The sequence below is a fragment of the Pituophis catenifer genome, unplaced genomic scaffold (genome assembly GCF_029215685.1).
Source record: "Pituophis catenifer annectens isolate HBS135680 unplaced genomic scaffold, rPitCat1.0.hap2 SCAF_2, whole genome shotgun sequence".
In the NCBI taxonomy this organism is placed as follows: Eukaryota; Metazoa; Chordata; class Lepidosauria; order Squamata; family Colubridae; genus Pituophis; species Pituophis catenifer.
In genome coordinates this window covers 177911036-177962404 of record NW_027256882.1, presented here as the reverse complement: position 1 = coordinate 177962404, position 51369 = coordinate 177911036, and the positions used below count along the sequence as shown (strand labels likewise).

General features: G+C 39.6%; 2 protein-coding genes across 2 annotated transcripts; both read right to left on the bottom strand.

Moving 5' to 3' along the window:
* Positions 1–1757: 1757 nt before the first annotated feature.
* LOC139310936 (uncharacterized) lies at positions 1758–21293 on the bottom strand. Its single transcript, XM_070935218.1, has 5 exons — positions 21246–21293; positions 10394–10654; positions 4139–4432; positions 2568–2828; positions 1758–2208 (listed from the first exon to the last, which is right to left on the bottom strand). Exons 1-5 carry the CDS (start codon positions 21277–21279, stop codon positions 2105–2107), a joined length of 954 nt encoding a protein of 317 aa, XP_070791319.1. The 5' UTR covers positions 21280–21293; the 3' UTR covers positions 1758–2104.
* Positions 21294–32031: 10738 nt separating this feature from the next.
* On the bottom strand, positions 32032–49719 carry MRPL4 (mitochondrial ribosomal protein L4). The gene is made up of 9 exons (XM_070935217.1): positions 49657–49719; positions 47146–47230; positions 45078–45246; positions 44555–44606; positions 42817–42934; positions 41042–41148; positions 38649–38758; positions 33168–33238; positions 32032–32319 (listed from the first exon to the last, which is right to left on the bottom strand). The coding sequence occupies exons 1-9, from the start codon at positions 49702–49704 to the stop codon at positions 32174–32176; spliced, it is 906 nt and encodes a 301-aa protein (XP_070791318.1). The 5' UTR covers positions 49705–49719; the 3' UTR covers positions 32032–32173.
* Between the last annotated feature and the right edge of the window lie 1650 nt (positions 49720–51369).

The window sequence follows — 51369 nt, the reverse complement described above, 5'->3', positions numbered from 1 at the left end:
AAGATGGAAACTGCAAATTTTCTCCATCTATACTTTATGTGGAAAAGTGACCTCTGGCTGTTCCTTGACCAAGAAGGAGCTGATACCACAAATAACTAATATGAATTACCATCTTGCATATTAAAGCAGCCTCTTTTTTTCTTTAAATGTTTTTTCTATCAGTGATAGATTTCAATCAGTTGATCCATTTCTCTCTCCACTTCTGAGCCAGTTCTGGTTACAGGCTATGGTTCTTCATAATTGGCAGATAGCAACCCCTCCCCAAAGTTTTTCTGATTTAGAGTCTTTCAATGGCAATGCAAGGAAGAGGCATCGGGGCTGAAAGCTGAGCCTAGAATGGATTGTTTCATGTATTAGAAGGTTACAGCGCATATCCCAACCCAAACTTCCTTTTTCAGTGATGGAACTTATTTGACAATTTAATTGGGCTTCATGTTTAATATTTCTATGTGCCCTGAGACCGTGACACAATCAGGAATGGCAAACCTGACCTGCCCCAGTCCTATTTTGGAACTACTCAATTATGGGCAGCACAAATGCTCCATTTTTAAGAGCCGAAAATAAAAGCTATAAAACATGTTTGTTTATCTATTTATCAAATTTCTACACGGCCCATCTCATCTAAATGATTCTGGCGGGGTTTACACACTGTAATGCTGTTGAGCTTCTGTTAGAATTTGATCTCCTCCTTTGCCTTAAATCAGGGATGTCCAACCTTGGCATCTTTAAGAGTTGTGGACTCCAACTCCCAGAATTCCCCAACCAGCATGGTTGCCAAGGCTGGATATCCTTGCCTTAAAGGATCTCTCCCCCCGCCCCAAAAAAATGCCCACCTGGAGATTTCATCCCATCATTGGTATTCCATTGATCCTTGAGGTAACACTCTGGCCTTCAATGATTTAAAACAGGGGTTCCCAACCCCCAGACTATGGCCCACGACAGGGCCACGGCCCATTTGGAACCTGGCTGCACAAGCACTGGTGGAGCAGGCACATGTGCAGGGCTCCACTTATGTGAGCGGCAGACGCCCATGCCCGCCGCTTGTGCAAATGGAGTTGCATGACCTCACAGGCGCACCTGCTGTTCACACAGAACCATCCCTTTCCCCCTCCCCCACCGGTCCACCAAGCTGGAAAGGTGGGGGATCACCGATTTAAAAGCATCAAAGGAATTTCCTCCCCGGATAAGTGATTTGTCCTAGATTAGTCTGACCAAATTGCTTTCCTCTTCTCCAGGGGACACTCAGACACACCTCACAAACCTCCCATTACGAAAAAAAGTCTGCATCATTGATACATTTCTGCAATTTGAATAAGCCTTTTTTTTTTCAAGCAGAGCCTTCCGTTGCAAAGAAAAGTACAGACTTCCACAAGTCCAAAATCTTTTAAAATAAAGTATTTTTATTGATAGAAGCAAAATGGAAAAAAAACCATCCATAAATGCAGACAATTCAAAAATAGATAGTGATAATTTCTACTTTCACTTTTCTGGTATTTTGCATAAGATTGCAGCCAAAGGCTAAGATTATTTCAATGAAAGATGTGAAATGTTGTAAACTTTACTTATTAATTGACACAAGGCAGCCTGTATGAGCTGCAGCAGAGCAAAAGGGAGAAGGGACAAAGTAGATCTGTTTGGAAAATGTAGACAACTCACTTTTTATAATATATTGAATAAAGCAGTCTAAATCCAATAGAGAATTAAAAATATGTAATGGGTTAATTTGCCTACATTATTCAATTTTGATAACTCTTTGATGCTCAGCTCTAAGAACTAGAAACATTTTCCCCTATTTCCAACTGCAAACACTCAGGTAGCTGAATCTCCTATCTCATACAGATATCCAACTTCTTGCTTTGGTTTGGCACACGTTCCAATTCCTATAACAGCCCTCAATTGCTCATAGGAACATTTTCTGGTTTCAGCAGTAGTTGAATGTAGACCAGGCACCGTGGAGGAGATTATCCAAATTCTGCCTCTGCTGCTGTGTAGAGTTGTGAATGAGAACTAAGATTGCTTCTCATTCTGGCTTCTGCTGTAGCTCGAAACGGATCCCCTGCAAATTCTGCCTCTTCATCCCAAAGGAATCCCGATCTGCCCTCTCTTAAAGTGAACGTGTTCGGCAAAAGTAAAAGACACCACCGATGATGATTGCACCCAATACTAACATTGTTATCACCGGAGCTATAACCCAGTTGCGAGACTTCCCTGAAATAGAACATAAGAGATGGCTTGGACTTTGTTATAAAAGAGCTTGCCAACTTTCTAAAAGTGTGTAATTGCACTTTGCTATTTTGTTGATATTTCTCTAACCAATTCAACCAAAACCCCATTTCATTCTTTGACTGAGGAAACCACAGAGTTGGTGAGATTGCTATCTCCAAGCTCTGTGGTAATATTTCTCCTGCTCCTCTTCAGTATTATCACACACACGCACACACAGACACATCCATTGTCCCCACCATCTATCAATTTGCAAGTCAAATGTTTAGTTGAAAATATTAAATGTGGATATAAATAAAAAAAGGAAAAATGTGCAAATCTGAAAATAAAAACATTCATCTTACCTTCAAAGACGATGTCAATCTGTGCTGAATTCTTGCCATAAATATTATGTATTAGGCAACGGTAAGTCCCATTGTGAAACTCCTTTGCTGAATTAATTGTTACAGTCCTGTTGCTATTTGAGAATTCCACATTAACTTTGGAGGGAAGTTCCCAGGAATATTCTGGATTGGGTTTTCCTGTAGCATTACATGTCACCACAATTTTTGCATCCACTTTATAAGTTACATGAGTAGCCGATATGCTGACATTATAAGGGCTAGCTGCAAAAAGAAATGAACAAGGTGAGTCCTGTCTAACATTTCATGTAGAGCATTGATTGACAGCCCAGAAATGCAAACAAGCAAGACTGGTCCATTTCTCTGTCCGCTCTTCAGGCACCACTTTCCTATCAGGTATTTTGTGTTATTTTCTGTTCTGTTAACAAGGATTTGTCATTAAAAAATCTGGGGAATGAACACTACACTGTTTAGTAAAGGGCATATACTATAGATGCAAAGAATAGCTGAGAGCACTAAACATTTATTTACATTCACTGCGAAATATCCCATATGCTCACAATATGCTTCTCTCTCAGCATGTCGTGAACCAATCATGTCATTGTGTTGTTCCAAGATCAGTCCATGAAGCACATTACGATAGATAGCCTCTGAACAATGAAACATGGGCTGCTAGAGGAGGTATTTTTATAATGAAAGTAGTAGAGGAAAAGGAACACTAGCCAGACTTCAATACTAATAATGTTCCTCCTGCTATGGATCTTTGGATAGTGAGAATCCCAAGTTCATAAAAAATAATTGTTACACTTGAAAAACAACTCTAGTAATAAATGACAGGCCAGAAGATTTATGCAGTATAGCACTATTATTACCCAGTCGTTAGGGAAGGCAAGGTGTACTAGAACGTATCCAAAGCAAAACATTTGGGTGTGATCCTAAGAGCATTGGACAAAAGAACCAATAGTTTTGACATAAAGTGCAAGCATGGACAAACTATAAAGCTGGCTTCATGTTCTCTGGGCCAAATTATACGAGTCAAGCGGAAGAGAAGATCTCAGCCTGCTACATCCTATTCTCACTTGACTGTTGAACTCCAGGAATTAAACCAAGAGGTTTCCCTGCAGCTAAGCCTCCCCAGCAAGTCAACTATGGCAAGGATGGCAAGTATTATCCAGTGTAAATAATGTGGCAAGAGCATCTTTGCCCTGAGGATACATTGTCATATGTCCATGTAGAGGATACATGTCCATGTATAGTTAAAGAGTTTCTACAGAAACCTGTGGTGCTTCTGAAATCTTCACACTCATTTATCTGGTCACCAGTGGGACAAAAATTATTTTCCTGCCACAAGAGGGAAATAGACTTCACCGTTCTTTGTGAGAAAGAAGGGAAATAAAGGTGGGTTTGATGTGACTGCTTAAATGCTGCTCTCGCTATCAAGGACAAGCCCTAGATTTTCCAAGCTAGAACAAATTGCCAAAGAGAAACAAGACATCTAATAACAAATACTGTAACTACCCCTAACCTGAAGGGGAAAAAAATAGTTAACCTGCCATGCAATAAATGCAACTTACCCACAACCTTCAGAGTTTGATTTGCATTTTTTCTCAGCACTTGTGAACCCAACAGAAGGTTGGCCTGACAGAGGATCTCAGCCCCGTCATCATGCTCTAAATTAGGCACAAAATTATACTCCACAGATGGTTTTCCATGGCTGCTGTTCAGAATTTTACCATCTCTGCTCAGAGAAATGTTGCTGTGAGATGGGATGGAGCCCCTCACCTTCAGGCTAGAAATGTTGCACACGATTTTTTCCAAGTGATCATTCAGAACTTCAGAAACTGGATATATAACTGGAGTAGAGAATTCTAGATTTGGAATGACAAAAGATAGCGATGACCAGTAGTTGGAAAGATAAGTTAGCACTTCAAAGAGCTAAGCAATCTTGGCCTCCTGGAGGTAGTAAAACCATTAAGAATTATATGTTGTTGTTATTATTAACATGTTGTTTCCAGACATTGTAAAAGCCTAGCACTGATGATATTATGGTACCTAGTTAGGTTAATAAAATGTCTACAAGAAAACAATCAAGCTCAGAGAGCACCAAGGACCCCTCATTGTAAAAGCCTCCCTAAATTGTCTATGAAAGAGATATGGATGATACACAAAATCTAAAGTGGAGAAACTTATTCAGCCTCCTTAATTAGCACCAAGCATGATCCTTTGATTTATTTCATCAAGGTATTCAGCTCCAATGCATTGCAATAACCAGTGGACTATGCTGCCAGATCACCCGTTTTTCCTTGCACTCTGCAATTGCTCCTCATTGCTCAAAAGACCATATCATATTCTTTCTATAACCCAGATCCCTGAAGGAGGTGATTACCCAGATCCCTGAAATGTCCTTTTGTATCCCTTCCTTACTGCACTATCAAAGGGATGGAATGTTGGTTTGGTACCAACATTTAAAGGCAATTTTTAATTTTTCCTTTCCCTTAATGAATGGGCATGAAAGAGAAGAGAGATACTATAGTGCTGTATTTAATAGGGATTTCCCCTCCAAACTAATCTCATATTTTCTTGGACCGAGCTCGCTTTCTTCCCTGCGGTCCCTTGGCATGTCATTCAGGGCCAACATGTGACTACTCATAGAAATAAGTTTAACCACTTCTGCCATAAGCCATCTCAGCTAATGTCAGCCTTTCCAGGTTATGAACCAGGAAACAAATTCCATAAAATGACTAGAACTCAATTTTATTGAGGTGGGCTACATAAATCTTGCAAATCTGGCTGTTTTCTTCTTTCTCTCCCTCTTATAACCCAGTGAGTCAGAGAGAAGCCAGCTTGAGTCTCTTTCTAACACTACCTCCCTTCCCGGGACTCAAGGAAAGCTGCTGCCCTTTTTTGTTGTTGTGGTCGCTTCTGAATATTTCTCCCAAGCCTATCTCCATGACTCTCTATGGCTACTAGAATATCAGTGTATGAATGGTAAAAAGAAAGGTAGCATTTTCCATATTAGAACACAATCACATACTCCTCAATTACATATGACATCTTGAATTTGGTGCAAGGAAAAACAGGCTGTACAGAGGAGATGCTTTGTGGTGTGTAAAACTGAAAAGTAACACTGACAGCTGAACATGAGAATTAAAAATGGAAGGGAAGGGCATATTAACCTTTTGGTGGACATTTTTGTGTATCTTCCAACAGTGCGAGATAAAAAGTGGATCATTTTGTTGTGGTAGTTCTATTGTTTCGGGAGGGTTTTTTTAACTTGTAAGCTTCCCAGAGGATGGGCAGATATGTAAATTTAAATAAATAAATGATCAAGATTCAAGAAGAAGACCTGTCCTCCTATCATATTTTTCCCAGACTGCACCCTGTAAAATTTAACAATTTGCAAAATGATTTATAGAATCACATGTAATCACATGGCTTAGGACCTGGTTATCTACGGGACCGCCTACTACCACCAATAGCCTCCCACCGGCCAGTACGCTCTCATAGAGAGGGACTCCTCCGGGTGCCGTCAGCCAAACAATGTCGGCTGGCGACCCCTAGGGGGAGAGCCTTCTCTGTGGGGGCACCTACCGTCTGGAATGAGCTCCCCGCAGAGATACGGAGGATCCCGGATCTGCGCACCTTCCGCCGCGCTGTGAAGACTCTTTTATTCCATCAAGGAGGCTTGGCCTAATCTCCTCCCTCTTTTAATATATAAATTTTAAATCTGTTCTTAAATTATTGGGGTGTTTTAATTTGTCTGGGCCAAAATGATTTAATTTGATTTTAACTGGTTTTTTAAATTTTTGTATTTATGTATTTTATTGCTTGGCTGTTCACCGCCCTGAGTCCTTCGGGAGTAGGGCGGTATACAAATCAAATAAAACAAAAAACAAAACAAACATGTAATAGGAAATTCTGCTCTTGAATAGGTAGGATGATATGCATAGGTGAGTGTGGGGGGGGGAGGAAGAAAGATTTTAAAAATGTTAATTTTTTTTCTGATGTATCTTGATACTATGACTGGATCAGTTTCATTTATGAGGAGAATTAAATATTTTTCCACACACCATTTAATCGTGACTATGGCAGTTGCACCAAGATTTGACCTGAAGAGTAACATTATTATGAGAAACAAACCATGTTTGTGCATGTAGACTCCCTTAGTCTTGGAACAATGGAAACAATCTGGCCATCATCATGGAGGCCTGAGTTCAGCTACAAGGGTGGGAAGATATGTCCCAGGATGTGGCAATACACTTTTTTGAGCATGCAGACCAGTCCATTTGGGATGCAGACTAGAGGTTGGTTTCAGCAGGTTCTGACCAGTTATGGAGAATTGGTAGCAGAAATTTTGAGTAGTTCAGAGAACTGGTAATAAAAATTCTGACTGGCCCTGCCCCTATCTATTCTCTGCCTCCCAAATCCCAGCTGATCAGGAGGAAATGGGGATTTTGCAGTAACCTTCCCCTGCCACACCCACCAAGCCATGCCATGCCCACCAAGCCACACCCACAGAACCGGCAGTAAAAAAATTTGAAACCCATCACTGATGCAGACAGTATATCACAGGCATTCTCACAATTTGTGACTGTCATGATAGAGGGGGACCTGCTTCTCCACAAAATAGGCACTATCTTACGCCCCCTGTAAAACCACCTCTTTACTAAAAGTTAAAGTGGAAAGTTGCTTCCTCATATCTGCTCTGCTCCCCCAGCATGCTCTTAATCAACCCAGATTATTATTATTATTATTATTATTATTATTATTATTATTATTATTATTATTATTATTATTATTATTATTTTGTGGGGGGCAAGACAGTTGGATCCACTTCTAAATAAAGCACAACAGTGCAACCTTCCTCTATTTTAAATCAGTAATAATGCCATCAGGACTTATGTGGAGCCTGTAGATGCTTCTTCTTGGAAATAAGGATACTGCCAGAAGCTGCTGCTTTCCTCTGGAGTTTCCAGTTTCCTGTTTCCTTATGCAATAGGGAGGACAATTCAATATAGACAAGTTTGTTGCCATGGGTGTGGTGATCCTATGAACTGGATGATGGGTTTATATTAATCAGGATTAATAGCTTATTCCCAGTTAGGGGAAGAGGAAGCGGAAATGGAAGGGTTGTGATTATTTATCTGAAATAACTGATTAATTTTTGGCTTGATGCCTAGTGATACATATAAGTTAAATGTAGAATAAAATATAGGTTGGTACAAGAGATATCCATCAGGGACCTTTTTCCTGGTATTAATTGCAGGGATGGGAAATTGCATTGTCTAAGATCTAATATCCCTGTTTTTGGAACAATGTGTTCTGCTTGTGTCTGAGTTAGAAAACTAAGGTAGCAAATTCATTTCAGATTATGATTCAAATTCCAAATATACACGTGTGCATTGTTATGGTTATATTTTTATAAGAAACAACCTCACAGAGAGGTAAAATGTATGCTTATATGGTTCATGCTACCTTGGTTTAAATTCATCTTTTCTGAATAGCTTACAAAACCAACCTAAAAAGAAGATAAACTGATTCTTGTTTCATTTCCAAGACATATAAATGCTTACTGAATACAATCTTGAACTGGGACAAGCAAAATGCTGAATATGTATGATAATCAAACCCTGCATTCAGGTTACATCACATACCATGCCAAAAAGAAAAAAGAAAGAAAGAGCTAGGAAAAATTAGTTTTAGATCTATTGGAGGTAGAGAAAAATCATATTTCTATTATGTATACCAATAAAGGTAAAGGTAAAGGTTCCCCCGCACATGTGTGCTAGTCGTTTCTGGCTTTAGGGGCGATGCTCATCTCTACTTCTAAGTCAAAGAGCCATCTCCATGGTCATGTAGCCAGCATGACTCAACGTTGAAGGCGCACTGAGCACTGTTACCTTCCCACCAAAGTGGTCCCTATTTTTCTACTTGCATTTTTTACGTGGTTTCGAACTGCTAGGTTGACAGAAGCTGGGACAAGTAACGGGAGCTCACCCCGTTACGCGGCACTAGGGATTCAAACCACTGAACTGCTGACCTTCTGATCAACAAGGTCAGTGTCTTAGCCACTGAACCACCACATCCCCTCATATACCAATAAACCTACTTTAATACTACAACAGAAGTAGAAAATTAAATTGCTGTATAATCAAGCAGAAAGGCGTTAAAACTGTGTTTTGATGGTTGGCCTGGGGCCCTGATAGGGGCACTCTATGTTGGAGCTGGCTGGTGGACTAACAGAAAAGATGGTATTACCATATCAAACTTGCCTTTTAATATTTTAATATTTATAATTTTAATTGTAAGCTGCCCAGAGTCACTTTGCAGAGAGAGATGGATGACATGTTTAATTCAATAAAGAAATTGCAATATATTTTTCCCTCATCTTTTGACTTTTTTTGTTTCATGACAGCATCTTAACAGTCATTTGGATTGGGGATGTGAGAGCACATCTGGAGAGTATGAAGCTGTTATAGGAAAGTCCTAGGGAAGTAGGAAGCACGAGAAATTCTAAGTAATTCTGCCCTCATTGGGGGAGAAGTATGTTCAAATAGAGAGAGGCTTTGGTATATTTTCAGTTTCTGTTGGAATTTTCCTAATTGCATAACAGTACTTTTGAAAACTAGCATCCCATGACCTTGTCTACCTTGAAAGCTGATTAAGGTCTTCCCTATAAAGGTCATTCTCCATGTTCTCAACAGACTTTCAAATTTTCCAGTGTGTCCTCCAGCCCAAAAGGGATTCATGATCTTGATGCTAAGCCTTAGAATATAACGGTCAGAAACTCTGGAAATTGTCACCCCCAAATATCTGAAGGTCACTCGGTGGGAACGGCATGGCCTTTGAAGTGTCAGTTTACACCTAGAGCAGAAGTACAATGGATCACCAGAAAGGCAGAAGCCAATATTGCAAGAAATATCCATCTGGTTCAGTTCCAAGCCGGGAGAATGACACTGGAAACATGGAGGTTGATTGGAAAGATGGTTTAATGATGAAGCAAAAGCACATGGATGATTCTGGTGCAGCTAACCACATAGAGTTGAAAGTGAGAGGTATTTATACCTTCTCTTGGGCTTTGAACTTGAGCTTCCTGTTCCTGTTCAACAACATGTATTCTATTGGCTGTTGTCAGACTCCCATGGGGCCATGTAAGGGTCAAATTTGTCTGAGCTAAGCTTGATTGAAGTTTGCTGGGTAATGCAATGTCCTTAGGAGGTTGTGCAATGTAGTGAGCTCTGCTGCTAGATGCTAGTGGGTTAATCCTATTATGTCCTGAAGGGTCATGTCTTAATCCCATCATCCTGGAGCTGATTTGTTTTGTAGATAGGCTGGCCCAATCTGTCTCAATGGGCACAAAATATCTGCTGGGAGCAGGGAGCTGGGGCTCTGAGTTTCTGTCCCCCTTAAGATTTCTATTTGTCTTTTAGGGGAAATGTTTTATCCTGCTTTTAAAAAAAATATTTCTCAAAATATTTCATTCTTCAAGGAGGGGGGTGGGTGCTAACTTTCTGCACCAGGTTGGACCCTGCAGACTCCCACATCAAATTCTTTTGAGGCCTGGAAAAAGCTCTAAAGCTGATCATAAACCAGTCTCAATTATTTGTCTTGCAATGTTGCCTCCTTTCTGAGTTCCACTGACAACATTAGACACCATTCAAAGACAGGGCCACGCTAGTTTGTCACTGTTTTATAGTTGGTGGGGGGAAAATAAGCATAGTGCTTCTACAGATTTTTTTTCTAGAAACCAAATATGACCCAAGTCTTACAATACCTTTTAGTTCCAATTGTTGGAATGTTTATGGTAAACAGAATATATAAATACTTACCGTAAATATAAATTACTTTCCTGGTGTAGGTTTGATTAAAGTCTCCATAATTAACTAAGCATGAGAGTGGAAGTGCCCATTCAGTCACACTGGTTATGTACAGATTAATCCAACCATCTCCCTTCTTGAGCACGAATGGAAGAGCCACTTCCCATCTCAGTTCAGTATAGTTGCTACACGAAACTGTGCACGTCAAATTCAAAGAAGCCCCAAACATCACAGCATTTACTTTGGGATGTATACTGACTTCACATGAGTGCACTAGAAAAACAAGAACAGGATGCAAAGAAAAGGTTACAAAAAGATCTGCAGTCCTAAAAGTATGTGTAGCATGGTTCTGAAAAAATATTTTGATGAAAATTAAACAAGCATTCTGCCCTACAGGTAGTCCTCACTTACCTTGTTCAAGGAGGAGGAGGAGGAGAATGACAACAACAACAACAACAGCAACAACAACAACAACAATTTTAGTAGTATTTATTTTTGGGTTGAGGATCCCTTCTCCTTCGTTCTTTTACACATTCCAAGCAGTTGTATCAGCTTGGTTTTTTTTCAATTTTCTTTCAGTGGAAAAAGCTTGGATGCCCTGCTTTTTCATTTCCTGTGCTCTAGGTAGGACTATAGATGAGAGACATTTGTACAGAGAAGACAGTTTCAGCTGACTTGGTAAATTGCATGGAGGGGAAATGTTATAGGCTTGAAATACTTCCAAGACATTTGAAAAAACACAAAGCAGCTATTTTGCATGGAAAACAACTGTGTCAAATGGGGAAAAAATTCAGATCTTTCATGTAAATACTGAAACACAATTCAGACAACAACAAAATGTTACAAAGCTTAAATTTGGAGTTTCCATTGGCAAAAAAGACGATCACTGATGCAGTGTGTCAGAAAACTCACAGATATAGATAAATATTTCCTGGAAAGTCATTTAGTTGAGATTGCAATGATAATTCCACAAGAGCTGAAAGTTGCTTTTGTCATTTAATATCTATTTTACATCCTCAGTGATTGTTGATATTACATGCCTGTAACACTGATATTTTAATTTATAAGGACATTTTAAATAATTGAATTTGGATAAACTTGTAATGCATTTTCCACATCAAAACCAAGAAAACGCTATAAAGTATAAAATTGCTGCTTGTGCATCTTTATTTGATTTATGATATGCTAGAATTTAGAGAATTCAATGTTCTTCCAAAGTCTAGTGTGGATTTCAGAATGAGTGTCTATCATAGTGATAGTCCAGATAGAAGCACACCCAAAACTAGCTCTAGCTTTATTGCAAAGTTACATTAACAGAAACTTGCAAATCTGAAAGTACATCTCCCCCACTCATCTATACAGTCCAAGAAACTAGAGAGGATTTTTTTTCTGAGACATTTGCCATGTCCCCTTTCCTTCTATGACTTTATCTACCTCTTATCTGACTGTTGCCTAGTCTGCAGGTCTTCCTCCTGTCTCCCAAAGTCATTCCCCCAAACCATTACTACACCCCACCCTGTAACCTTTTCTTACAATGCCACATTACCTCCCCTACCACCCAGCCACTCTCTATGTTCCCACTAACATTTTGTGCTGGCCTGATATGACAGTATTTTTAACAATCCTAATCAGAGGTTTGCCTAGCTATTGTGTTTGTGTTACTGTATTAGTGAGAAAGTGGTTTTCTGCTTCTGAATCCTCCCCAGAATAGTTGGGAAGCCAACACAGACAGAAAAGAAGATGCTCTTCTATCCACCTGGTATTCCCTAAAAGGGAGACAGAGGCAGGCTTTGCAATATTAAGACCAAATGAATAAGCACAGGTGGAGGGAAAATATTGGAGGCTGAAGAATGGAGAAGAGCCACCCTATAGTAGTAAAGATTGGTTACCCATCCAAAATATTTTGCTTTTTACTAAGATCTGCCCAAGCCAATATGCCTTCTGAAGGAATGGACAACAGGGCACCCTCCATCCTTTCTATATATAAAAGTCCATTGGTTTGCAAGTTGAATTCAATATAGATACTAAACAACATTGCTCATAGCACCTAGACCAAAGGGCAGTCCTCCAACTGAGTAGCAATGGGCTGTGGCTTCCTCCCCAGTTTCAACTGTTGGAGGACTAAGGGGTACCCTGCAGGCTGCACTGCCCCAAGCTCCAACCTCCTCCTCTTTACCTTTGCTTATCCATTAGCCAAAGTCACCACCTTACTCTGATTAATAGCATCACTATGTTCTAGTCATGTGATTATAAATAATCAGAGAGTAACCATTGAGTTACCAGTGACCTCTCTTTCAAAAGGAAGGTAAGTCTGAAACAATTCTGTGCAGAGAAGTGCATGATTGAAAAGACAGAGTGATAGTCTTTCATTCCCCTCCTGGCCAGTTATATGGAACCATTGGTTTTCCATTTTGTCCATGGTGAACTACAGCCCCATTAAAAGCAGAAGTGATCGGTGATGGTCTGTTTGCCAACATTTATTTCACAGAGTGGAATAGGCCAAGACAAAGAGGAAGCAACTTGCCTGAACAGGTCCAAGGGCAAGATTCCAAGACAAAGAAATAGTTTCCCATCAGTTCAACTCCATAAAAACTCCTTTACTGTGACATTGGTCGCATTCCTGCTTTACACTTGTTTGTAACATGCCAAGAAATAATGCACACTTTAAAATCACACATCACTTTCCCTTGGAATAGAACTGCCTTCCTGCCATTGTTGAACTGAGCCAGACCCACTGAAAAATGACAAACAAAATTCTGCAGTGGAATTCTTGGCAATGAATGCTAAGTTGGCTTCCCCATACAACTCTGTTCTGAGAGCGCACCATGCTGCTGGCCATTCATGTGCTTTGCCAAGGGTAAGCATCTGTCTGCACCTGGGTAGTTGGCACACAGAGACAGTTTTTACCACCTTATAAGCTAGATCAGTGGCAACTTTAAAAGGTTTGAACTTCAACTCTGAGGAATCTTGGGAGTTGAGGTACATGCCTCTAAAAGTTGCCAAAGTTGAGAAACACAGGGCTAGATATTTACCCCCTGAAGCAGTTACAACTCCATATTGGTTCTGGACAGCACTGATACAGTGATAGAGGCAGGAGGGAGTGAATAAATTAATACCCAAAAAAAGGCGCTTTTCAAAATGCAACTGGACTTCCTTGATTTTTTTTCCTTGAAAATATTTCGCTTCTCATCCAAGAAGCTTCTTGAATAAGAAGTGAAATATTTTCAAACAAAAAACCCAAGAAAGTCCAGTTGCCTTTTGAAAATCGCCTTTGGGATAACCATGACCGGAATGATTGAGAATCTCCATAGGAATGAAGAAATTAATGCTGTAGTAAAATGTCATTAGAATTCATTTGAGATTGTTTAGTATGATTCATTGAATACATTAATAAACCAAAGAATAAGTGCCAAATTAGAAATAACAGATGAGATGGGGGCACAAGATAACTTCCTAGTATTTTGTAAGGGGTAATAGTGAGATCTGGATTTGATAAGAACAAAATGAAGACACTTAATGTTGTGTTTTTAAATTTTTAAAAAGAGCAAGAGAGAGAGAAAAGGCATCCCTCAGTCATGAGATCATTGTTTCAAAATCAAGAATTAACTTGTCCTGCATTGTGAGGGTCCAGCTAAAGGACAGAGTTTCATTCCAGTGAGGCAGACAGAGAACTAATTATTGAAATACTTTTTTCCATCTTTCCTCAGATTCCCTCTTCCAGATACAAGCTGCACTTTCCAAATTCTCAGCCTATTCCATTTGCTGAGTTGACAGTCTCCATCATCCTTGAGTCAACCGGAAATTGCATCAGCATGACGTATGCTGTCTCACTTTCCAGCCATTACCAGCTACCCAGTAATGGGTGACAAAGAATAATAATTTGTAGACACTTTAAGACAGACTATGGTGTCAGAATTAGGAGGGGAAGTGCTACCAGTGCTTATGGGTCTCACCCATGGACTGTGTGAAAAAAGAAAGGAACATCATGATGTTAGGGTAGAAAAAAGTGCAGTCGTGGCATTTATATACTATGAATAGGCAGAATTAAAGAAAGGTCAGTTGGTTGCATCCTTGCCTGAGAGCTTTTACTCCCTCTCAACTGAAAAAGAACGGATGAATCAGGGTTGACAAACAATTTGAGCAATATGGGGGAAGGAAAAAAACTGCTTAATATTCTTCAGCATCTCTGCCTTCCATTAAAGGTAAATAAGCTGACACATGGACCCAGATAGTAGCAGAGATTTCTAAAGGGATTTAGGCAAACCAAAATTAGATCTATTCAGCAGTGCCTGGTAATTCACAGGGTTATTTGTTGTAGGGAAAATAGGAGGAAGAAGCATTAGGTACATTCACCATGAGTTGCATATGAAAATAATAAAGATGGGGTACAAATAAAATAAGAAAAATAATTAAGAATGGTCTGCTGCTTTTAAGAGTACTCCTACACAAGAATGATGCCAATTTGAAGGCAGCTTTATTTTATTTGGGATCATCAGCACTGATCTGAATGGTAGGAACAATACCACTAAAACAAACAAAAATTGCAAGCTTGTGCATAGATTGTTTCTACATGTAAGGTTCTACATTTAGGCAAGAAAAAACAAATGCACAGGTATAGAATAGGTGGTACCTGGCTCAATAGCATTAACTGCCAGAGGGATCTAGGAGTCCTAGTAGACTATCATTTAAATATGAGCCAGCAGTGTGCTGCAGCTGTCAAAAAAACTCCCCCAAGGCTGACCTTGGTTGCATTAACAGAGGGATAGTATCAAGATCACGAGATGTGTTCATACCACTTTATAAAGCCTTGGTAAGACCACACTTGAAATACTGCATCCAGTTTTGATTGCCACAATGTAAAAAAGATGTTGAGACCAGGGGTGGGTTCTAAATTTTTTCACTACCGGTTCTGTAGGCGTGGCTTATTTTGTGGGTGTGGCTTGGAGGTCATGTGACTAGGTGGGCGTGGCTAGCTGGTCAGAGTCATTTCTGGAAGGTCCTCGCACTTACAACCAGTCCTCGCACTTACGACCTGACTCATTTGTTTGCTTTTAACACTGATCAGCTGTAGGACGGCCCTTTGAAGCCCCACGGCAAGAGTTTAAACAGTTTTTTTCCCTCTAGTCATCAGCTGGGACTCAGGAGGCAGCAATAGATTGGGTGTGGGACCAAATAAAAGGTAAGAATAACGTGGGGGGGTGGGGGGGAGGGCAGGGGGGAGAACTGGTTTGGTGACATCATATCGTCACCGTTACCGTCTCGGCCGAACCGGACTGAACCGGGAGGAGCCCACCACTGGTTGAGACTCTAAAAAGAGTGCAAAGAAAAACAACAAAGATGATTAGAGGACTGGAGGCTAGAATATATAAAGAACAGTTGCTGGAATGGGTATGTCTAGTTTAATGAAAAGAAGGACTAAGGTGACATGATAGCAATCTTCCAATATCAGAGGGGCTGCCACAAAGAAGAGGGAGTCCACTGATTCTCCAAAGCACCTGAAGGCAGGACAAAAAGCTATGGATGGAAACTAATTAAGGAGAGAAGCAACCTAGAACATAAGGGAAATTTCCTGACAGTTAGAACAATTAATCAATGGAATGACTTGCCTTCAAAAATTATGAATGCTCCAACACTGGAAGTTTTAAAGAAGAGATTAGACAACCATTTGTCTGAAATGGTATAGGGTTTCCTGTCTGAGCAGAGGGTTGGACTAAAACAGGGGTATCAAACTGTCAGCCCGCAGGCCGGATGCATCACACACCTCCACAAAGGCAAAAAACACTGGGATACATCATGATACATCACATGACACGATCAAGTTTGACACCTGTGGACTGGAAGACCTCCTAGGACCCTTTTAGCTCTATTATTTTGTTATTCTGTTTCTCCATCTGCAGGTGCTCCTTCCCCTCCTTAGCTAGCTAGCAGGCTTTAGGTCTTCCGAGGAAGAAAGGGCATTGCCCTTTTAATTTCTCCCATATAAACTGCTCAATTAGATTGAATTTAGTTTTATTCTATACTATTGTGTCAGTGGCATTGGCATCCTTCAGTCTCAAGAGACTATGGTATTGTGCTCTGGAAAGAGGTCCTAAAACAGCATCTAGTGTGACTAAAAAGGCCAATTCAAGAGTGGCAATCCCTTCCACACTGAGGGCAAATACATTCTGTCCCCTGCCCAGCCCAGATTTTGCTGGTTCCGGGACTGCCTCTTTGCCTCAGCCTGCCGAACAAGTGTGTCTTCGAATTGGAGAAGGCCATGCTGCATCTTTAGCTTCCAAGCTGAACGATCGGAGGTCAAGGTTTCCCAGTTGTTAATGTCCATTCCCAGGCCTTTAGGTCCCTCTTGCAGATATCCTTATATCGCAGCTGTGGTCTCCCTCTATTGTGTCAGTACTGGGTTTCAAAACCCGTTGCTACTGGTTCGCTCAAGGGCATGTGCAGAAGCATCCGGGCAGGTGGGCGGAGCCTCCCACTGCCGCTGCTACCGGTTTGCCTGATCCGGGGCGAACCAGTAGCAACCCACCACTGTATTGTGTTGTGCTTTAATAATGCTCAGCTGATTGTTTTTTAATATTCTATGAACATGGAATAATAATATAGCCTTCATTAATAACACCTAAACCAGAGTCTTGTTTTGTGAATATGCTGAACAAAATATTATGTTTACTGAAAAAGAGGCCCTGAATCAAACCAACCTTGAATCAGGCTAATTGCAGACTAGAAAGGATTATTTGGCATGATCTTTTCAAACAGATCACTTTAAATCAGGGGTGTCAAACTCAAGGCCCAGGGGCTGGATCTGGCCTGCGGGATGCTTAGATCTCGTCCATGGGGCCACCCTGAAAACAGCAAAGGATCAGCCTGTGGTGCCTCTGCCAGTGAAAACAGAGCCCAGGAGGTCTGCGGGCAGCCCTCCCAAGCTCCGTTTTCATTGGCAGCAGGTTGCAGGAGGCCATTGCAGCCAAAAACGGAGCTTGGGAGCCCGTTTTCACTGGCAGAGCGATAGGCCACCACAGGCACCCCCAACACGAGTGACATTGAGCTGGCCACGTCCACCCTGGCCACGCCCCCACCCACCCCCGAAGTCAAACACAACCCTGATGCGGCCCTCAATGAAATTGAGTTTGACACCCCTGCTTTAAATGGACATGAAGGTCTTGCAGAGCCCATGGTTTAAATCTACATAATTTATTTTTATTTATGCATCTAAATTCTATCTATGTGGTCATTAAGAGTTGACAATGACTTGATGGCAGATAATTAATTTTATGTATTTATTTATTTATTCATCAATTAAATTCCTATAGCTGCTCATCTCACTGAAGGCAGCTCTGGATAGAGCAGAACAATAGAGTAAAAACAGCACATATAAAAAGAGCAAACACAGATAAAAGTAGTAAATATCAAAACATACAAAAAGGCCAATTTGAAATCATATAAACAAATAATTTAATGTTTTACTTTGGGAATTAATTAAAATAGTGCCAGTTTTAATTGCTATCACCTTGGATGTAACCAGTGGATAATGAGAATTCAAAAATAGCAGCTGCTCAATGAAATTTGAGCATTGAAAATACAAGGGACTTGGAACCTCAACTGCAGGAGGGGATGCTCCTCATTCCCTTATTTATTCTTATTTAGAATGCTTGTACTAAATATCCTTACATGGTATTGTGTATTCAATATATTTTTTTTCCTGATTTGGATTAATACTGTATGCTTTTTTTCGGATTTATGAATTATGCATTGTTTTCTGATTTACTATATAGTAAGTCTGAATTGTTTTAGTCAATTATAGCTAAAGTCCTCTGTAGATTGACTCCAGGTTACTCTCAAATGCCTTTTGCCCAGTCTATGTGATCAAACAGGGACAAGTTGCTGACCAATTGCAATTGTTTGCTTGGCTGTTGCTACTGAGCTGCTTTTCTTCTATTCTCTCTGTGTTAAAATGCAAATATTTTATTTTTGCCCTGCAAACCATCCGGAATCTTAGAGTCTGGGCAGTATATAAATCTTTGTAAGTAAATAAATAAGAACAAAGATTTATTAGAAATGCATCCTGTCTTTAACTCAGGTGCACAAGGTAGTGTATATAATCTATTTTTCCTCCCCCCCCCAACAACACCCTTGGGAACAGAAGTATCCTAAAGATGTACATATTGTACATTCAACATCATGACACATGTAGAAAAGTAGCAGAATTTGTACTGCAAAGGAGGCATAACTACATTTGTCATTCACCCTTCCTTGACCATTGCTCGGGATGTAGGCTTTGATGAGAGAACTTGACTGTTCGAACATTATCTGACAAGCTTCCATGGCTAAGGGTGGACTTGTACCAACTTACGTATCCCCAGTCCTAGGCAACATAGAGTGGACAATAATTATTTGTCCCTTGTTCTCAGCAATGCAAGGATGGTAGGCTTCAAAACAATTACAGAAGTCTTCAAACTGTCATGAGGAAATGGAAAAGATGGCTATTTGGTTGCTGCTGCAGATATATGACCATATCTGCAAGATACCATAACAAATTACTTGCCCTTGACATAGACAGGAAAGGTTTGAATTTCATGAAGTGTGATATGATAGTGTTAATAATTAGTAGTATTTTTTACTAACAGGACACAATCCACTAGGAGACAATATTTCCTGGTATTACTATATCCTCTTTTAAACAAATGGAAACTGTACTTTCTTTCAGTAAGTCTTACATAGAGTAGTGCAGTCCATCTTTGTATTCAGAAGTTGCTGAGAAGTAACGTTGTTTGGATTTTCTTATTGCCTCAACTTGCACCTGATGACCCATGAGCATGCTCTGGAGATCGCCTTTTCCTGCTGTGTCTTCCTGAGTTTGCCTTCAGCTCATGCCCTACCCAAACCCAAGCCAACCTTACAGTCCCCTCAGCTGTTAGTATTCTTGGGCATTGTCCTCCAGGGTTATTTGGCGTGGGCAGTAGGAGAATCCAATTCTTTCAAATCAGGGTTTCTCTTTATCTACCAGATCTGTGAGCCAATCCTGGCTTAAAGACATATATTGGCCTAAATAGCAGGTGACCAATGATGGCAGCAGCAATGCACTAATTATAGCCTGAGAGGAGGCTCTCTTGCTGCAGCTTCATGATACAATTCTCCCCTTGCCTGTCAGCTTTTGAACCCAGGCAATACTAGGTGTTAAAATACTAGGTGTCTTATCAGCTGATAGGAAGTACAAAATAGTTATGTCATCAGTCAGAAGGTAGATTTTTCTCAGCACTGCACAAGCCATCCCCTTGATCCTTTAAACTGTGACTTGGATTACTTCACATGGGTTTAAGGCTCTTTCAGAGGAGTGCTAAACTCATGTTTTAAAATAGCCTACTTTAAGAGATGACAAATGCATGGGAGGTTGCAAGGTGCACCAGGAATTCTGTAGCATCACACAAGCTCTCCCATGTGCCTGTCAACTGTTACATATAAAGTGTGGAAGGAGGAAGACTGGACTACACTATGTCACCCTCATGTACCTGTCAGCAATTAGTAGCTAATAGTTGTCAGTGGCATGGGGGGTACATGTCCCTCCAAATGCATTTCACAATCCACGTTGTTCAGAAGAGTGATGTATTTTTTCCTGCTGGGTGGTGATGTTTATCGAGGGAGGCAAAAGGAAATCCACCAAAATCTTTCTTTAATGTTCCCTGCACACAGTATGTGATAATATCACCATACGATAGCATCGTTCCTGTGACAAGACAAGGATCAACAATAAAAACAGCAATTTTTTTGTGTAGTGGAGTTTTCTGCTGGCTAATGGACTAATAATGGACGGCATTTCAGCTGAACCAGGAGAGGAGTCAGAACTGGTGGCGCAGTGGACTAAGTGCTGTTAAAGTAGCACTTAGTTGCCAGCTGCCTGCAATTACTGCAAGTTCAAATCTCACCAGCTCAAGGTTGACTCAGCCTTCCATCCTTCCGAGGTAGGGAAAATGAGGACCCGGACTGTGGGGGCAATAAGCTGACTTTGTATAAAATAGAACACCATTTAGGGGGGGTAAAAGCTCTACTAAGCAGGTATATACAAAAGTATGAAGGCTATTGCTTAACGCATTGGAAGCCACCCTGAGTCTCCGGAGAAGGGCGGCATATAAATCAAACTAATAAATAAATAAATAAATAAATAAATAAATAAATAAATAAATAAATAAATAAATAAACTTAAGGAAAAATGTTGTGATAGATTAGGAAACCTTGAGTTTTGTCCAATCCATTTCATTTTCATATACACACACATTGTGCAACGACACCGAATCCTTATTGACTGAGCTTGAAAAATTTCATCACAGGATAGCATCAGAATCACATATATTAGCAATTGAGTTCCCCCTTCAAATCTGATTTAATGTTCTTATTTCTTGCAATCTAAGGGCAACACTCATTTTTTTTAAAAATGTCTCACCATGTAGCCTATTCTGATATGTGAACCTAGTACACACTTTGCAGATATTATACTATACTTCCCTATATCCCTCATATTTTTCTATACTAATTAAGGCTCCCATGAATTGTAGCTGTATCAGAAATTTCCCCTTCCATAGAAAATGTTATAAAATGTTAAATAGGCTATTGTTAAAAAAAGCTACATTATTTCAGGTAAACCAAAGATTTCCCCCCTTTTTGCTATATATTGTAGTATATTGCCATGACTTTAAGATAACTGCATGCAACTTATCATCGGAGGAAATTCTTTATATATAACATTCACACAAACTAGGATACTCTACTTGACATGCTCTATTTTGCTCTTTCGTTAGTCAGCTTGTAAATTCCACCAGCTACACCAAATGTAAATTCAGTTTGGTGGGGGTGTTTTGGAATATTTAGTACTTACTAGTAGGCACCCAGAAGACGAGAAGGACAGCCATGATCTGAAGCAGAACAGTTGTCATTTTAACCAGCTTGAGGGACCAAAAATTGAAGCACAAAAAAACGCTCACTTAGTCAGATGAACGGAGAGTCAAGCTTGATAAATGGAATAAAAGCAGTACTAAAAAACAGCATGTCATTTCAGGAAATATGTGTTTCCTTTACTCCACCCTCTCACGTGCTTATTTCCCTGAATTTTTTTTTACAAAGGAATCCACAGAAGACAATAGAACTTACAATGCTTAAATAACAGAAAAGGAAGGGGTCCGGACTTAAATGTCACTATCAGGCACCACTCAGAATTAAAAGTTGCATCAAGAGAATTCTGTTAGGTGCCGGTCACACCTGAGGAAGTTATTTAAACTATTGTCTTAAGCAATATTATAATTTCCTTCAGCTGATGGCTTCCTGAATCCTTTAAAACAATAAGAAATCAATTTTATTCAGTTTACAGAGGAAGCTTTTAGGCCTCTGCATCATTGCACATCAAACAGGACTTTTCTAGGAACTGTTACAATGGATGGAATTGTCTATTTTGAGAAATTTAATGCTGATTGATGGCAGAGTAACATTTAAATCTTTAAGAGAAACGTCCTTTGTAGAATAGTCATTTTGAAATGTGATACCTATTCAGTAAAGGAGAGAACACAACTGTATTTACAGGATTGTAAAGGTGGAAAAATAGGCATGTATTAATTCTCAACCCTGTGAGATGAGTCAGGCTGAGAGAGGGAATGAGTGGCCTAAAGTCAGCCAGCTGGTTTTCATGCTTAAGGTAGCACTCCAACTCACAGTCTCCCAGTTTATGGCCATCAAACAAGGGTCCCTAGCCTCTTTAAGGGCTGGTGGACAATTTGAGAACAATTTTGCAATATGCAGCTGGGGAAATTCTCTTTTCAACAAATGGCCACCATACCTAAGCAGATAACAGAATAACAGAGTTGAGAGGGACCTTGGACGTCTTCCAGTCCAATCTTCTGCTCAAGCAGGAAACTCTGTACTATTTCAGATAAATAGCTTTCCAATCTCTTCTTGAAAACCTCCAGTGATGGAGCACCAGGCTGGTCCCTGATTTTGCCTCTTCAGTGGGATCATACCTGGTACTTATATTTGTCCTTTACTGGATAGACAACTTCTAGAATAAATCTTAACCTTCAGCCGCCTTCATTTTTATTTCTGAGAAAGGATGTGGGAAATCAAGATAATGCTGGAGATTTCATTTTCTTTTAGAATATGATCATTCTCAATTGCTAAACTTCAGATGTTTCTTTAATGTAAAGAGTGAAGTCAGGCAAGGACCTGGGAGTACGAAACGATGCAGCAGCCAGCCTACAATACTTCAGATCCCACTGCAGGGATGCATAATAAGCCTTTATTTACATGCAACATTGGCAAGGTTGAGATAACCTACTTTGCCCAAACCCAACAAATCATATCACAGCTTCTTCTGCTGGACCCCCATAGCTGAAATTGAGTTAGCAATTTGTTACTAACACAGACTGCTTGCAGTCTCCTCCTGAATTAGGATTAAAGTCTAACACCCATTTAATACCATCTTAATCCCCAGATCAGTTTGATCCTATTCCATTCTGACTAATTTAACTTGCTCTTCTCACTCATAATGAGTCCACCCAACATGCTTTTTGCACAGCCTAATTCAACTCCAAGAAAATCTAAACCACAGATCATACATAAACATGAGAGGCATTCCTGGTTGTAATTGATTAAGAATTGTAATTTATGTTTATGAAGCCTGCAAAAACTGAGAGAAATGGGCTCTACTTTAAGAGATAAGGGATTGCCCAAACTGGCTGCTGAGTCAGTTAGTAATAGAATTTTAGATGGCATAGAAATTTAGATGGAATTCAGCAGCCTTTGTAGCTGCAAAGATGTCTTGGACTAAGAAAGCAGGACATTTCTCTCTACTGCCTTCATATTTGGGGAGAGGGCCAGAGGAAGACTGGCCACTCCCAGAGTGATAAAAGAGAGCAGGAGGAGCTATTGTGTCTACAGAGCTGTAAAAGTTGTTGGTAATTGTGCAAATTGATTGATGCTCATTTTTCTGCTACAAGGCTGATTCTCCTGACTTTCAGCTTAGGGTTGGGACAAGTTTCCGCTGCTTTACTTAATTCCGGTACAACATAAACAGGCTGGTCATAAATCTTAGAGGCAACGTGTTTAACAGGCTGCAGAACAAGTTCCAGCTTTCTGTCCAGGCAGGGTGTTATGCTAATTGAAGCCAAGAATCTGATATTCCATAAGCAATGCAAACCAAGGGATCAAGTTCAAGGAGCAAGATGACAGCAGATATCGGCTCAAGTCCAAGTGTCATTCTAGCTAGCATAACACACGGAGTCGAAACAAGAACGTCACTGCTTATTGTGCCTGGGTTTATAAGACACTCTCCATCTCAGAAAAGGTACAAGGATCTACAAACAAAAAAACACAGCTTAGATCAGTTCCAGTTTTATTCCCCACTGCTGAAGCTCCTAGAATAACCAACTTTTTTTGGGACCATTGTGAAAGACTTCTGGCTGCAAAACTGCAGGTATACTACCTTCTGGCTTCATTGCTGCAGTGTCAGGTTTTTTTTTAAAATGAGATGGAGGGAATGGGGTCTTATGACCAGGTTGATTCCATTCATAGGACTCACTCGGGTATTTTGACTAGACAAATGCACGTTGAGAAAGATTGAATGAGGGGATGTAGTGGGGTTAGAAGATTCTAAGATGCAACAGCTGTTTTTTCCAATGAGAGTCAAGGGATGGGATTCTGGTGAGGAGAAGGAGGCAGACATTTTTTCTTCTTCAATCAGATCAGCTTCATCAATTCTAGTCTTATCAAAATAAGATGACAAATAAATTAATCTTTCTCTCCCCATCCCCGCAATATGTCATCCGTACCTCTGAGATACATGGCAAAGGAAGAATTAAATTTTAGGCAATAGGTGTTTTATTAGCAACTAACGAGGCATTCTTTCGCTGTGACAGCTTGGTTGCAGTGCTGCAGCAACCAATCTGCTTTCCTTTTCCTGGAATAGCTAAGGTGAAACTTCCCGCTATATCTTCTCCTTTATGATTCCTTTAATGTTTGCTCCCAGGCCATTTTCCATGATCTATTCTCACCTTTGCTAATGAAGTAGTTAGCCAGCTTCTCTATTGATCTGACATTGCAATGATTGCAATCTGGAGGAATAGGCAGAATTTTATAATCTCTAAGAACACACCCTTCCATTTCCCTAATTTTATCCTGTGGCCATAGCAATATACCCTGTATAGTAGAAGTTCCATGAGTAGCTCTGCTGCCATTAAAACACAGGAGATTCAGGTAGGAATGACCATAGCTGTTGTCCCTTTGGTTAGGTTGAAAGGAAAGGTCAGCCCGTCTCTGTTGCTCTGCACATGGGCACAATTTCACCAAGAGATTCTATGTGAGATCAGCAGCTGAGCTGTGCATATTACCTTTGCATGCAAATGTATGCTTAGACTGTTTCCACATTGTACCACTGTTCCTACTACAAAGCAGAATGGCAATCCCATGAAAATGTTGCAATGGTGATCACCCTAGCAATGTTTAAATCAGGCCAAAGAAGGCTTCCTGCCTTTTACTGAAATGTCAAAACTTTAAAGATGCAGAGATTCCAAAAGAATTATGAAAATGTATAATAAAATGAAACCTATTATTAATACTTTTGGTTACATTGGCAAAGAGCAATCAAAAGCATTAAAAATAATGTTGTGACATGGAGGTTTGCTTTCTGAATTTCACAGATATGCCTGGCGGTTTAAACGTATCCATGGATTTTACTGAGAGTAAATTTGGGTGCCACTAGATTTTATAGTAGTATAAATTCTAGCATCAAACAAAATCTCATAGTATACATCTTTCCATGATCAAAGTTCAAGGAAAAAAATACATTTACATACCACTTATTTTACAGAAGTTGCATGTAATCAGTTGCTATGTTTATAAAGGAACATGTTCATGCAATTCACATTATAAAACTTCTATCAGGAAAAATTGAATGTCAGGGAATGAAAAAACTTGGGGAGAATTTACACTAAGACACTATATGATTAACAGAGACTGAAAAGACAATTAACTATTACAAATTATGATACAGGCATGTTGATTTAAAAAAAACACCTCAAAGATAGTGTTGGACTAAACTATTGTCATATAAATGAAGACAGTATAAAGTAGCTGCTTTTGAAACTGCTTTTGCCACATGTGGAGCCCAGATTGTGATGAAACCGTAGATTGCTCTGGAGTGCACATAAATTTTAATTGGCCAATTTTCTTATCAAGAATGTAGAATAAGAAAGAACTGACTAATAATTTTGTGACAATCATTCCATAATTAAGCACCCAGGAGGGGTTTGTTGGGATTCAACTATATAGAAATGTATCTTATACTATCTGTTTATACAATTTTATTTTTAAATGGTATATAAATGGTTTATATAAATGGTTTATAGTATTGTAGGAGGTTAGCACCACCCCTCTCCTAGAAAAATGAAATATTCTAGGAAATATTAAAAAGGCAGAATATTTCCCCTAAAAGAGAAATAGAAATTTTAAGGCAGAAACTCAGCCCCGGCTCCCTGCCCCCAGCAGATATTTTGGTGCCAACCTATCTGCAAGAAAAAGGCTGGGTCAGCTTATCTACAACAGAAAAGACATGGCCCTCAGAACATGATAGGATTAGCCCTCACTCAAGATCTAAACCAGGACATAGCCATTAAGCCATAATAGGAATTGCCCAAAGCCCCTTCATTACATCATCACCCAGCAAGATTCAACCAGGCCTGGGACACAGACAGCCTACAAAGTTAGCTAAGACCTCCACCCCCTGGGAGTCTGACAGTCAATGGGATACATTTCTTGTACAGGAAACTCTAAGGCAGGGCCCAAGAGAGTGTATAAATAAATCCCTCTTTCCACTTCCTGTGCTCTTTTTCTGTCCAGGACCTCAAAACCCATGTGGTCCTGTCCAGCATTAAACCATCTTTCCAAGCAGTCTCCATATTTCCAGTATCTTTCTCCCCACTTGGAATTGAACCCAGATGGACATTTCTTCCAACAGTATTTTAAATTAAAATTGTTTTAAAATTATGTTTAAATTCAGCATAAGATGATCCTTGAGTAAATGAGGAACAGAATATAAACTACAAACACTTCTGTTTTAAATACCTGCATGTATGTCCATGCATATGCTGCTTTTACTCCTGGTGACTGCCTGGACAAGTCTCTGCAATTTTTTTGGCCAAGATTTTTGGAAGTGGTTTGTCCATGCCTTCTTCCTAGAGCTGAGAAAGAGTGGCTGGCCCAAGGTCATCCAGCTGGCTTTGTGCCTAAGGAAGGGCTAACATTCTCAGTCTCCTAGTTTTTATCCTGATGTGCCTTAACCATTACACCAAACTGAATATAGAATACTACATGACCCCAAAAGTAATTTACAAGAGAGAATATTGCAGGACAATAATTCTAAACTGATCATTTTGGGATGGTGGAAGCAAGAATTAAATAAATAAACTATTTATCCCTCAAATAGAATAAGTTAGGCCACATCTGAAAAAAAGAGAATTCAGATTAATCATGTGGATAATTATAAAATCCCAAGAGTAGAATATAAAGAAAAGACCATATCTCTCAAATACAAAAAAATATACGTGATACAAAAAAATATACGTGACATAAAGACAATTTATGTCTTCCGAATCTTCAAAAGCAGCTCTTACGACCCTCCTAGCTGAAGACATGACATCAGATACCCTACCAGACCTCAGATTTGTAATCTTCTTGAAAGAGAAAATGGAAAGTTGGAAGAAGACAGTAAGATAGAAAATACGAGCTGCATTTAAATCAGTTATTGGTAAATCAGCAGTACAAACTTCTGTTCTCATGGGGACTCAGAAAATATTCTCTTTCAAATAAAAAAGGTGACAGTTGCTATTCCAAATTCTACAGAACCAAGTGCTTCTTGGCATGAGGGAAAAAAGTCATTGAGTTGCAGAGGGGATGATGCAATTATCATTTTAATCCACTTCGATGAATTGTGAAAACCCAGATCATATCTTGCAACAATCTCCTCTCACATTTGAACATACAGTAAAAGTTGAGTGCAAGTAAAAAATCATTCAGTGAATGAAAAACCATTATTTTTCTCCAAACTGAGACCAAAAGAAATAGCTCCAAAATAAGAATAAATACTGGTTATGAAATTATTTATATTTGAGAGAAATAATGCAATAAAAAAGCAGAACTGACAATTTTGAATATCAACAACACATTTGGGGCATTGAAACTGGAGATCTACGTTTAAATTCCATTCAACCCTGAACTTTCATTTCTGCTTGCGAGGAACCTATCTTACACAAACCTTCTAATATTAAGAACTCAGTTATGTAATCCATATGTTCCTTTAAATTGCAAGCAAGACAGCAATTTCACTTTGAGCAATTTGCCAATTATCCTTAGGTCAAAATTTCTCATGTAAAATTCATCAGCTGTCATAGGTCATCCATTTCATTTTTGATCACTTACCAGTCCACTTTTAATATTCTATGGCCCAGGAATGCACAGTACTCATCTTAACATAATCATTGCCATAAATAACCTGTATCTAGTGGTCAATTTTAATAGGATTCCTTCAACAATCAAAAGTTCAGTCATAATATCTTGCTTAATATGCACTGACAATTACTCACTGCAGTCTTCCATAACATAACTGTTATGTTGCAACATAATCTGTTCTCACAGCAACTTCAAACTGAAGTGAAAAAAACAAAGGCCAAAGGCCATATCAAAGCTCCTAACAGTTTCTCAACCTTGGCAAATTTAAGACATGTGGACTTTTTCAACCCCCAGAACTCCCCAGCCGGAGCTTTTGAGAGATGAAGCCCACTCAGCTTAAAATTGCCAAACTCAAGAAACGCTGTCCTGTGTCAGTGCTGCCATGTATTTGTGACCTGTAACATCCAAAGATTGCTTCCTTGAGAATTACAGTATTTAAGCCTGGATAAATGTGGTACTTGTGATTCATTTTCATCTTCTAACTCTCTAATATAATAGAGGAGCTTCCCAAATCTGGTTACCTTCCAAAGATTATTCCTGATGTGTCTGGTGAGCAGCAGGTTTAATTAAATGCATGAATTCAAGGCCACTTTTCTCCAAGGTTTCAAGTGCAATATGGCAAGGAAGGGTGCTACTAAAGTAAGACCACTAGATGGAAGTCTGGGGCCCCATAGTTTGGAAATCCCTAAAATTAAGCACCATGTCCATTTTTTATTTTAAAGAAACAACAGGTGTGGATTTCCAAAAATCTCTCCTCTTTGTGAGTTGCTGTCAGGCATGAAAGGTCGCATCCACACCTGAAGGTCCAATTAAGCTGACTTATTGCTCACCATGCCTATACATAAGAATTTTCCAACTGTTAACACCTGCTTGGGGTTAGCTAAGGGCCTAAGGCTCAATGGAACTCAAAAGGTTGGATTTGGTTCTCTTGTGGCTATGTAAGGATTCTAGGCTGATTCCTCTTTTCACTCCACCCTCAGGTTCTGCCACTCCTTCTCTTACATTTGTTCCTCAGTCTCTCTGCTTAGTTGTCTGCTCTTCCTCTTCCTCTGGGAAAGAAAGTGGAAATCAGATGGGTGACAGACAATGTTCTTGTGTACTTCACAAACTTCTTTTGTCTCCTGAAAGCATCTTGTTCAGAGCCTTTTCCTTTCTGGATGTGTTGCTTCTTCACAGACATGACCCATACTAGGTTCTTCTGATTTGGGAAGAAGGATCTATTGCTTTAAACCAGCAACGAGTGCAACTACAGAGATAGCAAACTTCCTTTTAATGGGGCAGATCTCGCTGTGCTATTCAGGAAGCCAAAGTATCATTGTATCTAATTCTGTGATTGCAATCTTTAATCCTTCCTTCAGAGATCTGTGATCAGTCTTCATTGATCTGTGATCTGTGATCTACCTTCATTATTAAGAATAGTTAAAAAGTTAAGAATTTCAAAATAGGAAATGAGGTAGAGTTTTCCTCACTGGACTTTTCAGGGAGAGATTTCCCTCTCCCTTTTTTAAAGAAGATATGTGAAAATTACTTTCATCTTACGCTAATTTTGCTGCCTTCAAATGATAGAAGATAGCTGTGCTAGGTTTTAATACTAACTAATGCCAACTTTGTAAACCGCTTAGAGAGGGCTGTAAAGCACTATGAAGTGGTATAGAAGTATTATTATTATTATTATTATTATTATTATTATTATTATTATTATTATTTTGTCCTGCACTTGGAGGGGTGTGCCTGGGAGGTATCTCCAGTTGGGACAGTGCTTTGATTGGACCATGTGATGGACATGTGGGTGCTGGACTTTCTTTTGGGTGGGGAAAACCTAGAAACTTTCAGATTTGGGTTTTCCTAGATGTGCCAATATGACATCTCTAATAAAATGGAACTGAGGAACTTCCAAGCCTCAGTCTTCTTTTGTTGGGGGTGTTACTTGGAACCCTGACAATGGATACAAATAGAGGCCTGGGACTTTAGTTTGCTCATCATGGTTTATAAGAAATATCTTGGTTTATCTATTTAATCTCAGAATAGTTAAATTGAATGAGGCCATCCCGTGAGCTCTGCAATGAGCATAATTTTTCAAGCTCTGTCCAACATGCACCCACAGCGTGAACAGGATGTGCATGAATTCATGACTAAGTAAGCTATGCATAGACAGAACACCCTTCCCAGTCTCTAGAAATTATACAAAGGAAATTTTATAATTTCAGCAAATTTCTGTGTAAAATATTCTGCTCTGAAAAATTTTGCTAAATTGGAATGCTGGAAACTGATTTTTCTCTTCAGATATGAAGATTAATTTGGTGTTGGCTCAAATAAACATTAAATCAAATTCCTTTTCTCACTGTATCTTCAATACTTACATGTTTAAGCACAATATGTTTTCACTATAGATTAAGGGTTGCTCTTTCACTATACTTCTCTTACATGCTGACGTTGCCTTTGAGGTTTTTAACTAAATTATTATAAGTTTCACAAGATTACCAAGGAATTCCATTGAAACAGGTAACTGATGCTTGCATAACTGCAGCCACTTCTATTTCAAAACTAAGATTAAAAAAGGAAGCCTAATGCAAACTGTTTTCATTAGCAATGCCCAAATCATTCTGAATTAGAACAGGCTTATTCTGAGTTCAAACTTATTGCTTTAAACATAACTAAGGGTGTTCCAAATATTCCAAAAATGTTCCCAGTCTCCTCCTCCCCAAAGTATTTAATTTTGAAATTCGAAAGTATTGGAGGTTTGTATGGTATTTCAGAAAGGAAGAACCTGGCCTGAAAAATGATTAGTAAAAGAAATTTAATAACTACAATAGAAAGATGATTTATTTAAAGAAAATGCATTATAGGGATAGGCACCTTGCTAACTAGATCCTACCAGGAGGGGAATCAGAAAGCATTGTTCCATGCATGGGCCTGAAAAAGCGAGAAGGAAGTAACCTCAGATTACTCTTTTCGACAAAGAGCAAAGAAGAGAAAGCGAATACATCAGAAATTACCTCCCTCCCCACTTTTGTGGTCAGTAGGCCACGAGGTATTGCAAACTCAGCACCACTGTATTTGTACCGCCAACCACATTAGAAAGCTGCCGAGAAGATCAGAATGAGCTGTTTGGAATCTGAAACAAAGTGGCATTTCAAGTACAAAGCATTTTGCACTTAGCTGTAAGTATACCTGTTCTATTAAAGTGTGCACTGAACACATTTCAACAATATAAACTTGCAATAAATGTCAATGCTGGAAAGTTTTTAGTATTACAACTTTACAAATTGAAATATTTATCTGTTCCCACAGATTAGAGAGCCAGATAAGTAGTTATTTATGAAGGTTCTGCCAAGCAAAAATAAGAAAATATCTAATGGAAAAACATCAAAAATTAATATATAAACAGAAATACTGAATTGGGCAAGACTAATCTCTCTGAATCTCTTCCTAAATTACAATTCCAGTCATTATATTATGCCACTTTATTCTGTAGCTGTACTTTTTTGTTTCTCTGCCACTGACAAGTAATCTGCATTTAATCACTTCCCTCCAAATACATCTGGGCCTTGCTAACTTGGTGAAGTATTGTTGGTTAGGAATGCATAATAGTATCATGAAACTTCTTTTCTTTACAAGGTAAAATTTAAGATATTTCACTCCGAGTCATTTTTTTTTTATTTCTAGGAAGCTGACAAACCAGGGAAATAAAAGAAATAAAATAGAGAACTCCTTCTGTGGGCTAAGAAATTTTCTAAATTAGATGTGAAGTAAGTTGGGTAGTTACTACAATTCTACTTTATAATGATTTCCACATTGAAGACCTTAAGTTACAGTGGAGGGGGAAAAAACTATTTTCCACAGAAGAACATAACAATGAGGATTCCTAGCATCTACCTTCAAAGTCTATTTTTCACTGCAGGAAAACTAACACCTTGTTTTCCCCATAGTCAAAACCCGTAAAATCTTAGTTCTGTGAAAACCCAAGTTTACTCTTCCAATTTCTACTCAGGGGCTTCCAAAGGTGTAGTCACTAGTTGTTTCTGAAAACAAGATTCCAGATTTAAAAAAACAACAACAAACAACCCTCTCAATAACCTTGGTCTGATTCCGCAAAATCTTTCCACCATTTCTCTGAAATACATTATATAAATAGTGTTTCCTTCATCTAAATTAATTCCCAGAGTGATACCACATCATTTTTAAACTGGAAGTTTTTATTTCAAGGCTGCCCATACTCAAGGACAGATAACTCAGGCAGAATGTTTAGTTTTAATGTACATATTAAAAAAACATACACAAGCACACCCACAAAATGGTCAGTCTTTGACAAATGAGCTAGGGGAAATCACTGTAGGGCAACCGGAAGGGATACAGCGGACTGTATCGTGAGTCATGCCATAGCAGTTTCTTTTCCAAGAAGGAGATGGTGTCCAAGGTAAGCACCAGGGTTTCATGCTTCAGCATGCTGTGCACATTAAGACCTAGGGGTGAAGAGAGTTATTTTACTCCACAGATGAAAACAGGAAAGAAGCACCCCTTAGTCCCAGAGTCCCCCAAGGATTTGTGGATCAGAAATCTTTAGAAACATTGTTGGCACTGGAAGATGCCAGTTACAGAATAGTTTTTAACTGTTTCTATTAAAATAGTTACACAATGCTTTTCTGTTGTATGTCTTGTACACCACCCAGAAGGACTAAAAGAAAGGGAGGACACAAGGCAGTGGCATTAGCTGCAGACATAACCTGTCCTGGATAATATAATACAGATAGTAGCACTTCATAGGCGAGGTTAAAAAAAATTAGAGTGGTGGAAGGAAGTGCTGCAAGTTTCTTATGGCCTTTTATTGGAAAAAAAACTCTTAACAAATCCTTGGTGCTCTTTTGCCAAATATCAGGGTGTCAGTCATATACAGAAAGACATTCTTTCTGGCAGCATCTCCAAGATTTGTAGTTAATATTTTCAGGCTGTAAGTGTAAATACCAACAGTTTGCAAAAATGAAGAATCAGGCCTTTTTCCCAGGCGAGGCCAGCTGCCCTATCATTCTTTTTTTAAATATAAGGCTTTGTGTAAGATGGAATTTATATTATCAATTCCTTTTATTTTTTGCTAAAACTATAGAGAGGAAACGGGTAACACAGCCCTAAACAATAAAAGAAGCAGCAGATCATCCCCCAAAGTGGAAAAGGACAAAAGAGTTTTCAGCATCATAGGAATTACAATGCTAGTTAGAGATTGAGAAGGGAAAAACAGAGGCCTATGACTGGTTATATAGTTTGAGAGGCAAGAACTCATCTATTGAAAAATCCTACCCATCCAATCTCAACTCACCTATTGCTGGAATCACTGTGAAAGTTTTAAGATCGCCTGTTGCAGCCTGGATGTTTTCAGGTATTTCATCTCTGAAAGCCAAGAAGGCGATATCAGGTATGTTATACAAACTCAGATCTAGGATCTCCTGAATGCAAACTTCTAGCCAGTGCCCTCCATTTGCTGGGCAGAACTCTTTCTGACTGACTGCCTCAATGCCTCAAGTCTCTCCCATCTTTTCAGCAGGTTGGTCAAAAATGAATGGCACATTTCTTTAGTAAAGAAATTCAGGCTTCCTTAAGAAGGACTTAGAAGCCTCAGCAAAATATCAGGGTTCCAGAACAGGACTAGCAACTGTAGCCAACCATTAGAGAAAAGTTCCCAGTGACTCTCCTGCTCTCCTCCCATCATAAGCGCTAAGAAGTCTGCTTCCTGACATTCCATTTATTGCCTTCAAGGATATCCCAATTTTGGAATTTCAGAACGAGGTTGGCGCTCAAATACTGTTATTAGGGAAAGGGGTGATATTTGTTCCAAGCGACAAATAAAAGAAATATCAGGCCCTTTCGTTAATTATACAGCAGGTGCAAAAGACTTCTGTTCCACAGTCAAAAGATGCAGGATTTCTAGTACTCTCTAAAGAGGTCTTTGTAAAATCAGAAGCCTTTACAATGCAACTCTGGGGAGTTTATAACTAAGGGTATTTCAAAATTTGGATTAAGTCATAAGGAATGTGACTGAAGCAAAAGCCATATGGGGCAGAATGATGTCATGAGCTTAAAATATCATATTTAATGTGCTTGGAAAATGGGTATCCCAAATCAGATCTATTCTCTGCTCTGCCACAATCAAGAAATAATATAAAAAAGAACACCGCTGGGGGGGCGAAAGCCCTACTAAACAGGTATATACAAAAGTATGAAGGCTATTGTTTAATGCATTGTAAGCCGCCCTGAGTCTCCGGAGAAGGGCGGCATATAAATGAATGAATGAATGAATGAATGAATGAATGAATGAATGAATGAATGAATAAATAAATAAATAAATAAATAAATAAATAAATAAATAAATAAATAAATAAATAAATAAATAAATAAATGATTTAATAGCAGCCATGAGAATGTTGTACTTAATATAACATAAATGCTAGCAATCTATAAACTTTTTACCGTGAAAAAAATAAATTCATCTGCCAAAAAAGCCCAATGTATTATAATACTTTCTAATATAATTTTAAAGCCACGGTTTCAGGAACAGGCGTTTTGGGTCTTACAAGTAGTCCTTGGGTTACGACGGCAATTGGGATCATCATTAAACAATACAGTTGTAGAGCATGATGTCACATGACTGCATCACTTAGTGAAAGCAATCCCAGCAGCTGGTCGGTGAGAAGTCACGGCAGGTGGGCACTGCACAGCATGGGTGGGTACCACAAGGTGGTGCTATACGCACAGGTGATTGCTGCAGGTGGGCATTATGTAGTGCAGGGGTCTCCAACCTTTTGGACCTCAGGGACCCCTAACTTCATAATTTTAAATCCCGCGGACCACTAATATGATCCGCCTAATGACAGGCTGGGTGGGCGTGGCCAGGTGGTCATGTGGCTGAGTGGGCGTGGCCAACTTGATGTCACTCATATTGAGGGGCGCCTTGCCGGCCTCTACTCCCCCCCCCCAGCCACTCCTCGCCTGCTTGCCCGGGCTCCTTAGGTACCCAACAGGAAGCAGTTGTTGGAGCTAAGTAGCCATCATGAGAAAAGAGTTAGCAAAACAGCTGGCTTAGTTCAAATTGGATCTGACCAAAAAGGAGGCTCAGCAGAAGCACCTCACTGAGGACTATGAGCATAGGCTTTCCAAGCAGAGGGAAGACCTGTGGGAGTGCAAGGCCAGGTACTGGCACCTGGAGGCTCAGTGGGCTGAGATGGTCAGCCAGTTCCAGGCCATGATGCAGTCCCACTGGAACAAGGCCCTCCGGTTCTTTGCCACCAGCAGCGTTTCCCTCCAGCCTTTGCCCAAAGCCCCGCACCGGGAGGCCGAAGCAGACCCCAAGTCAGAATTTCTTTCCCCTCTCCAACCCACATAAAAAGACCCCAAAGGGGGAGACTTTCTGCAGCAACACAAGCGTTCATTGCACGTATCCGGCCAAGGGAGATTTATTTTGCAATATTCAACAAGGGGGTAAAATACCCCCATCTTGGACAACTGCTTATATATCTCTGATACCAAAGGAACAAGTTGGTCCTAAAAAACCAGAGAACTACAGACCAATATCTCTTTTGAACACAGACTATAAAATTTATGCGAAGGTATTAGCCAACAGGTTGATGCCAGTAATCCAAAAAGTAATTCATGAGGACCAAGCGGGATTTATTGAGGGCAGATATATGAAGGATAATGTAAGGCAAGTAATAGACTTATTGGAATATCTTGATAAGAATAAACAGATTTCTGCAGTGCTGGTTTTTTTGGATGCGGAGAAAGCCTTTGATAGAGTGGATTGGAACTTTCTACTAAAGACTTTAAAAAAGATGGGCTTTGGGGACCAATTTATACAGTCGATCTCAGCAATTTATCAAGAGCAAAAAGCACAGATTATTATTAATGGAAGTTTGACGACAGAGTTTAAAATTGAAAAAGGAACAAGACAGGGATGTCCGTTGTCCCCACTTTTATTTATATTAACATTGGAAGTCTTGCTAAATACAATACGGGACTCAAAAATTTTGAAAGGTATAGTGATAAGGCAAGAGGATTATAGAATAAAGGCATTTGCAGATGATCTGGTTGTTACCCTATCACAACCAATGGAATCAATAATCCTGATGAACGACATTATACAAGACTATGGTAGAGTTTCAGGTTTTAAACTGAACTCAAAAAAGACTAAAATGATAGTTAAGAATATGACACAAGATCGTAAACACGAGCTTGAAAGGAGGGCAGGTTTTGAAATTGTACCTAAGGTAAAATATCTTGGAATTCAGGTTGCAGAATCAAATATGAAATTGTTTCAAAATAATTATGAGGTGTTGTGGCGAGAGGTTCAGAAAGACATGGAGACTTGGAAAAAGCTGCAACTGTCTTTACTTGGAAGAATAGCAGCAGTTAAGATGAATATTTTGCCAAGATTTCTGTTTTTGTTCCAAATGATTCCGGTGCTTAAAAGTGATAAACAACTGAAAGTCTGGCAGTCTGGTGTGAATAAGTTTGTCTGGAACGAGAAAAAGCCGAGAGTGAAATTGAAAATTATGCAAGATGTTCCAGAAAGAGGAGGCCTTAAACTCCCAAACCTACAGTTATATTATGATGCAGCAGCTTTAACTTTAATAAGTGACTGGTTTGGAAATAAAAAGGCTGGAATATTGAATGCAGAAAGTTTTGATCTTGAATTTGGATGGCATGCTTACTTATTCTATGAAAATAAAGTGGATAAAGTATTTAAAAGTCATATACTTAGAGACTCCCTGATGAAAGTTTGGAAGAAGCACCGACTCAAATGGGATTATAAAATACCGCTATGGCTGGATCTTGGTCATACCTTGTGGAATACAAATATAATGTCACTCGGGGGGTTTTTATATAAAGAGGTTCTTTTTACAGATGCGGGCAGATGGCAGCTGAAGACATTGCAGACACTGTTGGACGAAGGGATTAATTTAACCTGGTTACAATATAATCAATTACAAATGAGATGGAAAGAGGACCAAAAAACTGGTATTATGTTGCATGAGGAAGAATTGGTTAGACATATAAGAGAGAAAGGTCCAATGCATATTAAAAGGCTTTATAATGTTTTGTTAGAAAGAGATTCAGAAACGGAATTAGTTAAAGATTGTATGATTAAGTGGGCACAGAATTTTGAAGAACCAGTGATGCTGGAAACTTGGGAAAAAATTTGGGTTCAGAATGTTAAATTTACACAGTCGCAAAACCTGAGAGAAAATTTTTATAAAATGTTTTATAGATGGCATTTAGATCCTAAAAAGTTGTCATGTATGTACCCTAATGTTCAGCCAAAATGTTGGAGATGCGAATGTTTGGATGCTACGTATTATCATGTATGGTGGACCTGTAGGAAAGTTAAGGCTTTTTGGATAAAAATTTGGTGGGTCATGCAGAATGTTTTGAAGAAAAAAATTCAATTTTCTCCACAATTGTTTTTATTGGGTATAGTTAAGGGTTTTACACGGGGTGAAATAAAACTAATATTGTATATGATAACAGCAGCAAGATTGTTGATAGGTAAATACTGGAAGAATGAAGCTTTGCCTACTATCGAGGAATGGACTTTGAAGATGGCCAGTTTTGCAGAGATGGCGAAGATTTCAGCGTATTTAAAAGATTGTTCACAAGAGACTTATGAATGGGAATGGAAAAGGTGGATAGAATATGTTCAGAACAAATACCAAACTAGAAAGTATCAAATAGCTTTTATTTGAAAATAATGTATTAGAAATATTTTAATGTAAAGAGACAAAGAGGAAAAATTATATAGGGGGAGGGATGGGTTCAGGTTTATTTATTAGTGTTATTAGTTATGAGTATGTAATAGGGAAGTCTGGGGGGGGAGGGTTAGGGAGGGTTAGGGAGGATGGGAAGTTTGGGGAGGGTGGTGGGGGGGTGAAAAAAGGGGTGAAAATGTAATTGTAAAACTTTTGCAATAAAAAAAAAAAAAAGACCCCAAAGGGGGAGACTTTCTGCAGCAACACAAGCGTTCATTGCACGTATCCGGCCAAGGGGCCGTAGTTTGAGGACCCCTGATTTAGTGCAATATAAAAAATGCAAATAATTTTTCTGCGGACCACCAAAATTTTCTCACAGACCACCAGTGGTCCACGGACCACCAGTTGGTGACCACTGATGTAGTGTGAGTGGGCAAGTTCCACTCATGTGCCAGAGTGCAGGTGAATGGGCTGAAAGGCAGCAGGAGCAAGAGTGACTTGCAGGAGCAAGTTGCAACCTCTTGCCAGCTTCCGCATTGACTTCGCTTGTGAGAAGTCAGCATGGAAGGGGTCAGAAATGGTGATCACATGACCACAGGATGTCATTAAGTGGTTACCAGGCTCCCAAATTTGCAACCATGAAACCATGGGGACACTGCGACAGGTGCAATTTTGAGGACCAAGTATGAATCACCCTCATTCAATTCCATTGTAACTTTGAAGAGTTGCTGAAGGAGTGCTTGTAATCCAAAGAGTACCTGTACAGTTTACAGCTCAATGTATTAAAGTTGCCCCTAGGGTTGTCAATTCATGGGAAGATGACTAGCAGCAGACAAACTTCCATTTGGGAGTTTGCAGGACAACAATAATCTTCTCACTCAGACTCCCAATAGCCAACCTATGGCTGCCCTGAGATGTAGCTTGAAAACAGATTTACAGGAAAAAATTCCATAGCTGAAGAGACCAGCAGTCCTAGACAAAACAAGGTATGTGTGGCATGTGTGTGAGTGCATACGCGCGTACGCTCCATCCTTTTTACCTCCCAACCAAAATCAACTTACACATCCACGAACAACACTGATCTTCCCCAATGCCTGTAGCGAGCCAAGTCTGCCAAATACTGAGGATCAAAGGTCGGCATCTCTAGAGAGTCCACAATACGGAGATCACCCTGCAGGTTGGGGGGAAAAAATAAGGACCTCTATATAATCCAGTGGCAGGTGAACTACTCCACCAGAAACCCTGTTTCTGGAACCATTTCGGAGTGAAAGAAAAAGGCTTCAGATGGAGGCTTTAATATCCCCGTCCATCAAAAGCCTCCATATCCCCCAAGTCAATCAATCAATTCAGACAAAATATGGCAACACACTCCTGAAGCTTAAAAAAAGCTGCATGTTCCTTCTCTAAAACCCCTTGCTCTCTTTCTTAACTCAGATGTACTGTGCAAAAGCACACAAAATATTTGAAATATCCGAAACTCCAAACCTACATCAACTTAAATGCAGAACGCTTAGAAAATAATTCAGCAAAAATGCTCAAAACCAAGTATTGTCTCTATCATTCATTAATAGAGCCCATCATTTCTCTAGCTTCTGTGCCTGCCTGACATAGCAGCTGCTTTAAAAGTTTTAACTTTAATGCATAGATCTCTTAAAGCAGATACAGGCATACACAAATGCCCATTTTAATTAATCGCAGTGGGCTCATGAGAGACCCAAACATTTCTGAACTGTACAGAGAGCTGCTAAAGGGAGCATCCTAACCAGGGATGGGTTCTAAATTTTTTTACTACTTGTTCTGTGGGCGTGGCTTATTTTGTGGGCGTGGCTTGATAGTCATGTGACAATTCTTTAGGATTTAGCAGAGGTACTGGTCTACCAGGCTTTTAACTGCTAGCAGAGCTGTACTGGTCTACCCATTTATTTCTGCAGGCACTGGTCTACCCATTTATTTTTGCAGGCACTGGTCTACTCATGTATTTTTGCAGGCACTGGTCTACCCATTTATTTTTGCAGGCACCGGTCTACTCATTTGTTTTTGGAGGCACCGGTCTACTACCAAACTGCCTTTTACCATCAGCTGTAGGGCTGCCCTTTGAAGCCCCAGCAAGAGTTTAAATAGGTTTTTTCCTTATAGCCCATCAGCTGGGACTCAGGAGGCAGCAATAGATTCAGGGTGGGGCCAAATAAAAGGTAAGAATAATGCGGGGGGGCGGGGGGGAGAACCGGTTCAGTGATGTCATATCATCACCACTACCGGCTCAGTGGAACCAGGCCGAACCAGGAGGAACCCACCACTGATTCTAACTCTCTACTAGTACTCCCTAGTAAAGGGAGCATCCATTGGAAAACTACCGGGTTTTTTTCGAGTATAAGACACACCTTTTCCCCAAAAAAAGGAGGGTGAAAATCTGGTTGCATCTTATACTCCGAATGTAGCCCCACCCAGCTTCTCAGAGGTTTCAGAGGCTGAAAAAAGCATCAGAAAAGAAGCTTCAGAAAAGAAGCCCCCAAACAGAGCTTCAGAGGCTTTTTTTTCTGAAGCTCTATTTCGGAGGCTTTCAGAGGCAGAAAAGAAAGTTTTTTCTGAAATGGAGTTTCAGAAGTTTCAGAGGCAGGAAAAAAAGCAAAAAAAAAAGCAAGGCACAGAGCTAACAACCAAGGAACCTGTTGCTAAAATTCACCTCTGGGAACAGCTGATTGGGGGTATTCCGGGAAGCTGATCCACCTGCCAATCAGCTTTTTTCTTATTTTCCTCCCCAAAAACTAAGGTGTGTCTTATGCTCTGAAAAATACGGTAGCTAGGAACTAACCCAACAAGAATAATAGATTCACATCTAATCTAAAAATACAATGCCAAAAGGTGGAATAATTCATCGAGGAGACAGAAAAGGGAAGTAAATAGAGCAAGTGAAATTTTTTCCAAAGATTATAATTAGAAACTGAATGGATGTTATCCAGTAATGCCATTGAGAGCAGGAGAGCCTGCACTGCTGCTGATGTTAAATCAGATTGGCCTAATGATTTGGGTTGTGATGAGATTTTTCTTTCTTCTCAGGCTAAAGGGAAAGTGCCCACTCTGGCCTTTCACAGTGTAACTGTCTATCACAAGGAATTATTTGTCTTTGGAGGAGCTTTCCCTAAAATGTTATCCTTGGAGATGGGCACCTGCAGTAATGCACTTTTTATTTTCAACCCTGACTATGAGATTTGGTACCAACCTATTGTGGAGGGGGAGAAGCCTCTACCAAGACTTGGGTGAGGCATCTTGTAAGGGGGGTTGGACTAGATGACCTACAAGGTCCCTTCCAATTTTGTTAATCTAATCTAATCTAATCTAATCTAATCTAATCTAATCTAATCTAATCTAATCTAATCTAATCTAATCTAATCTAATCTAATCATAAGCAGACCAGGGCAGAACAGGCCTTCACACTGCAATATGTCTCTCATACCTGAATCTGCTTGCTTGTCAGCGCCACCTTGAGGCCAAGGACACGCTGTTTCATGGGAAGCATATAGTAATAGCTGGTGGGGCCACGAGGGCCAAAAGCCACACCACCTAGAAGGAAACAAAGGAAGGGTCAGTGAACTCAAAAGTGCTGCCTGCCAGAGCGCAACTCTTACACATCTGGACTGGATGTGAGCAGCAGAACCAAATGGGCAGGGTGATCTTGGGGTTCAAGAACTGGGCTCAAACTGGAGTAACCCTGGCTCAAGGCCACCCTCAGCCACTGAAGCTCACTGGGTATTTGGAGCCAGTCATGTACTCTCTAGCCATGTATCCCACCAGGATGTTATGAGAAATGAGAGTGCTATGTAATGTTGCTTCCAGGATATACTCTGTACAAAGGTGGGTCTCATTTAACAACCAAAAGTTTGAACTGGAAGGTTCTGAGAAAGTAGTACGTGGTCTCGTATTTATGGCCACTGCAGTGTCCCTGTAGTCACATGATCCAGGCACCTGGATCACAACTACCATACATCACTCCATCCCTTGGTCCATTTGCAGCCTTCTTTGCTGGCTTCCCATATGTAAAGTCAATGGGGAAGCTTGCGGAAGGTCACAAGTGGCAGCTTGTGACATTATTTATTCATTTATTTATTTATTTTATTTGATTTCTATACCGCCCTACTCCCGAAGGACTCAGGGCAGTGCACAGCCAAACAATAAAATACATACATACAAAATTTAAAAGTGGAATTAAAATCAAATTAAATAGTTTTGGCCCAGACAAATTAAAACCCCAATCAATTTAAAACCAATTTTAAAATTTGAATATATAAAATACTAAAAAATATTAAAAATTAAAAATCTTTTATAAAAGAGGGAGAAAATTAGGCCAGGCCCGCCTGGTGAAATAAAAAGGTCTTTAAAGCGCGGCGGAAGCTGCGCAGATCCGGGATCCTCTGTATCCCTGGGAGGAGCTCGTTCCAGATAGTAGGTGCCCCCACAGAGAAGGCCCTCCCCCTGGGGGCCACCAGTCGGCATTGTTTGGCCAACGGCACCCGGAGGAGCCCCTCTCTATGGGAGCGTACCGGCCGGTGGGAGGCTATTGGTGGTAGTAGGCGGTCCCGCAAGTACCCAGGTCCTGAGCCATGGGTACTTTATACTTAACATTATTGCAGGATTCACTTAATGATGGCAACTGGAAGTGCTAGACTTTCTGTCGTTAAGCAACATAGTCATGTGACACCAAGCTTTACGACATCACTTAGTAATAGAAATTCCAATCCCAGTTGCCTTTGTTAAGTGAAGACTCTGCACTGCCTTTTGCTCTGGAGGGAAAAAATGAGAGAACTTTAACAAACAGACAAATTAATAGCAGCTTTTATGATGGGCTGAGAAAACAAATCAGAGAGGGATTTCTTCCTCTTGATTAAAAACCATGAAACAAATTTCAGGCTTATGTATTTCTAATTCTTTAAAAATATCTTTTAAGAAAAATACAGGCTTCTAGAGGGGCCTATTTACAAAAGAAAGAAAGAAGAAAAAATCTCACTCCTGTCTGCAGGAAAGCTGTGAAATCAAAAGAAAACTTGCAGAAATGAGAAAAGGCAAGGCAAGAAGCAATGTTTACCCCAAAATAAGATATCTTACAAAGCTATCCATTAGATACAATCTATTTTGTGTTCCTCTGCCGTGGTCTGATGTAATGGCCACATACCCACCCACTTTATTGCAAGAAAGGGGAAGAGCTGAGAACCAGAGATAGACCTTTTCACTCACCTCCGTGCCATATAGGTGATCGGATGCTGCCATGCCGTGCCCTACCCGTGCCCTTCTGCCTCCAGGGTTTCCTACCACCACCACGCATCTCAGCACGTGTCTTGGCCCTGGCATAACTCTGGAAATGAAAAGGAAGATCTGAGACTAAAGCTGGAGCAGGATGTGTCAGAAAGGAAGTTCACCAGAGCAGGGGTCTCCAACCTTGGCAACTTTAAGCCTGGAGGACTTCAATTCTGGGAGTTGAAGTCCGCCAGGCTTAAAGTTGCCAAGGTTGGAGACCCCTGCACCAGTGTTCCATGAAGTTCCTGCTTGTCATTTCTTTCACTCGCTCAAGACTTTTACAAATTAGCTCAAGTTTTTACTTCTTTTCCATGGATCCAGGAACAACTAAAACAGAACAGACTTCCTGATAGGAATTCATGGATTAAATCAAATTTGAACCAGGGACTCCCCATAGCAGCTTTTTCAGATGACTTCAATCTGATGCCTTTTTCTTTTATTGCCAAGTATTAGGAACTGTTTACAATTATGGCAGAACCATCAATCTGACACACAATTTCTGTAATCTATACAGAGGAGGCTGACTCTGTTCATTGCCAGGAGTTCGATACTAACTGGCTCAAGGTTGTCTCGGCCTTCCATCCTTCCAAGGTTGTAAAATGAGGACCCAGATTGTTGGGGACAGTATGCTGACTCCATAAACCGCTTAGAGAGGGCTGTAAAGCACTGTGAAGCAGTATATACCGTGTTTTCCCGAAAATAAGACCCTGCCTTATATTTTTTTGAACCCTGAAATAAGCCCTTGGCCTTACTACCATGTGCTCAAAAGCCCGATTGGGCTTATTATCAGGGGATGTCTTATTTTGGGGAAAACAGGATAAGTCTGAGCATTGTTGCTATAAAAAGGACTTCCTAAGCATGCAATCATTATTATGGCAGTTGTCCCTTTTAGTATTTTGTGCTGCACAATTAAGGTATACACAGTTTTACAGAAAAACAACCCTCAGGGATGTACAATCTTAACTTTTGGTGGTAGTAATACAATACCCAACCTCCTGCCAAAATCAACCAACGATAATGCAATTTGACAAGGTGGAAATGTAGACGTGTCTAAATTGTATTCTACAAGACCTGCCAACCTCAGTATTAACGGCCATTTATGTTTTGAAGAAGAAAAATAATCATTTTCTTTGATTCCATTTTCTAAGGTGTTACGGTTTTGCTCCAAATGGGAAAGCTGGCAGGAGGTTACAACTTGCACCCACACGTCGCTCCTGTTCCTGCTACTTTTTCACCCATTCATCTGCACTCTGGCACATGAGGCACTTGCCTGTATCCTCACCTTAACGCCCAAAAAATGAACAGGTGTGTGATCCTTATGGCTGCAAAACAGGGACAAGTCAACCAGTTTTTTAGTGCTTGTAGAATGATATTCAATGCTCTTAACTGTAACTGATTAAAAATGGTGAGAGCCACGGTCCATTTGTGCTTTCTTCGGAGTGGGAGAAATATAAGGCTACTTAGATATCCAGCTTTACCCTGGAAGACTGTTTGGGAATGGCAGCACTTTTCATGCAGAGGTGCCCCTCTAAGACTATTGCACACATCTCTCTGGACAGATAACCTCAGGTACAATTTGATTATAATATAATAATTTTTTATTTCTATTTCTATATTTCTATACCGCCCTTCTCCCCTTATCCAAGGCATCTGTTGCAATCTACATTCCAATACTCACAATTCTTTTGAAATTCTTCTGCCACATGGCCACTGAATGTAGGATATCAAGGCTGAGGGAAAAATACAGAGACATACTTCAGACAGAAGCAATAGCTAGCAAAATATATGAGAAGCAAACAATGTTAAAGTGCACACAAACAACAGAAAGAAGCACAGGCAAACCATTTCGGTATTATTGCCCTAGAATTTCTCAGTTGCTCATAGCTCTAATAGCTGAGATATACGCATATCAGATTTTCACTGCCATACAACTCTGACTTCATATGAATTGTATGGTCCAGGACAACAGATTCATGTATATCATTAAGATGCTGTCCTTGGGGATGATTCCTAATGTATTAAAATCTCTGCAGCTCTTGCCTGGTAATCATTATTAAATTGTATTTTTGCCCCATCCCTTCTGTCATAACTCCCTACACCCTCACCTGAAAAAAATATCTATCGCTTCTTGGGAGGGGAGGGGGATAATGAGATAGCTTGCTCAGTTTCAGTATGGAAATGAATAACACAACAGCCTTTACCGAGGCATCACTGCAAATACATCTGGATGCAGGTCTGCCAAGCCCAGATGCCTAGCATTGTAATGTTGCAATGATTCGATCCAGGCTTGGACTGGCTTAAGGTGTTTGGGGAAGGGGAGACTGCATTTCCGTAGAATTGGGTTACTGGAGACTACTTCAGGAGATGTTTCTAAGGAAAAAAAAGAAAAAAGACACAGCTCAATCATTTCGGAGGATTCTTTAGATGGGATAAAAGAGTTACAGATCATACTTAATTTATACAGGTAGTCCTCAAGTTACAACTGTAATTGAGCATGGCAATTATGATTGTAAGTTGTGATGGTTGTAATGTGTGTCATCATGTGACCGGACCCGATTTTATGAGCTTTTTTGAGGTGTTGGTTAAGTATTCACTATGGGACAGTTTTTTCCAGAAACCAGAAGTAAATGCCAGAGGTGTTTTTTTTTGGGGGGGGGGGGGATCACAAATTGCCATCACATGACCGCAGGGCACTGCAAATGGCCATGAATCACATGACCACGGAGAGGAGTCAGGGGATGTCATAACTTCTGAACTGGGTTGCATGTAGCTTTTGGGCAGTCTGCCATAAATAGAGGATTGCCTGTATTACATGTTGAATAATCCATACATTCCTAATGTCAAGAAAAAAAGCAAAGTATTCCTTATCCAGTTTATAAATACTTGCTTTCTTTGCTACCTAGGGAAAATGCTGCTGCCTCATCATGGATGGCTCTTTAAAAGCCAGCAATAGAATATTTTCCCCAAAAATACAATAGAAGATTTCAGAATAAAACTGGAAAAATATTTAAAGGAAATAAGTACTATTACCAACATGCTTCACAGATAACTAAACTGAAACAATTATTTCCCATTTCTAAATGCTTGCATCAAATGTGTAGGGCTAATAGGAGTAGTATAAGCAGTTGTCTGAAGCAGTCCAAAGTTTTGCTGATGATGTTACCTAGCTTGAGAGACGAAACGTTTGAAAGCTAAACAGCAAGCTCGGAGAACAAACCACTGCCAGCATAAGCAGTTGTTCCTCTAAAGAGGCTACCCTGTCTTACCAAATGGAATATACTGCATCTCTTCTTTGGTAGTAGACACATGGTGCCTTTGGTATATGGTTGTGCACCAAAGGCAATGTGAAGCATCTGAAAGATGTTTTTCATCAAACTATTTTTTCACAAAAGCTTTAAAAGGGCAACTGCAAGTAAAATGGTTGTGTGTACATTCACACACTTATGCTTTAAAGCAACCCTGTGAGACTTCCCAAATTGTCTCTGTTTAAACACTTTACTCACCAATGTTTTGCTAATAATATGTTTTACGAAGAACCTATTTCTAATACATTGCACATCCCTAATATGGACACAAAAAAATGGAAAAAGGGGAAAAACCCAGAAACTTTCATCTAAAAACCTCCAAACATGGATGAACAATGATTTTTTTTTTTTTTTTGAGAAATTCTAACCCATAACAATTTTCATTTCCTCAATTGATCAATATATCACATATCGGAATCATTTAAACAAAAAAATGGTTGTGAATAATGTAAATTGTAACCTGACTCAACTGGAAGATAACAGTTTGGGAGAGGATGTTTCCTTTTTTTTTTTAATTACAAAAAGTAGTATCTTATATTTGCTAAACATTGTTTTTTTGTCTGAAGAGCTGACCATAGGAATTCTGACAAGATTACTTCAAAAGATTTGGAATCAAAAGATTCCAAAACATTTCTAAAACATGTTTTTGTAAAATAATATTGGAAACGGACAAAAAAACCCTATTTCCTACTGCACATCACAGCTTGGAGTAGGCAGCAACAGTCAATTAACTTGTACCAACAGAATAGCAGTTATGCTGTTGGCCCAAGGCTAGGGAAACTTGGCTTTTAATCTAATTTCATTCTGCCATGGAATTCAGTTAGTTACCCTGGTCTAGCCAGTAACTCTCAGGCTAACCTAGTTCATAGAACTGCTGCTATAATAACTCGTGGTAATGAAGAAGAATCACAAATATAAATTTACATATATAGAAGTAAATCATGCTTTCATGAAATAAACTTACTTTGCAATGAAGATTCATCCACCACAGCAGCTGGACCATCTACCTTGCCAACCAAACTTTGTTCTTTTGACAATGTAAAAATAAGCTTGGGATAGAAAATGAAACAAAGATGATCTCCAGTGCAAAGATTGTGTTCAAGCAGAATGATAAACTACATTAAAGCATGAGAAGGGAAAAAATGATTGGTAAATAGCCAGACTCATAGCTAATTCTTTTTTCCCGTTTGCTAAAACAGGAATAAGCTAGAATTTAGTTTCACATTAGCAGCTGTTTCTCGATTACTGCAAACTGGAAATTGTGATTTAAAGCAAATAGTAGTTAAATAACCCAGAATTCTTGTTCAATTGTTCAACAAGTGAAAAATGCCTCCAGATATTTTGAACTATAACTGACAAAATGCTCAACTGTTGGTATTTTGGCAGGCCAGGCCATGGGGAACTATAGTTCCAAGTTAAAAATCTAAAGAGCACCCTGACCTGTGGTTCATTGGATCAATGTGTTATGGATGGATTGTCATTAGGCCGCTTAGTTTGTATCATTATTACTTATACCTGGAATATCCTTTCTTGTACCCAACGTTTTAATCGTTGCAAAGGCAAATAAAATATCTGAGATGAAATGCAGCACAGAGCTCCAATTATGTGTATCTTTATTTAGCCCAATACTGAGTTGATGCAGAGACATTAAAAGAAGTGTTTTTTTATATCCATTCCATTACCCTTGCCATCATCTTTCTTATCACATTCCATAGTTCCCTGTGCTACTGAATATGAGCAGCTCACTGAAGCAGGAATAGGCTTTCTGATTATGATCCCCAACATTTTTCTATGTAGTTTTATAAAATTCATTGGATATAAAAGTCAACTTGCTAATTTGTTGGAACTACCTACTACAAACCAAAATTACTCTACAGCGCTGTCCAAACACAGCCAATGTGATTAACTATGGTTCAACATTTCGTGGAAATCCTGCAACTAGGGTTAACTCAGTAAACCAGTGCTGTTATTAATAAGTAATGAACACCCAACATAAGCACAATGCAAAAAAGGTATCACTTTCCCACAAAGCCTGCAAATGCCTTTGCAGACTTTCTACAATGTAGCACTGCTCAGATGCATTGGACAAGTCCCACAATCCCAAATTGCACCTCTTCCAAAAGAGTGCTACCTTAAAAAGAGGTCATGTTCATGCAACTTGCTAAAATATGAGTATTCTTAATCAAGATTACCTGAATTAAACAGAATTAAATGGGATTATGCACAGCCCCAAAGCAAAATAAGCTTTGATTTAGTGTGTTCTGTGAACTAAGACTGATCTTATCTATTAAGAGAGTTTACTCTTATTAACAGATTATTCTTAAATGAGATCTAGTGTGTTATAGAAAATAGATGTTTATCAAGAAGTCACAAGCATGAATCCTTTCAGATACTATATTTATGTTGTGATCTTAGATAAGTCATTATCTCAATTTAATTGTCTCACAGGGATATTATGAGGATGATTCATAAAAAGAACCATGGGAAGAAATTACTTTAAACTAATAAGCAAGATAGAAAATGAAACAAACAGTTGCTAAATAAATAAAAGGAAAAGAAAAGAAACTTTGTGACCAAAGATTAGTTCTATGCAATATGAGAGTATGCAATGGATTTCCTGTGCATAGTTTCCTATCAAATTTGGGATCGCCCAGGACAGTCAGGAGGGAATATTATTCTGATCTCATAAGATGTAAACATAATGGCTGTACTCATACAACATAAATAGCCATGGAAACCAGAAATAGAGAGTCAGTTTGGTATAGTGATTAAGGCATCAGGTTAGACATCTGAACAACACCTTATGCACAAAGCCACCTGGGTGACCTGCTTGGATCAGTCACTTTCTTTCAGACCTAGGAAGGAGGCAATGGCAAACCACTTCTGAGAAGTCTTGCAAAGAAAACTGAGAATTGGACACGACTGAATGGAAGGGAGGGGAAACCACACCTATTCAACCCATTAACCTATGCTAAGTTTGCACATCACACTGACCCATAAACTGTCTACAGAATTGAATTCAACTCAATACATTAATCGAAAATGTGGCTGATCTCTTGGGAACTAAGGTCACCCAAACTTTATAATTATAACTATTTTACCTTATTATATCAACAATAACCCTTGGATATTGAGCCCGATTTATTAAAAATATTCTTTACGTGGTGAAATGTATGATTAGACTACCATAAAACCCCAACTGTGAAGAACTAAAATCACCTAATTTAGGGTGAATTAATTCAACACCCATGGAGCATTTTACTGTCATAAAGAGATGAGACGATTAAAAACATTTTATAGTTATTGGCTGAAAATGGAGACTCCGTGCATAGAACCAGTATCCCCCGCCCCACCCTGCACAGAAAATATGATCAGCTCTCTCAAGGGTCATCTAATAAGGGGACCTCGTTCCTTGCGCAACAAATTCTTCCCGGCCACTCAGTAGCTTCCTGCCCGGTTTCACTATCTCTCTCACCCGCGAAGCAGCTCTCCGGCTCGACAATGGAGCCAACAGGCGGATCATCGCGGCGAACCCGCTTCGAGGCTCCCTAGGTGACTCAGTGGCTAAGACGCTGAGCTTATCGATCAGAAAGGTCGGCGGTTCGAATCCCTAGTATAGATCTCCTGCGTGAGCAGGGGGGTTGGACTAGATGACCTCCAAGGTCCCTTCCAACTCTTGTTACTGTTACTCCGCCTGGAAATAAGCAAGGGGCATGCACACCAGGGGGCATGTCGCTTCCGGCTCGTAGTGATGACGTCACCATAAACAAAGTGTCAGAGCAGAAACATTAAAAAGTGCAGGAGAGTAGGAGGAGGTCTTGGGGGCATTCTTGATTTTAAAAAAGAGTTGAAGAATGTGTTAAACACTGTAAAGGCGAGGAAGCTCCCTTCCAAGTCATTCTAGATTAAAAATAAAAATCTATTAATAGATGTATATGCACGCCGTTCTGTCGTCAACGGAAGTGATCTCTGTTAACCGGAAGTTGACTCTGCCTCACCACGGCCTCTCTCTATGATCCCCATAAGCTACACGCACTTTGAAACAGCTAGTGGCGGGAGCTGAACTTCTAGTGGGCGTGGACCAGACCAAACCAAGACGGAAGTGGGAGAGGAGAGAAAGGGTTGGGCAAAGCCAAGCTGACTTGTAAAATCGTGTAGGGTTACTGCCTGAGGAATTCTGGGAGTTGAAGTTCTCACAGAGCTTGAAGCCTCCAAGTGGAAAAACACTGTTCTAGGGTGATGCTGTGACTGGAAGGTCGGACTGAAGGAGATCCGCATTCAAATCCCCACTTAGTCACCAAATTCAGTACGTAGTCTTGGGATGATGTCACTCATTTTGTTTTTAATCCACTTCACAGGATTGTTGCAAAAAAGGTTAGCAGACAACTATATTTTGTTCCCAGTGGAGAGGAAAGAATAAAAGAATGAATATAGAATATAGAAACAAAAGAATAGAATAATAGAATAGAAAGAATAAAATTGTTATTATTAAGTATTTTTTGCCTGTATATATCTATTCTTTTGCTTGTTACTGTGGGAAGCCACCCCCTCCCAGAAGAATGAAATATTTTAGGAAATATTAAAAAGGCAGAATATTATATTTCCCTAAAGGAGAAATAGAGAAACATGCTCTTTGAGACAGAAAACAGCCCCCAAGTCTTTCTTAATAGCCCTCAGCAGATATTTTGTGCCCAATGAGAAAGATTGGGCCAGAGAAGAAGAGATGATGGATAGGAATAATTGCCCTTTAAATATTAAAGTAGCCTGATTGTAAGATGAAAGAGGCAGAAATAAAATTAGGGGAAATATTAGAATATAATTTTTTATAGAATGAATAAAAATAATAGATAGATTAGAAGTTTACATGTTAGGCATTTTTTTATATATGTTTAAATAATATGAGGATTACTTAAATTTGATAGAGATTATTAATATTGTTACTGCAAATTGGATTAACATGAATGACACCCAGAACCAACTCTTTCCACCCACAAGATGGATGTATATTTTTAAAAAAGAATAAAAATATATTTATGAGCACATTGCATCAGCCAAACCTCAGCCAAGCTTGGCTCAGACAAACTCCTAGAATTTGTACCTGGCACCATGGGAGTCTGACAACAGCCAATAGAATACATATTCTTGCACAGGAACAGGAAGTTCAAGTGCAAAGCCCAAGAAAAGGTAT

What these genes read in the sequence shown, in the direction of transcription:
- LOC139310936 (XM_070935218.1), bottom strand. Translation starts at nt 21,279, where the DNA reads ATGGCTGTCCTTCTCGTCTTCTGGGTGCCTACTA. An exon ending in GAAAGTAATTTATATTTACG is followed by an intron (nt 4,433 to 10,393) that starts GTAAGTATTTAT and finishes TTCCAAATCTAG; the next exon opens with AATTCTCTACTCCAGTTATA. An exon ending in TCAAACTCTGAAGGTTGTGG is followed by an intron (nt 2,829 to 4,138) that starts GTAAGTTGCATT and finishes TTCTTTTTGCAG; the next exon opens with CTAGCCCTTATAATGTCAGC.
- MRPL4 (XM_070935217.1), bottom strand. Translation starts at nt 49,704, where the DNA reads ATGATCCGCCTGTTGGCTCCATTGTCGAGCCGGAGAGCTGCTTCGCGG. An exon ending in AGAAGAATTTCAAAAGAATT is followed by an intron (nt 42,935 to 44,554) that starts GTGAGTATTGGA and finishes TTTCATTTCCAG; the next exon opens with AGTTATGCCAGGGCCAAGAC. An exon ending in CACAGTGATTCCAGCAATAG is followed by an intron (nt 32,320 to 33,167) that starts GTGAGTTGAGAT and finishes CTTCACCCCTAG; the next exon opens with GTCTTAATGTGCACAGCATG.